Raw genomic sequence first — 72,089 nt, forward strand, 5'->3', positions numbered from 1 at the left:
CCTGACTTGTGCCTTGTGGCTGGTGGACAGGCTTTGGGGAGTCAGGAAGTGAGTTACTCATCACAGGATTCCTAGCCTCTGACCTGCTTTTGTAGCCACAGCATTTGAATGGCTAGTCCAGTTCAGTTTCTGGTCAATGGTATCCTCCAGGATGTTGATAGTGGGTGTTTCAGTGATGGTAATGCCATCAAACATCAAGGGATAATGGTTAGATTCTCTCTTGTTGGAGGTGGTAGTTGCCTGGCACTTATGTGGTGTGAATGTTACTTGCCACTTGTCAGCCCAAGCCTGGATATTGTCCAGATCTTGCTGCATTTGGACATGAACTGCTTCAGTATGAGGACCCACGAGTGGTGCTGAACATTGCGCAATCATCAGCGCACATTCCCACTTCTGACTTTATGATGGAAGGAAGATCTTTGATGAAGTAGCTGAAGGTGGTTGGGCCAAGGACAATACCCTGAGGAACTCTTGCAGTAATGCCCTGGAGCTGAGATGACTGACCTCCAACAACCACAAACATCTTCCTTTGTTCTAGGTATTACTCCAACCAGTAGAGATTTTCTCCCTGATTCCCATTGACTCTAGTTTTGCTTAGGCTTCTTGTTGCCACACACGGTCAAATGCAGCCTTGATATCAAGGGCAGTTGCTCTTACCTCAGCTCGGGAGTTCAGCTTTTTTGTCCGTGTTTGAACCAAGGCTGTAATGAGGTCAGGAGCTAAGTGGCCCTGGCGGAACCAAAACTGGGCATTTGTGAGCAGATTATTGTTAAGCAAGTGCCGTTTGATAGCACTGTCGATGAACCTTTCCATTACTTTACTGAAAATCGAAAGTAGATGATGGGGCTGTAATTGGCCAGGTTGGATTTGTCCTGCATTTTGTGTACAGGACAAACCTGGGCAATTTTCCACATAGCCAGTTGATGCCAGTGTTGTAGCTGTACTGGAACAGTTTGGCTAGGGGCGCGGCAAGTTCTGGAGCATACGTTTTCAGTACTATTGCCGGAATATTGTCAGGGTCCATAGCCTTTGCAGTATCTAGTGCCTTCAGCTATTTTTTAATATCACGTGGAGTAAACTGAATTGGCTGAAGACTGGCTTCTTTGATGCTGGGGACCTCCGGAGGAGGCCGAGATGAATCATCCACTCGGCACTTCTGGCTGAAGGTTGTAGCAAATGCATCAGCTTTATCTTTTGCACTGATGTGCTGGGCTCCTCCATCATCGAGGATGGGGATATTTTTGGAGCCTCCACCTCCGGTGAGTTGTTTAATTGTCCACCAATATTCACAACTGGATGTGTCAGGACTGCAGAGCTTAGATCTGATCCATTGGTTGTGGAGTCTCTTAGCTCTGTCCATCACTTGCTGCTTATGCTGTTTGGCATGCAAGTAGTCCTATTTTATAGCTTCACCAGGTTGACACCTCATTTTTAGGTATGCCTGGTGCTGCTCCTGGCATGCCCTCCTGCACTTTTCATTAATCCCTGCATTCTTTGTTGATCCCCTGGCTTGGTGGTAATGGCAGAGTGGGGAACATGACAGGTCATGAGGTTAAAAATTGTGTTCGAGTACAAATCTGCTGCTGCTGATGGCCCACCTCATCGATGCCCAGTCTCGAGTTGCTGGATTTGTTCAAAATCACTGAACAATTTCTCCTTAAACTCCTCTCACTCCCTCCAAATAAAAGGTGTGGCTATGGGTACCCGCATGGGCCCCAGTTATGCCTGTCTCTTTATGGGGTATGTGGAACATTCCTTGTTCCGGTCCTAGTCCGGCCCCCTCCCACAACTTTTTCTTTGGTACATCGATGATTGCTTCTGTGCTGCTTCATGCTCTTGTCTGAACCTGGAAACGTTTATTAATTTTGCTTCCAATTTCCACCCTTCCATCATTTTCACACAGTCCATCTCTGACACTTCCCTTCCGTTCCTTGACCTCTCTGTCTTAATTTCTGATGATAGATTGTCCACCAATATTCATTACAAGCCCACCGACTCCCACAGCTACCTTGACTACAGCTCCTCACACCCTGCTTCCTGTAAGGACTCCATCCCATTCTCTCAGTTCCTTCACCTCCGTCGCATCTGTTCTGATGATGCTACCTTCAAAAACAGTTCCTCTGAAATGTCCTCCTTCTTCCTTAACCGAGGTTTTCCACCCACGGTCGTTGACAGGGCCCTCAACAATGTCCGGCCCATCTCTCGCGCATCCGCCCTTATGCCTTCTCCTCCCTCTCAGAAACATGATAGGGTCCCCCTTGTCCTCACTTATCACCCCACCAGCCTCCGCATTCAAAGAATCATCCTCTGCCATTTCCGCCAACTCCAGCATGATGCCACCACCAAACACATCTTCCCTTCACCCCCCCAGCGGCATTCCGTAGTGATCGTTCCCTCCGGGACACCCTGTCCACTCCTCCATCACCCTCTACTCCTCAACCCCTACCTATCGCACCTCCCCATGCCCACGCAAAAGATGCAACACCTGCCCCTTCTCACTTCCTCCCTCCTCACTGTCCAAGGGCCCAAACATCCTTTCAAGTGAAGCAGCATTTCACTTGCATTTCCCCCAACTTAGTCTACTGCATTCGTTGCTCCCAATGCGGTCTCCTCTAAATTGGAGAGACCAAACGTAAACTAGGCAACCGCTTTGCAGAACATCTGCGGTCTGTCCACAAGAATGACCCAAACCTCCCTGTCGCTTGCCATGTTAACACTCCACCCTGCTCTCTTGCCCACATGTCTGACCTTGGCTTACTGCATTGTTCCAGTGAAGCCCAACGCAAACTGGAGGAACAGCACCTCATCTTCTGATTTGGCACTTTACAGCCTTCCGGACTGAATATTGAATTCAACAACTTTAGATCTTGAACTGTCTCCTCCATCCCCACCCCCATTCTGTTTCTTCCCCCTTCTTTTTGTTTTTTCCAATAATTTATATAGATTTTTCTTTTCCCACCTATTTCCATTATTTTTAAATCTTGTATGCCCTGCTATTCTTTCCACCCCACCCCAACTAGAGCTGTACCTTGCCTGTCCTGCCATCCATTCTTAATTAGCACATTCATTTAGATAATATCACCACCTTGAACACTTCTTTGTTCTTTTGTCTGTGACATCTTTTGATTATCTGCTCCTATCACTGCCTGCTTTTCCCTTCAACCACACACCACACCCCCCACTTCTCTCCCCCCACTGCCTACCCGCCACCTACCTTAAACCAGCTTATATTTCACCCCTTTCCTAATATTCAATCAGTTCTGTTGGAGGGTCATGAGGACTCAAAACGTCAACTCTTTTCTTCTCCGCCAATGCTGCCAGACCTGCTGAGTTTTTCCAGGTAATTCTGTTTTTGTTTTGGATTTCCAGCATCCACAGTTTTTTTGTTTTTATCAGGTTGATTATCAGCCTGTAACTCTTTCCAATAAGCCTGATGGTAGGTGGAAATGAATTGGAGAGTTTCCTGGTCAGCCATACCGCAGAAAGCAACAGCAAACCACTGCAGTACTTTGCCAAGCATAATCATGGACCAATCCAATGGAATTCTCTGGTCACATTGACCAGTTGAGTGCCACGGTGCCTCTTTTTCTAATCACAATCACCACCCCACCTCCCGCTGCCATCTAGGTCCTTTTCTGGGTGGGTATAGGGTTCAAAATTGGGTTTAGAGTGTTTTTACTTTCACTCACTGATAATCCTGTCCTTAAAAGATGCAATTCTCTTTTTCAAATATCATGTTTTAAAAAAAACATAGTTGCAATATTTTGGTTTCTGTTTGATGATACAATAACGCAGGTCACTAACTTAGCTCAATTTTAACAAAATGCGATCTTACAATTCCCGACAATTTTGTCCCTTAAATTCTAAGGCTGCTTGAGACTGCACAAATATTTATTGTGCACGACCAGTGACTTAAGTCCTGATGAATATATGACCAGCAAAATGTTGCAGTCCCTTGCGAAGTACTTATCTGTTTGAATTTACTATGATTGCCTTTGAAAACCTGCAGGAGGTTAACATATGCCATTCAGCTGGAACGAACTGCACAAGTTAAATCCTTGCTTTAAAGGCATGAGAAGGGTAACACATAATATGGAAGCAAAAGATTTATGTAGAATGGCAAAATATAACCCTGAAAGGCACATGTTAAGTAAATGGGTTGATTTAAGGAAGTATCCTATCTGCAAACAGTTTGAAATTAATCCACATCCCCAAGGTTTCTGTGTCATAAGTAGTTTATCCATTTGTTCAACACTAAACACTATGAAACTGCAAAATTTCCCTTTGTAGTGACACATGTGGTCAACTTTATCCTGCCTACAGAACATACAGGGTTCTTTTCAATAGCTTTCATCTTTCTGTATTTGCTTTTGAAAGATGAACTTCACCAGTCACCCTGCCTGATTTGTTACTTAGAAGCAAGGGAGATATTGGTTGTCCAACTTCACTCATAAGTGGCCAAAGTGCAAAATATTGGAGTGCAGTCAGTTTTACGGCCATAGTTATCACTTGTTGATCACTGGGTGAGTAATATGAGCTCCAGTATAACACATTTTGTTTATGGCTCACTCACTAATAGAAATTCACATGTAACATGTCTTTGAGACAGACGGATGTATGTAGCAAAAACTTTAACATATTTTACAAAATAAATTTAATGACCTAATAAAATTGGATGAAAATTAGAAATTGAATCCAATTTAGTGGAGAGCCCTACATCTTCTAATGCAGTTTGTATTCCTGGAGGGGGGTATGCTTACAGAAATCTGCCTCATAGAGGGGCAAATACATACTCTCAACACATTTACCATTTTTACTGTAAGAATTATTTTTCATGCGCGCTGTTATGCCATGCTGTGGGAGGTTTAATTTTGGTATTTTATGTATCACCTCAGATAATGTGACTCCCAATCGGCTTTGGTGGCAATCTGGAAAGTGATAGAGATGTAAGGTGCAGCAAGGGTTAGGATTGGGAGTGCACTGCCTGAGAGTACATGGAGGCAGTTTCATTTGTGGTTTTGAAAAGGGAATTGGATGAGCACCTGGAGGGAAAAGCTTTGCAAGGATCCAGGGAAAGGGTGGAGGAGAGTGAGACTATCTGAATTGTTCTTGCAGAGAACCAGCGTAGACACAATGTGCTGTATAATTCTATGAGGTATTAAAATAGGCAAGCAAGTAAATAACTTTAAACTTATCCCTTCATTCTGGCTTTAATAGTGATTGGAGGGTTCCGTGAGCTCTCTGCATTGTGTCAGGGTCAACTAGGCTAGCAAACAAGTGGAACTGCTTCCTCAGTGAAACATAGAAACATAGAAAATAGGAGAAGGAGCAGGTCATTCGGCCCTTCGAGCCTGCTCTGCCATTCAACGTGATCATGGCTGATCCTCTATCTCAATGCCGTACTCCTGCAATCTCCCTACACCCCTAGACACCTTTAGAGTCCAGAAATCTATCCATTTCCTTTTTAAATATATTTAGTGACTTGGACTCCACAGACTTCTGTGGTAGAGAATTCCACAGGTTCACCACACTCTGAGTGAAGAAGTTTCCCCTCAACTCAATCCTAAATGGTCTACCCCATACCCTGAGACTGTAACCCCTTGTTCTAGACACCCCAGCCAGAGGAAATATCATCCCTACACCCAGTCTGTCTATCCCTGTCAGAATGTTTTTTGTTTCAATGAGATCTCCTCTCATTCTTCTAAACACCAGTGAATACAAGCCTAGTTGGCCCAATCTCTCCTCATACAACAATATTACCATCCCAGGAAACTGTCTGGTGAACCTTCGCTACACTCCCTCTATGGCAAGTATATCCTTTCTTAGGTAAGGAGACCAAAACTGCACACAATACTTCGGGTGCGGTCTCACCAAGGCCCTATACAGCCGCAGGAAGAGATCCTTGCTCCTGTACTCAAGTCCCGTTACAATGAATGCCAATGAAGGCTTAACTGCTTGCTGCACCTGCATACTTACTTTCAGCGATTGGTGTACAAGGGCACTCAGGTCCCTTTGTACATCAAACTAACAGATTGGAAGCCTTTAAACAGTGAAACTGAAGAGCTGCAGCTATGTCTTGGTGAAAGACTGCTGCTCACTGTACGTCTTATCTAAGTGTGTTCTTACTGCTTGACAGAAGATTTCAAACTTCTTGGAAGCCCATTCACCTTTCTTCCTTCATATAGACCTGTATTTCCCTAATGTAAGCCTTCACTGTGGTATGGGAGCTGCTTAAGCAGATCTATCTTGGCCTTCTGATGAGTATGAGGGACTAAGACCTGACCCTGTATATTTTTTAATAAAATATGCTCATTGCTACCTCCACAAATTTAAAACTGGACTAAAGACCTAAAATGGCTGAATCTACATACATCATTATCTCTGAAGAGCCATGAACAAGAAATTGTGGGCTGCACAGACTGAATTCAAAGACTGCTATACAAATGCCATCTGCACTTCATAACCCAGGCTGGCCAACAGGTGTACACACATTTGTTAAGACAAAAGGCTGTGTAATCTTCCTTTCAATTCTTAATGGTTGAGACATTGAACAATCTCGGGGACCCAGACAGGGATACACACCCTTTGTCAAAGGTGATGTGAAGAGGTGGGAGTCATGAGACATGAACCCCTGGTTTGTGGAACCAGTGCCCTTTTATCATCTGACTAGCAGCATCACAGACACAGCTCTACACTGCTTCTACTGGAGGGCGCCCAGGTCACCCAGAGAGATTGGGCCAACTTGGGTTTAGAAGAATGAGAGGAGACCTCATTAAAACAAAAAACATTCTGACAGGGATGGACAGACTGGATGCAGGGATGATACTTCCTCTGGCTGGGGTATCTAGAACAAGGGGTCACCGTCTCAGGTTACAGGATAGACCACTTAGGACTGAGTTGTGGAGAAACTTCTTCACTCACTTTTGTACCATCACCTACAAGGCTGATTCATCTCTGTGTGCCTATCTCATCATGTGAAGTCAATACCACCAGAAAAGTGAATTATACAGCATTGGTTCTCAGCTCACTGATTTCCGTGAAGGGATGCCTCATTGGATTTGGATGCTGGAACCCATGTGAACCAATATTTCTTTTCTCTGTGGTTTCTGCACTGTAAATCTTTTTTTTCTCTACCCCTCTTCTACTGTGTAAATGAAAAGGAGACAAAGTTGTGACCCTCCTTTTAGTGAATGTTGTGACCTTTTAGAATGGAGATGAGGAGAAACTTATTTAAGCAGAGAGTGGTGAATCTATGGAATTCATTGCCACAGAAGGCTGTGGACGCCAGGTCATTGAGTGTATTTAAGACCGAGATAGATATGTTCTTGATTGGTAAGGGGATCAAAGATTACGAGGAGAAGGCGGGAGAATGGGGTTGAGAAACTTATCAGCTATGATTGAATGGCGGAACAGACTCGATGGACCGAATGGCCTAATTTCTGCTCCTATGTCTTATGGCCTTATGGTCTCCTCCTGCATTTTGAGCGTGTGCAAATAAACTAACTTTTTGAGCTCATCCTATCTTCAGTTTGCTGCGGGACTATTAATAGAAAATTGGGTCACAGCAAAACTGAGGGGTTGGGAAATACACCATTGCTAGTAAAGGGGGAAGCAAATCGAAATATCTTTCTCTTTACAGACGAGTAGTGAGAGGAAAAATTAGCGCTGTTCAAATTAACCCACCTCCTGTCCGTTATATGGACCTGAATTTTACCCTTGGTGGGCAGGCGTGATTGGCGGGCCTGCGACCAGTTGGGAAATGGGCTGCCACACGTGATCGATCCTCGACCGCAATTTCATGCTGGCTGGCCAAGTAAGGCCTGCCCAGCGTGAAACACGTCCTCCCCGTGGTCAGGAAGGGGCGGGCTGGGGCGGGGGCCTGTCGGCTGCCTGGTCCTATGGCGACCCAGCGGCCGGTTTTAAGAATGGCACAGGCGGCTCCTTGAAGGCAGCCAGGGAAGAACTTATCTTCTGTGTCTGAACACTGAAGTTATGGAATCAAGTGCGGCTGGAGATGCCAGGCAGGAGGGCAGGTCGGGTGGGCATTCACTCACCCCAGTTTTCGGTTAAGTGCCTTGTGATCCTCCTGGAGGAGGTGGCTGCCATCAGGGACACCCTTGTTCCCAGAGATAGGAGGAGGAGGCCACCACACCTGAAAAAAAGAGCTTGGGAGGAGGCGGCAGCATAGGTCAGCAGTCATGGTGTTGTGCGGTGCACATGGGTGCATTGCTGCAAAAGGTTTAATGACTTGCTATGCTCAGGAAGGGTGAGTACCATGTTGGCATGGATCAGTTTGTTAAAGTGTTAAGGTCTGGCAGTCTCCCCATGGAGCTCAGGGGTGTTAGAGTCTGAGTGCCAACTGTCAATGATGCCAGAGCTGGGCAAGCGAGTGAGCCCTGGCTGCTTGGACTGAATGCCTTGTGGCTCCAGGGCCAAGGTGTCCTTTAAAATGTTCCTCAGGTGGGGTTGGCCAGGCTGCAATGGCACTAATCCATGGTCCTCTGTCCTTTCAGGAGAAGACAACCCGTAATAACATTGAAAAGTCATGGACAGACAGAGGCACCCAAACCTCCTAATCCTATCCAGATATGAGGAGTGCACCTTAGAACTTGTGAGGAGCCACTCACCTCGGTCAACCAGCTATGGAGAGGCTGGAGTGTCAGACAAAGGTGAGAACGTAGTGCACAAGGGTGAGAATTTCGGATGGTGCAAACATTCTTGTGTAGTCTCATCATTGATAGGTGCCTCTAAACTGGATTCCCCATTGATCATTGAAAGACGATGGCACCATGATGCAGATCTTAATTGTCTCACCAGGCGCTGAGAGGACATTGGGTTCAAATGAAAGGGTCACTTCAGACATCCGGGGTGGAGGCGGCAGCCCTGGCACGTGGTTGAAGCTGATCTTTGGCAGCCTAGCTGAAGGAGCATTGGATCAAAGTGTTCCTGGGGTCCCTGCCTCCCTGAAGGATACAGAGGTCTGCCTCCATGCCCTCAGCAATCTCCTCACCGTGCTCCTCTTCCAACTCACTACTGGATTCATCCGCTTTGGCCTATGGAGCTTTGTCAACATCCCCTTCCTTCAGTGGGTCCCACCTCGCCAGTACCAGATTGTGCAGAGAGCAGCATGCAACCACTATCAGTGACACCCACTCTGGGGGATATTGTAGTGCTCCTCCTGAATTGCTCAGTAATTGGAAGCGGATATTCAGAAGACCTATGGTCCTCTCCATCACCACCCTTGTGGAGGCTCCTATTATAACGCTGCTCTGCCTCTGCCCTTGGGTGGAGGAGAGGTGTCATAAGCCATCTTTACAGTGGATCGCCCTTGTCACCCAGCAGCCATCCATCCAGTCAGGCTGGAGCACTGAATAGCCTTGGCACCTGGGAGTGTCTTAGGATATGAGCGTCATGGGAGATTCCAGGGTACCTTGCACAGACTTGTAGAATCTGCATCCTGTGGTTACACACTATCTGCACGTTCATGGAGTGGAATCCCTTCCTGTTAATGAAGGCACCCGGCTGACCTGCTGGTGACCTGATGGCCACATGTGTGCAGTCTATTACACCCTGGACATTGGGGAACCCAGCAATCGTGGCAAAATCTGGCTCATTCAACTTGGCTGGCCTCATCTGCAGGGAAATGAATAAATGTTATTAGCTGCCTGGACAGAGCTGCTATCACCAGCTTGACAAAACCGCAGACAGCTGATTGGGAGACTCCACAAAGATCCCCCACTGACCCCTGGAAAGAGCCGGAGCCATAGAAGTTGAGGGTCACTGGGACCTGCAGAGCCACTGGCATGGGGTGTCCACCCACACAGTTGGAGCTGATCTCAGACCCAATCATCTGACAAATAGAGCCTCTTTCGGCATTGCACTTCAGACATATTGAGGTAGCTGCATCTCAGCCTGCAAACCCTGGCAGCAGGATAGTGGTGTCTTCTGCAGCCCGTTCAGCCTTGGACTACCTGCTGGCCCTGTGCCCCTTGTGACTGTGCCTCTCCTCCCACAGGTCCTTCCCCTAGAAGCTGCATTGGGACTCCTGGCCTCCTCTCCCTTCTGCCCCTCTCTTCCTTCTCAGAGGATGTGCCACTAGAGAATGCCCCAATGTCCATTACCAGGGTCACAGAAGGGTGTCTCATACCTGGGAGAGTCCACACGGTTAAAATCCTCCAGGGGCCTTGGAGACACCAATGAGTCCTGCAATGAAACCTTGAAATGCTAAGACTGAAGTTCAGAGCAGAAATGAAGGTGTCAAGTTCAAATAAGCAACCAGCAGCAAACTATGTCCTAGACTCCTCATTGCTCACTCTGGCAATGCTGCTGACTGTTTTTATCCTGCCCTTGGATGAGGTTTTGCAAAATGTGGACTGCCCACCTGCCCATTTTGTCTGTGCGACGAGCGGGAAATCGCATGGGCGATTTAAAATTGGGTTCAATTTGGCTTTTAATGGCCTGAAGTGGCCTCTTAATCGATGGAAGGTGGGTCTCTGACTCCCACGTGCGTCTGCTGACTTGAAGATTGCGCGTTTGCACGATAACGCTGGGATGCTCGCCCGACGTCCTCTTGCGCTATTTTACATCCGATCTGGTCTGGCGCGTACCTGCCCGCGAGGCGTAGAATTCTGCCCATGATGAACAAGAGGAGCAGCAGCAACACTAACAGCATGAGTAGCAACAAAAGCAAGACCCACAGCAGCACCCGTTGCCTTCTCCTGAGCAATATGCCGCACCACAGGACAGAGGGGATGATCAAAGGAAGCAAGACTCCCAACACAGGGTCTGCAGGCAGAGAGGAACAGCTTTCTTCACATTTCTGAGCATCAGTGCCTCAGGAGGTTCAGGCTTTCAGGGAAAGTTGTTGCTGTTATCTGCAGCATCCTGGAATAAGACCTCCTTTCCAGTGGACCAGGAGGGCATGAATTGCGAGTGGCTATTAAGATGCTGTGACTGGAGGCTGTCCTGCTTCTTTGCCTCTCCCTGAAGTTCTGCACTCTCTTCACTTGCAAAGAGAGAAAATAGAGAGCTGTGAGTGTGAGAAATAGATTGTGTGGTGAGGAATGAAGGGTGACTGTGAGGCATGAGCATGAGATGTCAATAAGGTAAGGTGAGGAAATGCCTGGAGAGAGAGGAACGTGTACATCTGCAAAGTGCGCTGTTCTGAGGAATGTCATGCAGGTGAATGCTGGGATGTTCCGAGTGTGGGGCTTGGCACCTATAAGTGTTATGCCACTCAGCATTTCTGCCATTCTGAGATCGTTGACCACAATCCTGCTGCTCACTTCGTGGATCAGTTCCATCCACTCCTGCTTGGTTCAAGAGGCTGGCCTCTTGCTACCATTTGGGGAAAACAATACTTCACTCCAGTCCTTCAAATCATGCAGCAGGACCTCCAGGTAAGAGTGGAAGATGGATCTCAGCTTTCCCAGGTATCCTCTCTATTCCTGTGGTTGCGGAAACTACAGGAATCAAAGTCCATTTCAGCCATTCTGATCCCTGCCAGGGTCCTTTTAACTAAAAATCCTCCCTTTGACAGATTTGGTGGGTCATACTGCCCTCCTCCTCTGATTGGATGAGAAAACAAGATGCATGTTGCTAATGCCATGGCTGAGCTAAAGAGCCAGGGCAAAGCCTGCTTCAGCTGCAAATGATTTTCCTGCCAACTACTTGCCTCCCTGCTGATGTGGGTCCATTATGATTCTACACTGTGTCTTTGAAAAATTGAAAGAAACTAATGCCCCAAAACTCCATCGAGAAATGTTCTAACGTAAAAAATATATGCAACAGCAATGCAATAAACGTTGGGACATCAAAGGCAGGGCAACTGAACTTCTATTGGTGAATTTTGCATTATGAATAATTAGAAGGAGTAAGCAAAGAGCTAGATAGTTCAGAAAGAACAGGGGCAATAAAGAAGGTGAAGAGCAGTGAATGAGCTGCAAGCATAGTGGTAGTTCAAAAAACAGATGGGTCCCTTTGGATTTGTGGAGAATATAAGCGAACGGTAAATAAGGTGGTTGAGAATGATCAGTTGATATAGCCAGGTGAGGTGGGGTTGAATGGCTGCCCTCTTTTCTCTCTCCTCGTTTGAACACAACAAGGTTTTATTGTTTGAAATTGTTATACTTACCTATTCACTGAGTACTTAACTGTTTACGTGCTGTGATCATAAAGAGAATTTTGAACTCTCTCCTCCAGCCCCACCCCCTTTCCGATCCCCTTTTTTCCAATAATTTATATAGATTTTTCTTTTCCCACCTATTTCTATTATTTTTAAATGTATTTCCATCCATTGTTTTATCTCTACCTTTTAGTTTACTTCGATCCCTTCCCTTCACCCCACCCCACCCCCTAGGGCTATCTGTACCTTGCTCATCCTGCTTTCTACCCTTAATGTCACCTATTAGCACGTTTCTTAGCTAATATTACCACCGTCAACACCTCTTTGTCCTTTTGTCTATGACATCTTTTGGCAATCTCCACCTTCATTGGCCCTCTATCCAGCTCTACCTGTTCCACCCCCTCTTAAACCAACTTATATTTCACCTCTCTTCTATTTTTCCTTAGTTCTGTTGAAGAGTCATACGGACTCGAAACGTTAACTGTGTTCCTCTCCACAGATGCTGTCAGACCTGCTGAGTTTTTCCAGGTATTTTTATTTTTGTTTTTGTATACAGTCTGCAGTTTGGTGGGTCAGCTGCATTTGATGGTTTTGATAGTTCCAATGTAAAGATGTGGACAACTGAGTTAGTTGTACTTCTGGAGGCACAATGGTGCAGTTGAGTTTTTCTTTAAAATCTCTGCTTGCTAAACATGGAGAGAGAGTCAATAATGGCAGGCAGGGCCCAAAGCTTGCAAGTTGTGTGGGGGAAGAGAGAGATAAAGAGGCAGGAGTGATTTCTCTCAGTTTCTCAGCTGCTTGTTCAGTTCAGCCGAGAAAACAAGAAAACACACAAAATCGAACTTGATCATATATTCCAATTAAAACTTGATTAGCCTGATGTCTGGAGCTCTATCTTAAGCCAGAGTACCATTGTCCAAACAATTAATCTTTAATGGTCCATCTCAAACAGTTGAATACCTCAGGTGATTGTCATAGATGCCTTATTAATTGGAGAGGAGATGCGAGTCCTCCGCATTCCCCAGTCATTGCCATTGGTGGGTTTCTGCAGACATTCCATATCCGTCTTAATGGGGTTTGGAATGTGAAATGTATAGCAATACAAATTAGGAAACCATCATGTCTGTGAGTTCAAGTCACTTTTAGTCTATGTTTTTTTAAAAAAGTCTGGCTTTTAGAAAGTTCAATTCACCTTTCTAACCAGTGGATTGAAAATCATTGTTTGGCATAAAGCACATCTTCATGACAGAGTGAAGATTTATTTTCTAATTTAGCCATTAGAAAGGTGTTCAGTGAGATAGATTTGTCAAATGCATATTTGTAATTAGAATTAACTGATAAGAGCAAGAAACTACTTAACATTCATACGCACAAAGGGTTGTACCCATACAAAAGGTTAACATTTGGTACGTCTACAGCTCTGGCAGTGTTCCACAGTGTCATGGATCAGGTGCTAAATGGGATGAAAGGAGTGTGCTGCTTCTTAGATAACATTCTAATTAGCAGTAAGACAGATAAAAAGCACATTGTAAGGTTAAATAAATTTCTAGATCAACTTCAAGAGAATGGAATTGAAGCTAAAAAAAAACACAAGTATTGCTTCATGGTGTCAAGTGTAACATACTTGGGTCACCAACTAGATGATGAAGGGATGCACCTCAATGCAGGAGAAGGTTGAGGGGATTTTGAAAGCAAAGAATCCAGAGAACAAAGAAGAAGTTAGGAAATTCATGAGGATTGATGTGTATTATTCCAAGTTCATCCCAGATTAAGCTAATATATTCACCTCACTGTTACAGCTGCTCAAAGATGGAACAGATTGGGAGTTGTCTGTGTCAGGAAGCATTTCAAGGAATGAAGAAAGTACTGACTAATGATGGTGTTTTTACCAATTATGATCCCAAGAAGAAAATTGGTGTTAGTGTGTGATGCCTCACCACAGGGGTTAGATGTGGTGTTACCTCTCATAATGTAAGATGGAATGGAGAAGCCTGTAGAAAATGCTTCATGTACTTGTACAAAGTCAGATTAAAATGACTCATATATTGAGAAAGAGGTATTATCCAGAGGTACTAAATTCCACAAATATTTGTACACTTGTTCTTGTCAATAATGGCAGGCAGGGCCCAAAGCTTGCAAGTTGTGTGACCACCAAGCCCTCACAATCATATTTGGTACAAAGAAGGGAGAACAATCCATAGCAGCAGCGTGGCTACAGGGATGGGCGTTGATTTTGATGACCCATCAGTATGATATTAAATATAATAATTCAGCAGATCATGCAAATGTGGACATTCACTTGGGACTTTCTGCGATGAATGATCAATTTCTAGCCACTGAGTTACCTGCGCATTACTTTACACACACAAATTACAGGCCATTGTCTGTCAAAGAAATTAGTGAAGGAACTCTCAAGGATGTGGTGCTTGGTAAAGTGCTCATGAATGGTTGGCATAAAGAGTGTGATGATGAGAAATTGCAGGAGTATTTCACATGTAGAAACCAAATGTAGATCAAGGCTGTCTCCTATGGTATTTAATTTATCATTTTTCCAAGACAAAAGCAAAATACTGCGGGTGCTGGAAATCTGAAACAAAAACAGAAAATGCTGGAAAAACTCAGCAGGTCTGACAGCATCCGTGGAGCAGGTGTCTACTACATTCGCTGCTCCCAATCACCTGTTCCACCCCCCCTTAAACAGAATAAATTTCATCACTTTTACTTCGCTTTAGATCTGAAGAAGAGTCATACGGACTCAAAACGTTAATTCTGTCTTTCTCTCCAAAGACGCTGTTAGACCTGCTGAGTTTTTCCATAATTTTTCCAAGGTTTAGAGAGAAATTGTTAGAAGAACTTCATTAAGGGCATACAGGGATAATCCATGTGAAAGCAGTACCAAGAAACTAATTTTGGTATCCAAAAGTAGATAGAGATCTTGAAGAGTTGGTGAAAAGTTGTGAAATGGGTCTCAGAATGAGAAATGATCCAACCAATGCTCCTTTCATTTCATGGTCAAACATAAGAAAACCATGGGAATGAGTAGATGTTGATTTATTTGAAGTGGAAGGGAAATAGTACCATGTTTTGGTTGAAAACTACAGCAAGTGGATAAATGTTGAGCCTGTGCCTAATACCATAAGTGCAAAAACTATTAAGATTTTGAGAAGCTGGTTGCCAGAGGTGTTTGTGTCCACAATTTACATCAGAAGAGTTTAAAATATTTCTGAGTAAGAATGGAGTCAAACACACTCTCATACAACCATATCACCCAACATTGAATGGTGCTGCAGAAAGAAATGCACAGATTGTGAAGAGGTCTTTGCAGAATATTTGCTGGGTGACAAGCTAGGCAGTAATTTCCATGTTTCTTTTTGACACAGGCTGGATAATTTTATGTTATCTTACAAAATAACCTCACAGTCTACAACAGGTTGCTCAACTTACAGGTTAGTGGTTAAATACTCTCCTAGGACAAAGTTTAGTTTGCTTAAGCCTGGCATCAATAACAAAGTAAGAGGAAAGCAAGATAAAGTGAAGATTAGCTATGATAACCAGACATGAAACCTAGAGAATTCAGTGCTGGTCAGAATTTCATGGTAAAAAACCACCAATGTGATATGGAGAAGTATGTATTAGAGTTGTTGTAAAGAACTTAGGTTTATTCACATACCTAGTGAAGATTGGAGAGAGATTCCATCAGAGTCTTGTAGATCACTTGCTTGAAAGAGGAAATCTGACAAAGGAAGAACAGAGGAAACTTCCTATAATCCAAATTCTTCCTACAACCCAAAGTGAAAGTTAGACAGTAGATGTAAGTCAAAAAGAAACAGGAAGTTTTGCCAATATTACAGAGTCCACTGGCAGAGCAAAATGAGTCAGAAACTTTGATTGAGATAAATCATCAATGTCACAGTCCCAACAATTAAGCGGAGTTAGTATTCAAAATCTAAGTTCAGATTTGATACAATCAGAGATGCTGAGAGTGCAGAGTCCTGCTAATGGAAATGGCAGGTGATACCCAGACAGAAGAGAAAGAAATTGGAAATATGTAGGAAGCCAGAAGAAAAAAAAGTTATTTTCATTATTTCTTGTCAAACGATGATCTGTTAAATACACTCTGGTGTTAAGGATAAACTTTTTTATAATGTGTAAATCATTATGGAAGTATTGGTCATATATATTTTGGTGTGATTACAATGAAAACAACTGAATGAGTATTGTTGATGTTGGTTTAGTCATTAATATTCTTGGAATTTATGCACATGTACCATTTTACATTTTAATGTATAGGCTGTTGTTTTTCAGTTGGGAGGAAATATTGCAAGATCTGAACATTTTGTTATATTTCCCTCTCTGCTGCCCTCCCTTTTGCGGAGGCATAAATAAAGTTACTTCAATAATAATTGCTTGCAGTTGAGCATGTGTTAGTTTTACTCCATGCAATGCAGAACATAAATTTTCCAAAGTTACAAGAGAAAAACAATCTTTATACAAACATTAATCAAATATTTCACAAAAATTCAGCACATTATTTGTTACATTTGTTTCAGCCCTTTCCAACTAGGCACTTTTATTGTGATATATGTCTTATCTTAACACCTTCACTTTTGGATTTCTGTAATTTCATGGACTCATTGTTACTTTGATAGAGAAATAAGTGAAACATGAAGAAAGCATTATGAAGGCTTCAATCACATTGTGAACACACTTGAATATGATGACTTGATATGTAAACTTTGAGCTGGAAAGGGCTCTGTGGAGAAAATCTACTTGGTTCATTGGCCTAGTACAGTGATGGGATTGACTGAAGTCATGTACACATCTGACATATTCAACTCACAGATCTTTCAAATGATTTCCTGGCTCAGTCTGAAGTTTCCCATACTTCGCCCTTCCAAGAGAGCAAAGTAGTTCTTCTCAACTTGTACATTTATCTACTTGGGTGCCTGCCCTGTCTGGCTTGATTCCTTGCCAATCATTTAAACTGTTGTCCCATTCTCTTCAGCAGAGTAAAACAATGACTAATAAAAGACATTTCACAACAGTACAAATACATCTGTAGGGAAACTCCAGAGATTCTGAATCTGCTTTGAGAAGATCTAAATTGTGCAAGATACTGCATGCTTAATGCAGAAACTGTACTTCTGCTTAGGTTGGAATTGTGTCTAATAAATTGGTTACACATTTCCATTTCAAGATTGTGCAGATTTGTTTAACCATTTGCATTTAACATTTACACTTTCCTGCCTGGAGATTTTAATGACATTGCGCTGTTTAATTGATGCTGTTTTCTCCGATCTAATAACAATGGAGCACTTTGATCTTATTGATATTTAATTGAAATCATTCTCTTGTAGCAGTTTTGGTTCCTTTAACTTGATTTTTGTCTGTATAGAAAGAAAGAGATAAACAAAGTAACAATATGGAAGACATATAGGCCAAGTACTTGAGCTTGATTTGCTTAAGGACTTATCTACCCCTTTAAAATTGTGTGCATGCAAATTTTAATACTTTGTAACAACATGTTTGGAATATTTATGAGTAGTTCTTAATGAACATTAATTACAGCCTTAGTCTTTGTGTCTGGAAAGGATGTGAGTAAGAAATAAAATGGAAAAATATTTCTGGTAGTGATGAAATAAAAGTTTCTGAGCAAAGCAATCAAACTTCACTAAACCAATATTTAGCATTGGGTTAAAGACAGAAAATGCTGGAAAAACTCAGCAGGATGGCAGCATCTGTAAAGAGAGAAACAGAGTTAACATTTTGAGTCCGTATGACTCTTCTTTGGAACGCTGAGAAGAGTCATACAGATGAAACATTAACTCCACTTCTCTTTCCACAGATGCTACTAGGCCTGCTGAGTTTTTCCAGCATTTTCTGCTTTTAGTTCAGATTCTCAACATCCACGTATTTTGCTTCTGTTTTAGCATTGGGTTCTTTCCTTGTGTGCCTTCTCCAAATATCCTGATATTTGGAATGTCCTGATAGGAATTCCATTTTCAAGAGGATATGCTTTCCCTTCCCAGGAGAAGGAGCTTTGTACAATCAACAAGAACTCAGTACGACTATATTTTCTTTTTCACTTGCTTTTTGTGGTATACATAAGCAGATTATCTTGTCAAATGGTTCAGTGCACACTTGCCTCAAGAGGGAGGAGACACTAATTCTGTTCAGACAATAATTCACACCACATATTTTCAGCAACGTAAATCCCAGTGATTTAGAATGTGGTAGCAGATATCTTTTCTATAGGATGGAATACGTGTGGAAAAATTGTGGTACTCTGGGGATAATTTGATCTGTCTATTTCATCAGCATGCTCAAATATCCTGACATGTGCTTTACTATCCCTTCACAGCCCATAGGAATGCTTTTATTGTGAGTGACCAAAGGAAAATATCCTCTGTCCACCTGGCATCATCTTAAATTAGCCATTAGCCCCATAATCCTTAATTTGTGGCTATTGATTGGAAGGTTTAGAAACCTCTAAAATAAAGGGCGGGATTTTCCCCTCTACAGACTAAGTGCAGTGGCAGGTAGGAAATGTGGTTTCTCCTCTGCCAACTGCGATGGCGCATTTTTGCACCCAATTGTCCACCTCTCGTCTCATTAAATATTCATCAGCAGGAAACATGGCATTTAGCCGGCGGGCGGCCTGTGATTCGCCGGCCCCGCCATGACTTCAGCGGATCCTTGCTCCGGGCATCATAATTAAACCGCACCCGCACACAGGTCTTTCCATGTCTGCAGCCCAGGACTGCTCCAGAAGAGAGAGATGGCCCCCAAAAGAGGGAACAGTGCAGCCCTAAAGTTTAGTGATGCCTCGCTGGGTCATGCTCGCCGTGACCTTCTCTCCTCTGGGGATGGCCAGCGGAGCTCCATCAAGGTCACCAACCCAGGTGTCTGTGCTGGTGAGTCTCAGCCCAGAGGAGAACAGCAATACAGTGCTGCAAACTGATGAATGATATTATCTGCACAGCCAGGGTAAGTCAAAATTCTTATCCCTCTCAGCTCACGCTGTCACAATCCCCTCACACATTCACAGGTAACAGTCCACAGGGATCTCACAGACTACCAGCACAAGGGACATCACCATTCACTCTCCCACACACACCCTGACGTCTCCATCTGGGCTGTCATCCTGCGGAGTTCACATTCTCATCCCGTGCATGGCCCCACTCAGCACCCACGCAAGGCAGTCAACCATCCTTATCAACTGCCTTTGCATGGTTCCTGCTCACACTCTCTCCATCTGGCTTCATGCAGGCCTAAGATTGCCCACAATAAGAGGGAGAGTTCCCAGACCAATGGCTGGATGCCAGAGATCAGGGCCCTCATCTCATATGGGAAGCGTGCGGTACACCTGGATGGAGAGGGCCGGGATTATGCCTGTGATGATGGTGAGACCAGCAGTGCACACCCACGTGAGGACCCTGCCCCAGTTGACCCTTCAAACAGTGAGACTGTGAGTGCAATATGCTGTTTGCACTTTGCTGTCAGGGACTAATTATCTCTGCTGTCCCTCAAAGGCACCACAGCCAAGTGCCCCAGGGGCACTGGGAGTGAGCCCCTCATATCCAGCCACAAAAACATCATGGATGAGGATTTTGAACAGCCACTTGTGGAGGTGTTTGCCTACAACCTCCATCAATGCAGAGACAAACACCACATTGGGACCTAGATCTAGAGCATGCTTGGTGTCGTAGTCTGGTGAGCACAGCACAGATTCTGGCCCACAGCAAGGGGAGGCAGGGGCATCCAAGGTAACCGACACTTGGAGGACTGCTGGAGGCCAGGGTCCTGCTGAGTCCCAGTCAGAGGACAAGTCTGTGGACTCGGTCTTGATGCAGATGTTGGAGCAGTGGCAACAGGCATGGGAATATCAAGCAGGGTTTTCAGCTGCATTCCACAGATTGCAACATATAATGGAAGAGTCCATCCATGTTCAGTCTGTGTTGGTAGTACCAGCATGCAAGTGCACTGAGGTCAATTGTGAATTGAGCAAGTGGAAGCCTTGCCTGTTGATATATTGGAATGCCTGTTGCCAGGGGGCTTTTACAGCATCATGAGTGCAGTCAATGGCACCCTGCACCTGTGGGAATCTGGAAATAGCAGCAAAGCTCAGTGCACTGACTACCTGGCTAGATCGATCTCTAGCAAAGTGTATGTAATTGTGGGCCTTGGCAAAGAGGGCGTGCATCACTTCCTGTTTGCACTTGTGGGTGGAAGCTTAAGAGATCCAGCAGATGTCCACAGTGGCGCCCTAGAAAGGGCTACTGGTGTAGAATTTAAGAGTGGCAGTGACTTCAGAGCCAATGGCAATGGATATCCTCCCAGTCCCCGTGGTGTCAACACATGGAGAAGGTGGCAGATGTGAGCCACCAGATCCTTGGACATTCGGAGGCATCAAAGACACTGTCTCTTGCTCTTCTGCAGAAAAGACATATGTCTTTTGTACGCTCTTGGTCTTGAGAGGTTCCGAGGTGGGGTTTCCAAGAGGCCTCTCCTGTTTGTCCAGGTGCCCACTTGTTTTTGGAGTCATTATCTCACTGGGAGATTACCACGATTGGTACAATGGGTGATTACAGGGAGATCAATGATTGGAACGCATCAGAATTAATCTTGCATGAATGTGCTATTACATTGAAGGCTCCAGGTTGCTTCTGTATTTATTGAGATGCTCCTAACATGTGCCAGCTATGCATTCCTTCCCATGTGGTAATACAGATTCCAGATGGGTGTGCCTTTAATCGGCACCCCAGTGCTGTGATCCACTCCTCCTAGAAGCCAAAATAGCCGCCCCCAGCAGCCTTTTTTCTTACCTTCATTTTCTGCTGCGCCATTGCTTGAGGTTCCAAGATGGTGGCTCTCAGGTTTTATTTCCAAACCAACTTCGACCGTCCCTGTGACTGTGGAAATCCCACTCATCGTCCAGGAGGAGCATAACCTTCAGGCTTCCCTCCCTCCTATTGGTCTTAGTTCTCCCTCTGTAATCCTTGCTCCCATTGTCATTGCGGTTGATATCCCTGTGTTACCCCTGAGTCATCTGAGGTGCCTATGCCCTGTGTAGACCTTACCCCCACCCCGTCCATCTTGAGGCCTAATGTACTGTTTCATATAATGACCCACCAACATCCCCTTGAGACCAAGTGCCCGCCCCTACACTACCTGTTCCCCATCTATAGTCTGCAAATGCCTCCCCTGTGACAGTACTATCTGCAACCGAGTACAATGCCGGAAACCCCCTGGACGGCCTGACGTAAGGTGATGACCAGGCCCTGTGAACACTATGCTGGACATGCCTGACAGCGGACTGACATGCCCTTCCCCCTCCCTGGACTGGTACAAGGACGTCTTTGGAAGTTCAGCAATGTGAGCTGAAGCACTTCTTCACTTCACAATCCTCTCACTCTGGCCCTTACATCCTTCTGTAAGAGACTCTCTCCCAATTCTGGCCCAGAGAGTGCTTCCCCTCCCCACCACCCTTACGTCATGTCTGGGTACAACCTTGTCCAGTCTTCCCCCTCTCCCTCAGTTGAGCCCTTGCCCTCCAGCCCCTTTCCTTGCCTCTGTCTTGTCTTCTCCCCCCTCTATGGAGCTCGTTCCCTGCAGCAAATTATAACTCACCCCCACCTTACCGTTGATCTGGTATATAAAGCTTTACCTCTGATAGTTCCCCCTCTTGCCTGCCATTGTACCCGCCACAGGAGGGACTGGAAAATCCCAGCCGAAGTCATGTGCTGCCATTGAGATTCTCAGCAAATCTTTCTTATCTACCCCCATGTCTTTACAGTCTGGAATTCGCTACCCAAGTTGGTGGTGGAGGCAGAAACTTTAAACTCTTTCAAAAAGTACCTGGATCTGTACCTAAAGTGTTGTAAGCTGCAGGGCTATGGGCCGGGTGCAGGAAGTTGGGACTAGAAAGGGCACCTGGGCCGAATGGCCTCCTTCTGTGCTGTAACTTTTCTATGGTTCTATGGTTCTTCTTGCGTGTTATTCATTTTATATACATTTGTATACTTTATATTTATAGAGTTTTATGTACTTTCCATATGGTGTTTCACTACTTCCCATTTGTCTGTAATGTAAATCTACAGCACCTAATAAAACCCAAAAGTATTAAATTCTTAACACTTGGCCAATGTATTGTTGTTTTTACTGTTGGCCCATATTCCATTGGGATTCCTCTATAACAAAATTCAACTTAGGATCCTCATTAGTATTTTTGAAGTTTAAAGTCGTTCACATACTTTATAATATTTGCATGATTATTCCTGTGCTATTAAAGTTATATGTTTTGCAAAAATTGTTCATGATTGATGTATTAGGGAAAAACTTAAGAACATAAGAAAAGAAAAGAAGCCGGAGTAGGCCATTCACCCCTTCGAGCCTGCTCTGCCATTCAGTACGATTATGACTGATCTTCTGCCTCCATTACATCATTTGCACTATACCCACATGACTCAATTTTATTAGTGTTGAAAAATCTATCAATCTCTGACTTGGCTATATTCAATGACTGATCATCCACATCCCTCTAGGGTCCAATGATTCACAATCCTTTGAATGAAGAAATTTCTCCACATCTCGTTCCTGAATGGCTGATTCCTTATTCTGAGACCGTGACTCCTAGGCCTAGATTTAAGAAGTTGTGGAGATGCCAGTGATCTTTAAATTTGGTTGGTGGGACCCAGATCCAGAAGTCCCACCCCTATTTCCAACATATTCTACATTTGCTGGGAGTGGGGTTGGGGCGGGGGTGGGGGGGGTGGTTAGGGGCGGCGGGGGCCGGTGGAAGAGGGTCATGACTCACACATGAGGGAAGCCCGAAGTCAGCAGGTTCATTTGAACTCACTGCTGAGTTCAAACAAACCTCATTTTCACTGGAGCAAAGACCTTATCCTGCAGTGTGTGAGTTACAAATTTTTAAGAGTAGACTTAAATGCTCTTGAGGGTGGATAAGACCTGCAGAACTGTCAAGCTGTGAATACAGATGTTTGCTTTTTTTGTAAGAGATTAAGCACTTGAGAGAATTTAAATGTATCATGTGAGTTTTCATGAATGAGTGTTTTTATATAGTTAGGTCTGTAATAGATATTTAGACCTTTATTTTATTTCATCTCAGCATGGCTCCTGAGGTCTGCCCATGGTAGACACTTGGTGAGTTGGCATGGAGGATGTAAGGGCAAAGGGTGGTGGGTGAGGGGCACGATTGGAATGTATGGAGTTGGGGAGGGGGGTGAGGGGCTACGAGGTGTGTGGCCCAGAGGGCCTAATGTTTAAGAAAACAACAGGCACAAAGTCTCAGAGAACTGAGGTGGTCCTTTTAACCAGACTGCCTTTGCACTTGGCAGTCCCTGTGGCCATCTCTGATCTGTGCTCATAGATGTTGGGCCCGACTCGTTCCGCACCCATCTCTTCCCCCTGGATTGAAGAAACTGCCATTTGGGGTACTTTTTCCTGAGGTGGGTGCAGCAAGCTGGGAGTGAAAAGCTAGGCTCTAGTTCTAGAAGCCCCAGCCAGAGAAAATATCCTCAAAGCATGTACCCTGCCAAGTCTTAAAATTTTATTTATTTCAATTAGATCACTGCGTAAATTTTATGGGGGGCCGGGTGTATTCCTCACCACCAACCCCCACCCCCCCCACCCCTGCCGCCCCCCGCCCGCCGTTGGAAAGTTGGTCAGCAGCTCGTTGACTTTAAAAAGGGCTGTTGTGCAGTGATAATACACTGGGAGGTGGCCTTAACAAGGTGAGGGTGTGACTTTTCCCCTCAGGGACAGAAAGTCCCTTGAGAGTTGCTGAGCAATCTGATTGGCTGGCAGCTGTGTAGTCTCAGCGGTGCCAGTACACAGTAGTGGCTGCTGCTGGAACTAGTCCCCAAAAGAAGATTCATGGAGACTGGATTGGTTTTCAGATGAGGAAGGATTGGGGACCCTGGGGGGAGAGGGGAGGGGAGTCGGCAGTCAGGTTTTGGAGGCTGGGAAGGGGAGGCACAAAGGGTCTTACAGGAGTGTCCATGTTGGGCACAGAGGATCAACAAAGGAGGTAAACCCCTTCCTTTCTGCCTTTTAGTTCAAGTTGCAAAAGTAGCAGTCTGGCCTCCTTAATTCTTTCTTCCCCAGCTGCATATATTATTCTGGCAGAGGTGGAATGAGGTCCTTAACTGGCCATTAATTGATGCCTTACCCGCCCACTGTAATATGAGGGACAGCTCAGGGGACGTGCAGGAAGGCAGGTGGGCTAATCACCCATTTTATTTTAAGTGCCCCACACCCACCTATAATACTCCCCCACTTCTCATTGTCTAAATTGTAGAGAATATAAGCTTAATCAACTCAATCTCTCCTCACAGGACAACATCCTCATCCAAGAAACCCATTTAGAGAACCTTTGTTACACCCCCTCTAAGGCAAGTATGTACTGCCTTAGGGAGTCCAAAGCTGTACACACTGCCCCAGGTGTGGTCTCACCAAAGCAATATATAACTATACTGTAACATAACATCTTTACTCTTTTCTCCAACCTCCCACCCCCTTACCATAAAGGCCAACATGCCATTTGCCTTTCTAATTGCTTGTTGTATCTACGTGATATATCCCTTAGATTCATACAAGAACACCCAGGTTCCTCTGAATATTAACATTTCCCAGTCTATTGCCATTTTAAAAATGTTCAGCATTCCTACTTGGGCAAAGGCCCAAGCACTGAGAATTGTGGTACCCTACCAGCTATAGGCTGCCAACCTGAAAATGGATCATTTGTTCCCTAATCTCTGTTTTCTCTCCATTAACAATCCTCAATCCATGTTAATACATTGCACCTGATCCCATGATCCCTAATTTTGTCTAAAAAGTGCACAAATTACCATAATAGTTGGGACCTATTTACTATATGTAACTCAGAAATAATTTCACCCAAATTTGACTCAGTTTAGGAAAAAATAATACTGGCTGAGAATTAATTTTCAGGTCGATAAGTATTTAATCAAATTGATGCTCTTCTCTTCTGGGTTGAAACATCTATTCTTTATCATTAATTATGATATTATCCAGTGGTATGATCCGACATTTCCCTCATAACATTTCTATGTATCTTCCTTGCAATAAATGCAATAACCTGGGAATGCTGTGGGTTCCAACTTATTAACAAGGAGGCAGGGAGAGTGTGTAATGGGAACTTGGCAATGGACAATGAGCCCTTCAAGGTAAATGTTCTTGCAAGCCATTACCTAATTAAAAGAAAGTAGAGTTTTGCACCAAAACTGGCCAGATTCACAGCCTGGCCAGCATGTTGGAGTGGGAACTTGTGACTGAAATCCACTTCCATGGAACTGTGGGAAAGCTGTGGCATTTAGTGTTAAGCCATGGTAGGGAAGTCTTGCTGTGGACAGTGGGCGGGTAGGCTGCGATTTGGACGTGGAATGTAACCGAGTGCAAGGAAAATTAAAGCATCCTTATGAGGACTTGGTTGTCCTGCTTTTCTTGGCCCACATGGAAACATGAAAAATAAATTTAGAATTTACCTTCCGGGCCTCTTCTGGCCTAGGATTGGCTGTTGGCAGATTTGCTTGATGGGGAAAGCAACACTGCCCCCGACTTAGGCCTCTGGTTGAAATTGCCGATTTAGATGCCCAATGACATTAATGGACCTGAGGTGCATATTTAAAGTAGGACTCCTCTTCCTTCTTCCTACTGCTCAAAAATTTTAGTTGATTTGGGGAAATGGCAAGAAAGAAGCAGGAACAGAGGGAGTAAATGACTCCCATTATTTTAACTTAACCACATTTCCAACAAGTGGGAGCAGGGCCAAGTTGTCAGAAAAGCCTGAGAATTAAATTTAAGGAGGTTTCTTTTATTCATTCATGGGATATGGGCATCACTGGCTAGGCCAGCATTTATTGCCCATCCCTAATTGCTTTTGAGAAGGTGGTGTGGGCTGCCTTCTTGAACCATTGCAGTCCATGTGGTGTAGGTAGTGCTGATAGGGAGAGAGTTCTAAGATTTTGGCCCAGTGACAGTGAAAGAACGTTAATGTATTTCCAAGTCAGGAAGGCAAGTGGCTTGGAGGGGAACCTGTAGGTGGTGGTGTTCCCATGAGTGTGCTACCCTTGTCCTTCTAGTTGCTAGCGGTTCTGGGTTTGGAAGGTGCTCTCTAAGGAACCTTGGTGAGTTCCTACAGTACATTTTGTTGATGGTACACACTGCTGCCACTGTAGGTCGATGGTGGAGGGAGTGAATACTTGTGGATGGGGTGCCAATCAAGCTGTTTTGTCCTGGATGGTGTCGAGCTTCTTGAGTGTTGTGGGAGCTGCACTCATCCAGGCAAGTGGGGAGTATTTCATCACTAGCCATATAAATACTGTGGCTACAAGAGCAGGTCAAAGGCTAGGAGTCGCGCGATGAGTAACTCACCTCCTGACTTGTGCCTTGTAGATGCTGGACAGGCTTTAGGGAGTCAGGAGGTGAGTTACTCATCGCAGGACTCCTAGCCTCTGTCCTGCTCATGTAGCCACAGTATTTATATGGCTCGTCCAGTTCAGTTTCTGGCCAATGGTAATCCCCAGGATGTTGATAGTGGGGGATTCAGTGATGGTAATGCCATTGAACATCAAGGGGTGATGGTGAGATTTTCTCTTATTGGAGATGGTCATTGCCTGACACTTGTGTGGTGTGAATGTTACTTGCCACATTTGGACATGGACTGCTTCAGTATCTGAGGAGTTGCGAATGGTGCTGAACATTGTGTAATGATCAGTGAACATCCCCAATTCTGACCTTATGATGGAAGGAAGGTCATTGATGAAGCACTTGAAGATGATTGGGTCTAGGACACTACCCTGAGGAACTTCTGCGGTGTTGTCCTGGAGCAGAGATAACTGACCTACAACAACCACAACCATCTTCCATTGTGCTAGGTATGGTTTCAACCAGCGGAGAGTTGTCCCCCTTATTTCCATTGACTCCAGTTTTGCTAGGGCTCCTGGATGCCACACTAGGTCAAATGCTGCCTTGGTGCCAAGGGCAATCAGTCTTACCTCACCTCTGGAGTTCAGCTCTTTTGTCCATGTTTGAACCAAGGCTGTAATGAGGTCCGGAGCTGAGTGGCCCTGGCGGAACCCTATCTGAGCATTTGTGAGCAGGTTATTGCTAAGCAAGTGCCACTTGATAGCACTGTTAATGACCCCTCCCATCACTTTACTGATGATCGAGAGTAGACTGATGGGGTGGTAATTGGCCAGGTCGGTTTAGCCCTGCTTTTTGCATGCAGGACATACCTGGGTAATTTTCCAAAACACCCGGTAAATGCCAGTGTTGTTGCTATACTGGGATAGCTTGGTTAGGGGCATGGCAAGTTCTGGAGCACAAGTCTTCAGTACTATTGCCGGAATATTGTCAGGGCCCATAGCCTTTGCAGTATTCAGTGCCTTCAGCTGTTTCTTGATATCAATTGAATTGAATTGGCTGAATACTGACATCTGTGATGCTGGGGATCTCTGGAAGAGGCTCAGATGGATCATCCACTTGACACTCCTGGCTGAAGATTCTTTTGAATGCTTCAGCTTTATCTTTTGCACTGATGTGCCGAACTGCTGCATCATTGAGGATGAGGATATTTGTGGAGGATCCTCCTCCAGTGAGTTGTTTAATTGCCCACTGCTGTTCATGACGGGATGTGGCAGGACTGCAGATTGTTCAGGGGCAAAATTATCCCCCCCCGTCGGAGGGGATGTGCGGGAGAGGGCATGGGTGGGTGGCCCTCCCGATTAGGGGTGCGCTGCCATTTTTCATGGGCGGGCCAATTAAGGTCCACCCAGTGTGACGTCCACATGGAAGCTCTGTGCGCTCCCTATGCTGGTGGGATGGGTTGGGGGGGGGGAATGGCAAATGGGGAAGTGTGCTCCAATCTCCCTGAGACTAAGTGCTGCCTCAGGGAGATCGGTTCCCAAAGGGAAAAAGTTTTTGTTCAAAAATTTCATTTGCCACCCATGTCCCTTTATGTGGCAATGTCACATGAGTTGGGAGATGGACATAACTTTAAGTAAAAGTGAATGTTAATTTTTTAATTCAGTCACGAAACCTCATCCCGTACATGGGTGAGGTTTCATGCTTTTTCAGGTGGCCGCCAATGCTCCCGACCTGCCCGCCAACCTTAAGGTTGGTTGGGCAGGTCCACTCATTGCTTTAATTGATTTTTGAATGGCCTCAATAGGTCTGTGACAGGTCGGCTGGCACACAGCTGGCTCGGTTGCACCCCTGCTGACCTGAAAATGCAAATGACGTGGGGAGACCTCAGAAATGCCACCCGATGTCATTCTGCACCATTTTACGCATCGGCGAGTGGGCCCCGCCCCCACTCACCGATGGGAAAATTCTTGCCCAGATTGCAAAGCAAGACAGTCAATTGTATTAAAATGCAAGTTATTTAGTAGCTCTTTAACTAGTTTAATATTAAGGTGTACCATTCTATTCTTATGTATAATCTGTGTCATATAATTTGAGATTATATCAATGGCATTATCTTCAAATAAATATTTATAGGACAGAACTGTTGAAAGAATTAGCCACAGCATTACCATTAACAAAAATATTTTGACAATGTTTACAGCAATGAATATTTTACTTCTGAGCTTTTAATCATGACTTCAGCATTTCTGTGAGCCATGAGGAAATTAAGGCCAATGATCACAGAAGCCCATGAGCCTTGAAGTGACAGACTTGGGGAAAAATATCTTAAAATTATGTAATAAGAATGCTCACATTATAGCGTTAATTAATTACTTTTGAAAAGTAGACACTGTCTTCATGAAGGAAACTTGGCAGCCATGGCTGCAAGGCCCCACAAACAGCAATGAGATAATGAGCAGGTAATCTGATTTAGCGATGTTGGCTGAGGGATAAATGTTAGCCAGGACACTGGGGAATACCCCTGAACTTATTTGAAATAGTGCCATGGGATATTTAAAAAAATTCTTTCACAGGACATGGGCATCGCTGGCTAGGCCAGCATTTTTTATTGCCCATCCCTAACTGCCCTTGGGAAGGTGATGGTGAGCTACCTTCTTGAACCACTCCAGGCCACATGGCGTAGGTACACCCACAGTGCTGTTAGGGAGGGAGTTCCAGGATTTTGACTCAGCGACAGTGAAGGAATGGCCGAGATATTTCTAAGTCAGGATGGTGGGCAAAATCTTCTGTTTGGCATGCGGTGACGTTTGGCATGCGTGCCAGCGTCAAAGCGCATCTTTCCGATCTTACGTTCGGTGGGTGTGCACTGGAGATGGCTGTGTGCCCGCTGAACTGTCAAAGGTCTGTTAAGGCCACTAATAAAGTAATTAAACAATCTGACAGGGCTGCCCATCCAACCTTAAGGTTGGCGGGCAGGCAAAGAGACCAGGCGGCCTTCACAATTTTCATGAAACCTCATCCATGGGCGGGATGAGGTTTCATGAGGGGTTTATTACATTAATAAGATTCTTTTAAACATGTTCCAGCTCATGTGATGCTGTCACATGAACGGACACATGTGAATGATTTTCAACTTTCTTTATTTGAAACTTTAAACCGAAGTTAATCTCCCTGAGGCAGCTCTGTGCCTCAGGGAGATTTCTGTGCTCTTTCCTGTGCATGCGCGAAAGAGCGCAGGCCCTGGCTCTCCCTCCTCCCCCCTCCCGCACAGGTAGCGCTGAGCGCTATCAGGCACACATCACGCTGGGTGGGCCTTAATTGGCCCGCCCATGTAAAATGGCGGCGAGCAGCTGACCATGGTCAGCGTTCGGATCCACACCTGCCCGCTCCCGACGGGCCCACCCGATGGGGAGAAAATTCTCCCTGACGTATGGCTTAGAGGGGAACTTGCAGGTGGTGGTGTTCCCATGTATCTGTTGCCCTTGTCCTTCTTGGTGGCGGAAATCATGGCGTTCACTTGACAGGGCAAACAGGGCCATGCTGACACATCTAACAGCGCAGCACGTAAATGCTCAAATCTCTGAAGTATGACTTGAACCCACTAACTCAGAGCCATGAGTGCTAACAATTGAGACAAGCCTTGCACTGCTAGTAACAAACGCCAAAACACGCAACTCTAGTGGGAATTTAAAATTGGCAGCATTGGATCAGCTGCCATTATACACCTGGCCTGATTTTACTTCTAATTGAAGCCCTTTTTATCACCCTTTTTACACTCCTGTCAAAGATGGAAACAGTTCCATTTTTGCAGTAGCTATGGTTTTAAACATCACAAAAAAACTGATGATAGTGGTGTAATCGAGTTAATTTACAGCTAGCATTACGTTATAACCTTAAATTTATCCACTAACTGACTCTTTACCTGTCCAGTCTTGTTCTCATATTGGGCTGAATCTTCCAAGGAGGGGCAATCGCCGTCGGATTGCCACTCCGCTCCTATCTACTTACTTTGCACCAGAGCACCGCATTCTCGCCTGGACTTCCAAACTGGGCCTCCTTGGAAATGCAGATCCTACCTGTTCTGGGAGCCTTTCCTTCAGAGGGCAGGATTGTCGGGGGAAACCAAACCATGGCCCCTTTTTCTGGCACTAGCTGCCATGTTCCAGCAAGCTTAAATGCCCCAAAGCCACTTTGAGAAGCTACGGAGAGAAAGTAAGTGTATAGGGTAAATGGGAGAGGGGATAGAGTGGCAGGTGGGTGAGTGGGTAAGGGGGCAGGTATGTGGGTGAGCGAGTAGGTGGCAGGTGGGTGAGGAGGTAGGGTGACAAATCAGTCAGTGTAGGGGGTAGGGTGGACGGTAATTGTGTGAGGGCATCGTGTGACAGGTATGTGGGTGAAGGGGTAGTGTTACAGGTACAAGGGTGAGGGGGTAGTGTGACAGGTAGGTGGGTGAAGTAGGAGGGTGGTAGGCAGGTGGGTAAGGGAGAAGGTGGCCATTAAATTGGTGAGGGGTAGGGCGCAGGTGGATGGGTGAGGGGGTAAGGCAGTTTGGGGGTGGGGGGGGTAGTCGGGTCAGGGGTGGTTAATCCCAGGCTCGGTTGGGTTGGTAGTTGAGGGTTTAGTTGGGAGTTTGGGGGTTATTCAGGTGGTTGGTAGTTGAGGGTTTAGTCAGTGGGTGTCTGGGTGGGTTATTGGGGGGGCCGGTAGTATGGTCGGATGGTTGGGATGGTAGTCAGGGTTCGGGGAAAGTTGGGGGGGTCAGGGATCCAGGGGAACCGGGGGATCTGGGGACTAGTCAAGGTGTTGGAGGGGTTGTCAGATCGGGGTGGGTGTAGTCGGGTGGTGGGGCGGTGGGGTTGGGGGGTGTAGTCAGGTGGCCCAGGGGATGTCAGGGGTTCAGTAGTATAGTTACCCAGGAGTTAGAACTACTTTTAATCTTTCTGTTTCCTGCATAACTATTCTGCTGACGATTCAGAACAACTCGAAGCCTCTGCATTCAACTCAGAGCTTCTGAGAGCGCAGGAGAATTGCCCAGTGGAAGTCCAAATTTTCCGGGCAATTCCCATGTAGTCAATGCATAGGCTGTTTTAATCAAGAAAACAACCATTTATGCCACATATTTACTGCTCATTTTCAACATTTCTCTTTACATCCTGTTATGTTTTGTGTGAAACATTCATCTGAGTGTAAAAATATATCAATATGTTTGCACTAACGATTACAACTATGAAATCTCATGCTTTGCTAAACACTCCATTTTTGATGTTAGGCTGGAACTCGTGCTCTAATTAATGATTTTTCATAGTGACAGCTGCACTTGTTATCCTGATGTTTTTTAATAAGTATTGTGTAGCGTTGAGAGGATGCACAAAGCTCCTCCATCAGCTATAGCCACATACCATCTCAGGACACCTCCTGGGCTCAGCAGGAAGCTGGCAGTAAAGAATCCCAAGCTACTGAAATGTGTTATCCGTAACCTGGGAAGATACTAATTATTAACAGATCCTTCCCTCCTCATGTATATGACTGATGGGTTGTTGGCGTGTGACCTCGCCTGGCCATCACAGTGCAGTGTCCAGACTTCCATAGAGACCTGTGTAATGTCTGGAGTACTGGGAAATTCTTCAGTAAAGATGAAGAAACCTGACCAAGTAATCAAATCTAGTTCCTCTGAGTATATGTGGCATATTATTGACTCATAAAATGACTCACCAGCAATCCTTAAGATGATGGAACAGAAACACGAGCTGTAAAAAAGTTATTCCTGCCTGACTTCTATAGGATCCTGTTAATTTAATTTATTTCTTTAATTTTGGTGTTAGAAAAGCATCAAAACTTTATCTAATTCTCTTTGTCATTTTATTCTTGCATTTGATTAATAAATAGCAACAATAATCTATAATGAATGTTGTGGTAGAGGCCAGAATTTTTCCCTCGTCAGGCGGGCTTAGCGGGAGTGGGCGGGGGCGGTATGGGAGCCGCCCGCAATCGGCTCTGTACCATGATTTCCTGTGGGTGGGCCAAATAAGGCCCGTCCTGTGAGGATCGCGAGCAGCATCGCAGAACGCTGCTTGTGCAGGCGGGGGGGCCTGGCGTGCAGTCCGTGCATGCGCGCGGAAGACTATGTCACATGAGAGTGGACATGTTTTAATTTCAAAATAAAAGTTTTATTTAATTTGTATTAACCTTAGGAAACCTCATCCCGCTCGCTCGTGCATGTAGCTTCCCAAAAAATGTAAAGGCCGCCTGGCCTTTTCGCCTGCCCGCCAACCATTAGGTTGGACGGGCAGCGTAAATTTCAAGTTAATTAGACCGTTAATGGCTTTAATAGGCCTTTCAATTATCGGTGGTCACGCAGCCGACTCTGGTGTGCGCCCACCGAATGAAATGTTGCGTCATTGCGCAATGACATTGGGACGCACATCTGACGTCATCGCGGTGTCATGTTACGTTCGGGCGTGTCAGGGATGCGCCCGCAAGCCGTAGGTAAAATTTTGGCCATCATTTCTGTAGGTTATCTGCATGATGCTCAGTGTTAGGTAATGACTTACAAGGCTAGAAATTGCAGTTGGCAAAATTTGATCTTATAAGTGTCTTTGCTATTTTAATGAAGGTGGAAGCCCATCTGAAGTAAAAATAATTTCTTGTGAATAATAATTATAACTGCTAAAATTTCTACCTGGCTTTCATTAAAGGACAGTCATTTTTGGCAGTCATTTTAATTCTAGCATGAATGCCTCAAGTGTATTTCCAGTTGAAATAAAGGCACCATAAGCGATTCATGCACAATGACTGAGACAATGAAACAATTTGAGTTTGAAACCTAATTAAAGTAAACCAAATTGACAGATTTTGTAGGTAAAAATTGAAGGCATGAGACACTTTTATAATTGAGTTAATGTTTCCTATACATAATTTTTACATTTTAAACTGCTGTGATTTATTTAACTATGAAGATATATTAATGTAACAATAATGCAATCAAAGGTTTTTTTAATATTTGAGAACAAATGATGTATAAAATTTTTTTACAGTAAAGAGAAATGAGATGAAATGGAAAATAAGGTGGAGTAGTGCACAAGCCTTTCATTTTGGAAGCTGGATTTAAGGCGAGCGTAGATTGATGCCTTTTCAGCCTGTCCATTCTAAGGGTTTTATATAAAATAAGTTTTGGACAGTTCATCTATTTCCAAGTGGGCATACAGCTGCCACTAATCAGCACCTGACTCAGAGAGATCATAAGAGTAGTTGGTGCAGAACATAGGGTCACACTGATGCAGTAGGGGTGCTTTTCTGAGGGTGGGCAGGGTTAAAGGAAGCTTTAATCTGCTTGTAACTGTGCTATGCCTGACCTGGGAATGTTTGATGCTGACACTCAGGTCCTGAAACTTGAAAGTGTACACCATTGCCTATTACTAACACCTGTCACATTGAAAAGCATAAAAATTCAACAACGCAAAATATTAACTGCAATTGTTTGACAAGATTATTGATTTAAAATGGCATATCAATGATCATATAAATGGATATGCACTCTATTAAATTATTTTTATTATTTACCTGACACAATGAAATTCACCTTCCATGCACATGCATCAACAAGATGAAGGCCCAACATATCACAGCACAGCAGCATGACAGAAGTGCTGGGAAGATTAAATGGTGGAAACAAGCCTACCTCATAAAACAGAACTACTCAATTAAAAAAAATAATGAAGTAATAACATCCATTATTTGTGGTCAAAATCCTTACAGTGTGAATGTCATTAATAAACAAGGAACTGATTTGTCAAGAGTGATAACTTTTTCTCCCAAACATTTTGCAATATACATAGAACTGCATAAAATGTACAACATAGAAACACTTGGCCCAAATAGCCTGTGTTGATGATTATACGCCACACAAATCTTCTTCCATTCCAGCTAACCCATCTCAGCCTTACAGCATATCTTTCTATTCCCTCTTCTCCCATGTACTTTTCTAGTTTCCTTTTGAAAGCATCTAAGCTATTTGCCTTAACTACTTTCTGTGGTAATGAGTTCCACATTCTAACCATTCTCTGAGTAAAGAAATTTCTCCTTGTTTCCCCGTTGGATTTATTAGTAACTATCTAGCTTTTATAACTCCTAGTTCAGATTCTCCCACAAGTGGAAACATTCTGCATGAATCTACCCTGCCCAAGAATTATAAAGACCTCTATCAGGTTTCCATTAAGTCTTCACTTTTCAAAAGTTAAAGCCCAAACATGTTAATCTTTTCTGATGGCCATAATCTCTCAATTCTGCAGCCATCATTTTTGCTCTTACTCCAGTACTTCTATGTCCTTTTATAGTATGGAGATGAGGGGGAGGATTTTCCAGTGGGATTCAGGATCTTGCTGTTAGGTCAGAAGTCTAACAGTAATTGACCTGTGATTTTTGCCAAATTGGCCAATTAATGGCCAGGGAATGGGTTTGTTGTTCTCAATGGCCACCATTTGCTCCCTTGCAAACTTGTGCCTGCTCCGATTGTGCTCTCACCTTTGCCAGCTCCATCCAGGGTTACCTCACCAGACTTTTCCTCTGCTCCTTAGAAGACTAATGGTAACAGACCATTATTAAATGGGATGAAAAGAGATGATTGCCCCCAAGGATATGACTTTGCACTGGCTCTTAAGACAATGAAACTATCATGAGCCATCTCTTTGCTCCTTACCTACGTTGTCAAGGCCATGATTGCATGAGTAGCACATCACTCCTTCTGCCCATTCGTGAACAGCCAACCTTCTTAACATTTCATTGATGGGAAGGCAGGCAGATGCTGCATGTTCAGCCAGGTCACATTGCCTTGGGAATACAAATCACAACACACACCATGCCATCCAATAAGTACTACCTCAAACACTTTACCACATTGTTACCTACATAAGCAAGACGTCCCTGAGGCCCCTTCATTCAGCAATGACTGCCAAACATGAAGCATGACAGTGCAATATGTCCTCTGAAGGAGGACATCCCAACCAATGCACACAATGCATACAATAATCAAATGAACAAAATATGTTGAGAAACTTAAGCAAGGAGTCAGGAGGGCTAAAAGGGGTCATGAAAAGTCATTGGTAACCAGGATTAAGGAAAATCCCAAGGCCTTTTATACATATGTAAAAAACAAAAGGGTAGCCAGGGAAAGGGTAGGCCAACTCAGGGACAGAGGTGGGAATCTGTGTGTGGAGCCAGAAGAAATGGAAGAGATACTAAATGAATACTTCTCATCAGTATTCACCAAAGTGGATTTAGCAGTCGATTTGTCTAGGGAAGAGTGTGTATATAGCCTGGATCATGTTGAGATCAAAAAAGAGGAGGTGTTAGGCGTCTTGAAGAATATTAAGGCGGATAAGCCCCCAGGACCAGATGGGATCTACCCCAGAGTACTGAGGGAGGCAAGGGAGGAGATTGCTGGGGCCTTGACAGAAATCTTTGTATCCTCACTGGATACAGGTGAGGTCCCAGAGGACTGGAGAATGGCCAATGTTGTACTATTGTTTAAGAAGGGTAGCAGGGATAATTCAGGAAATTACAGGCCGGTGAGCCTTACGTCAGTGGTAGGGAAATTATTGGAGAGGATTCTTTGTGACCGGATTTACTACCATTTACTACCAAATGGGCATATTAGTGAGAGGCAGCATGGTTTTGTGAAGGGGAGGTCATGTCTCACTAACTTGATTGAGTTTTTCAAGGAAGTGACAAAGATGATCGATGATGGAAGGGCAGTGGATGTTATCTACATGGATTTCAGTAAGGCCTTTGACAAGGTCCCTCATAGCAGACTGGTACAGAAAATAAAGTTGCACGGGATCAGAGGTGAGCTGACAAGATGGATACAGAATTGGCTTGGTCATAGAAGACAGAGGGTAGCAGTGGAAGGGTGCTTTTCTGAATGGAGAGCTGTGGCTTGTGGTGTTCCGCAGGGATCAATGCTGGGACCTTTGCTGTTTGTAGTATACATAAATGATTTGGAGGAAAATGTAACTGGGCTAATTAGTAAGTTTGCAGATGACACTAAGGTTGGAGGAGTTGCAGATAATGAAGAGGATTGTCAAAGTATACAACAGGATATAGATCGGTTGGAGACTTGGGCAGAGAAATGGCAAATGGAGTTTAATCCAGACAAATGCAAGATAATGCATTTTGGAAGGTCAAATACAGGTAGGAATTATACAGTAAATGGCAGAACCCTTAAGTGCATCGAGAGGCAGAGGGATCTGGGTGTTCAGGTCCACAGGTCACTGAAAGTGAAACACGCTCTGAGAAAGGCTCAGCACTACCGGTGGGGATGGGAAGAGGGTGGGCGCCAATGTCATCGCGAGTGCTGGTGAGCGCTTCCTCTAAGCTCCATGAAGGCAGGCAGAAGCCCCAGGGAGCTGCAGGCCTCCAAATAATAAAAGAAAGCACAAAAATGCTGCAAAAAATGTCCATGCAGCAAGATCAAGCACCTGAAAGCATATCTCATTTCAAAAACAGTCCCCAGATATTTATTTTTATTTTTTACCCTGAGTGGAGAATTTGGCTCAGATGGGAATTTGGAGCAGAGGGGCAAAGAGGTGTTCCTTTTCTACTTTATTTTCAGCCTCCTGTGGTCGGTGAGTTTCCTTCATTGTCTCCAGGCTAGGTGAGTGCAATTTTCTATTACCTTATCAGTATAAATTGTCAACTAATTGAATGATTAAATAAATAAGGTTTAGAGGAGATGTGTGGGGCAAGTTTTTTATGCAAAGGGTAGTGAGTGTCTGGAATTCGCTGCCAGAGGAGGTGGTGGAAGCAGGTACGATAGTGGTGTTTAAGTAATTGACTCTTCCACCCTGGGAAAAAGCTTCTGACTGTCTACTCTGTCCATACCACTCATAATTTTGTAAACTTCTATCAAGCCGCCCCTCAATCTCCGTCGCTCTAGTGAGAACAATCCAAGTTTCTCCAACCTCTCCTCATAGCTAATAACCTCCAGACCAGGCAGCAGCCTGGTAAACCTCGTCTGCACCCTCTCCAATACCTCCATATCCTTCTGGTAATGTGGCGACCAGAATTGCACACAATATTCCAAGTGTGGCGTAACCAAGGTTCTATACAGCTGCAGCATGACTTCCCAGCTTTTATACTCAATACCCCTGCCGATGAAGGCAAGCATGCCATGTGCCTTCCTGACTACCTTATCCACCTGCGTTGCCACTTTCAGGCCTAAGTGTGTAACCCATCCATGTATGTACATTGCCAACTTCCAGCTAGTGTTTCTAGAGTTAGCTCTGATTAATAAATCATAGCACCTAATCTCCAGCTTTCTTTAGACAGCACAACTAAACAAACAAAATGATTAAAGACAAGGAGATAGTTAAACCAAATAGGAGAAGAACAGAGCATAGAAAAAATGCACAACAACTGGTATTTAAAGAGCTGCTTTAATATCGTGAAACATCTCAAGGTGCACAGGTGGAATAAAATATTATAAAAAGCCTTATCTCCTCCCCTACAAGCATCATTTGCGCCTTCCTGAAGCCATCAACACAAGCAAAAATTATCTCTGGGCACGGCATATTTGATATGTAATAAATATGGGGTGCGAATTGCGATTGTTTATGCCCATTTTTTTGGCTCTACAAGTGCCACTAGAACTCCAGTATGGTGCCGGCTGTGTGCACACACTCTTGTGGGGTGAATTGCCCCAGACTGGTGAGGTCATTAATGCGCATGCAGCGAACACCTGTCGGAAGGATGCAGAGCAGGTGGATCATAACATCAGTCAACATGCAATGCTGATTCGATGCCAACACTCCCACTATGCTCCTGCTAATGTGCTCCCTTAACCCTGCGCAGCTGAATTTGTGTTCAACAGCTGGAAGGACACCCACCATCCTTCCGACCCCCAATCAGAGCTATTTAAAAGAATCTTCAACTACTTGTAAATAAGTCGCTTCTTGATTTATTCTGGCTGTTGCCACGATTGTACAAGTGTTTGGTACTTTCTATAGCTGCTTCAAGTTTCAAACACCTTCAGAGAGTGGTGTGGCAGGTGCTGAAGGTGTCTGATCTGACTTCAATGCCTCTGCATGAACTAATTGTTTCTGAATGTGGGAGGGGTAGTAGTCATTCATTCCCCTTAGAATACAGCATGATTTAGAAAGCACAGAGAAAACTAGTGAGTATGATGACCTGTTGGAAGAGGGAGGAGGAGTGAGAGAAAAGTTTTCAGCAGGAGGCCATAACCGCTCAGGGTGTTCAGAGAGCAATTCTCTTACATGAACCTCAATGCGGGACATGCGGGAGATGTCTGCAATTCAGTAAGAATACGCTCATTGAAATATGCTGCCTGCTGCAGCCAAACTCAGAGCAGGATGAGGACTGCATTGCCAGTGGCTGTGAATGTGTTCGTAGCCATGAGCTTTAATGTTCTGAGCTCCTCCCGGCTGGAACTGGAGATATTTGCAATATATTGCAATTTTTTACCCAGTGTTGTAGAAGGGAAGTCACCAATACTCTGTACGCAAAGAGAACTCACTACCTTTCATTCTCTCTTGCTGGATACCAGAAGGTAGAGGGAGTAACCTGCTTCACTAGGGTTGTAGGTTTCTGCATAGTGTGGGGTGCCATTGACTGCACACACATCACTTTGATGGCACCAGATGCCAACTCCACCCTATACTAGATATGAAAGGGATTCCATTCCCACAACATCCAGCTGGTGTGTGACCATATGCAGTGAATCATACAGTCAATGCCTAGTATCCAGGCAGCAGTCATGATACCTTCATTCTGTGGGTCTGCTGGCATGCTGGCCGCATTTGACCCACCGTGGTAAACCAAAGGTGGTTACTGGGTGTCAAGGGCTAGCCGCGGACCACATGACCATACTCCTGTAAACGACCCACACACACATTTGCACAGCATGCATACAGTGAAAATCATGTTGCCAGGCAAACTAGACCAATGCATGCTAAATCAATGGTTTCAACACCTGGACTGCTCTGGATGAGCCGTGCAGTACTCAGCTGAGCAATTGTCAAGATTCAAGGTGGTCTGCTGAAAGTTGCATAACCTCACCATCCTGCTCCTATGCTATCTTCCATATTACACGCAGTGTCAGTATTTGAATTGGTGGCTGCAACTTTGAGTCAAGGGATGATGTGTCTTCATCATCCCTCTTTTCTTAATGTTCCTCCATTGCCTGGCCAGGTTGTACTTCTTGGATATCTGAAAGGAGAAAGACTCAAGAGTAAAGTTATTGTGTGGGGAGTGGAGTTAAATAAGAGTTAAATAAGATGCTTGTACCATCTGCAGCTTGTGAATCAGAGTGTGTGGAATCAGAGAGTGTGTGAATCAGAGAGTGTGGAATAAGGGGGTGGTGGGATGTGAGAAGGAGGATTAGGTACAAGGATACCTAACAGTAACACCACGATAGGATGGAGTATAAAGTAAGAATTAATGGAAGCTTGTCAGAAAGGTACGACGGTAATCAAGGGGGGATTTTGATCTTCACATAGACTCGAAAAATCAGATGGGCAAAAGTATCCTAGATGAGGAATTCATAGAATGTTTTTGGGATAATCTTTTAGAACAGTACGTTCTGCAGCCAACCAAAGAGCAGGATATACTTGACCTGGTATTATGCAATGAAATGGATTAATTAATGACATCATAGTGAAGGCAGCCCTAGGTAGCAGCGATCACAATATGATTGAATTTTACATTCAGTTTGAGGGAGAAAAGAGCAGATCCAAGACCAGTATTTTAAACTTAAATAAGGGCCATTATAAGGGCATGAAAACAAAGCTAGCTAAAGTGAACTGGCAAATTAGGTTAAGCGATAGGTCAATAGGGAGTCAATGGCAGATATGTAAAAGGGTATTTCAGAATACACAGGATAGATACATTCCAACGAGTAAGAAGAATGCCAGGTGGAGAACCCATCATCCGTGGTTAACTAAAAAAGTTAAAGATAGTACCAAACTTACAAAAAAAGTTTATAATTGTGCAAGGATGGGTGACTGGTCAGAAGATTAGATGGAATACAAAATACAGCAAAGGATGACTAAAAGATTACTGTGGATGGAAAAATTAGAGTATGAGAGAAATTTAGCTAGAATTATAAAAACAGATAGAAAGAGTTTCTATAGATATTTAAAAAAGAGTTAACAAAGTGAGCGTTGGCCCTTAGAAAGTGGATCTGGGGAATTAATTATTTCAGAATACACTGAATGCCAACAAGAAAGAAAAATTCCAAGCGGAGGACCTGCCATCCATGGTTAAGTAAAAAAGTTAAAGATAGTGCCAAAAAAGAGTTAAAGAAAAAGCATATAATGGTGCAAGAGTGGGGGGCAGGTTAGAATCTTGGAACTCAATCCCTAACAGCACTGTGGGTGTACCTTCACCACATGAACTGAAGCAGTTCAAGAAGGCAGCTCACCACCACCTTCCTAAGGGCAATTAGGGATGGGCAATAAATGCTGGCAATGTCCAAATCCCATGAATGAATAATAAAAAAGATTGGACAGAATATAAAGACAGCAAAGAAAGACTAAAAGATTAATAATGAGGGAAACATTAAAGTATAAGAGAAAGCTAGCCAGAAATATAAAAACAGGTAGTAAGAATTTCTATAGATATTTAAAAAAGAAAAATTAACAAAGTGAGCCTTGGTCCTATAGAAAGTGAGTCTGGGGAGTTAATAATGAAAAATAAGAAGATGGCAGATGAATTGAACAGTTATTTTGCACCAATCTTCACTGTAGAGGATACAAGTAACATCCCAGAAATAGCTGTAAATTAAGAAATGCAAGGGAAGGAGGAACTCAAGAAAATTACAATCACCAGGGAAGTGGTACTGATCAGACTGTTGGAGCTGTGGGCTGACAGATTCCCAGGCCCTGATGGACTTCATCCCAGGGTCTTGAAAGAAGTGGCTCATGAGATAGTTGATGCGTTGGTTTTAATTTTCCAAAATTCCCTAAGTTCCAGGACGGTTCCATTAGATTGGAAAATAGTAAATGTAACTCCTTTATTTGAAAAAGGAGAGAAACAGAAATTAGGAAACTACAGGGCAGTTAACTTAACATCTGTCATTGGGAAATTATTAGAAACTATGATTAAAGACATTATAGCAGGGCAATTAGATAAAGTCAAGGTAATCAGGCAGAGTCAACATGGTTTTGTGAGAGGGTTTAATTGAGTTAAACAATTTATTGGAAATCTTTGAAGAAGTAACATGCTGTGGATAAAGGGGAACTGGTGGATGTACTGTACATTTGATAAAGTGCCACATCAAAGGTTATTGTGGGAAATAAAAGCTCATAGTGTACAGGGTAACATATTGGCATTGTTTCAAATCTAGCAGCTGTAAATACTGGACAATTCAGATCACAGAGTGAAACCTGGCTTGATAGATCCTAACTTTTTTTTCAGAGATCGTGGAGGATATCTATTGAACAAATTCACAGGTGTCTTTTGATGAACATTTAATACAAAGAATAAAATATTTATTAAAACAAGAAAAATGAACTATATTGCACCATACAAAAACCCTGGAAAGATCTCAGTAAAAACAGAAGAAGGCAATTCAAATTCTCACTATTCTTTTACCCAGCATATCTTTACAGATACATATACCAGTGAAGAGTTACCACTAGCTTGACAAAAAGGCTTCTCACTTGGGACTAGCAAATGGTTTGCCTCTGGTGAATTCCTGAGCATTCTCATCCAACTCTTATCTCTCCCTGAGACACCCAAAAACTGCACTCTAAATTCACTGTTCCTTCAACTGCAGAGCAAACAAATGAGTTCCTAAACTCAGATACTAAACAAAATACTGTGGATGCTGGAAATCTGAAACAAAAGCAATAAATGCTTGAAAAAATCAATAGGTCTGACCTGGCCTTTCAATCACAAGTCTATCCAGACACCCAAGCGCCAAGGTTCATAAATAAAATCTAAATGAAACTGAAACCATAAATGTGTCAGTTTATAGTTGGCAAGATGTAACAAGTTGTGTGCAATAGGGATCAGTGCTTGGTCCTCAAATTTTTGCAATTTATATAAATGACTTTGATGAAGGGACTGAAGGCGTGGTTGCTAAATTTGCTGATGAAACAAAGATAGATAGGAAAGCAAGTTGTGAAGATGAAATAAGGATGCTACAAGGTGATATAAATAGATTAAGTAAGTGGGAAAAGATCTGGAAAATGGGGTATAATGTAGGAAAATATTGAATTGTCCATTTAATAGGAAGAATAAAAAAGAAGCATATTATCTAAATGGTAGGAAATTGCAAAACTCAGAGATGCAGAGGGATTTGGATGTGCTAGTGCATGAATTGCAAAAGGCTTATATGCAGGTACAGCAAGTAATTGGGAAAGCTAATAGAATGTTATTGTTTATTGTGACAGAAATTGAATACAAATGTAAGGAGGTTCTGCTTCAGGACATTGGTGAGACCACATCTGGAGTACTGTGTACAGTATTGGTCTCCTTATTTAAGGAAGGATGTAAATACGTTGGAAGCTGTTCAGAGTAGGTTTCCTAGGCTAATACCTGGAATAGGAGGGTTGTCTTATGAGGAAAGGTTGGACAGGCTAAGCTTGTATCTACAGAAATTTAGAAGAGTAGGAGGTGACTTGACTGAAACACAAACGATCCTGAGGGATCTTGACACATGGATGTGGAAAGGATATTTCCCCTTGTGGGAGAACCTAGATCTAAGACAGAGATGAGGAGAAATTTTTCTCTCAGAATCTTTGGAACTCTCTTCCTCAAATGGTGGTGGAAGCAGAGCCGTTGAATATTTTTAAGGCAGAGCTAGATAGATTCTTAATAATCAAGGGGGTGAAAGGTTATTGGGAGTAGGTGGGAATGTAGAGTTGAGGTCACATTCAGATCATCCATGATCTTATTGAATGGCAGAGTAGGCTCGAGGGGCCAAGTAGCCTACTCCTGCTCCTCGTTCATATGTTTGTATCCAAGATTTTCAGATGCTGCTTTGGAAGCCTTTAGGAGGTGCTAGCAGAGAGCAGACAAGCTTTAAATTGTGCTTTCTACTAATGCTATTGCCTCCCTACTGATATGTTCAGGAATTAATAGACCAGTTAGTGCTGACTGGATTTTGAAAACTTTGAAAAGAGTTGGTAGCACAATGTTACACTTATTTTATTTCTTCACTGAGTTAGTATTCCTCTGCACCAAGCACCATTCATTTGCTGAGTGAGTGCAGGTGTGCTACTTTCAGACCTCAACCATATCTGTTTTCTCACTATCCACGAAAAGGGGCATTAAATTCTCTTGTATCTCCTGTGTCAGCTAGTATTTTCAGTATATTTATATTTTAGATAAATCACAGAATTGTGTGAAAGTGGCTCGATGGTTTGACCTTTACTAACACAGGTGCAAAGAGGATGGATAGGCTTGCAACTGAGAGCAATGAGGTCAGTGACTTTTATGAACAAAACTCTGTAGACAAATGCAGCCCACATAGCGAACTTAATGATTCGTAAAATGCACACTGAAAACCCTGACCAAATACATTTTGGAGAAAAGTTTTGTCTTTGCACTCTTTGTAACAACATTATAAATGCATTCTTTATATTTATACAAGTATGAAAGATAGCTTCTGGGAAAAGAACACATGCGGGAGAATTTTCTCCCCATCGGGGGGGGCGGTGGTTGGTTGGGAATGGGCACAGGCAGGCGCGCAGCCAATCGCCGCCCGTGATCGGCTGCGCACCGCCATTTTAGGTGGGCGGGCAAATTAAGGCCCACCCAGCGTGATGTGCACCTGGAAGCACTCAGCACTCCCTGTGCGGAAGAGGGGAGGAGGGAGAGCTGGGGCCTGCGCTCTTCCAAGCACATGCACGAGAAAGAGCACAGAAATCTCCCTGAGGCACAGAGCTGCCTCAGGGAGATGAGTTTGTTTTTTTTTAAATTTTAATAAAGAAAAATAAACATTTTTAAGACATGTCCCCTCATGTGACAGTCCCCTCAGGAGCTGAATTTTATTTAAAATTTTTATTAAACTTTAAAAACCTTCATGAAACCTCATCCCGTCCTTGGATGAGGTTTCATGATAAATCTGAAGGCTGCCTGGGTTCTTCACCTGCCCACCAACCTTAAGGTTGGACGGGCAGCTCTGTTAATCATTTTAATTGGACTTTAAATGGCTTTAATGGGCCTTTGACAGTTCAGTGGGTGAGCAGCGGAGTTAACTGCACGCCCACTGAACTGAGGAGCTGAATGACACGCAGTGATGTCGGGACACATGTCCAACGTCACCATGCGTCCTTTTATGTGTCGGTGAGTGGGGACCACCCCTGCCCGCTGAGCCGCAGGTTCTGACCATGCAAATTTGCCTTCTGTCTAAAGTTTGTTTAGACTTGGTGGAAGTTCACTTCTGTTGCCTGACTAATATCACATATAGATTTATGTTACCCATTTGAATATCTTCTCTGAAACAGATTGTACAGCTTCTGCTATTTCTAGGATATATTGAAACACAATAAACTGAAACTAGTAATAAAATGTTGAGAGAAGACATGAATTTCAGCATCATGTCAGGAGTGGTATGATGTGGGTTTATGCATATGATGCTTCACGCACTTAATTCACATCACTGCTTCAATTACTGAAGAAAATCTATTTCTATCCATAATATTTTGGAGTGGATCATGCCTCCCCGCAACCCAAAAAAATACAATTACTTCAATTCATTAAACAGAAACATACAGAAAGACTCAGACCAAAAATATGGACATTAAAAAACGTGCACTAAATGGACTAGATTACAGTGAACTCCTGCTGGACAGTCAATCCTGAAAGGATGGAAAATCAGAGGGAAGTTCATCTTGTTGCATGGCTCATAGTGACCAACAGACGATAATTAGTGGATGCCCAGGAATAGGTTTCCATTCTATCCTCATGACTGGTGTTGGTGCAACACAGAGAGAGATTGCAACAAGGGAAAGAGAAGAAATAAAACTGTAAGCAAAAATAATAGAAAATAAATAACAGCTTACAGTTTAAATATTTTTTAATAGGAAGCAAATTGGACATCAGAAAATTCTTACCAACATCCACTGTGAGTTCTTCATTACTCAATGTTCTGGACTCTTTTCACAAATAGGTTCTTCACTTTCAAGGACCTGACTGAATGGGGTAATTATAATCTGCAAGGGGAGGGGTGAATGGATGTTGGTGTGTGCAGAGTGGGGGCTAAAACATCAAAAAATGCCTGGGCGTTGGGAAGCCAGCAGGAACCTGATCACTTCCACATTTAAATGTTGCACATTTCTAAGTTTTGGGAAACCCTTGTGAGACAATTGATTTAAATATGCAAAAAAGCCTATTGACTGAGGTTTTAAGCATTCTGGTTTTAAGCATGTTACCTGGGCTATCTGAAACTCTCCAGGGCCAACAAGGCGAGAGCATAGCCAGGATTGACAGGGCTATGATGTTAAAAGGCTGCAAAATCTCCAAATACTGAACCATTGCAGTTGCTTCTTTGCCTAATCAAAAGGCTCAGCTCACAGGAGGAGATACCCACCCCACCAACACAGAATATATCTATTTTTTATTCATTCATGGGATGTGGGCATCACTGGCTAGGCCAGCGATTATTGCCCATCCCTAATTGTGTTCAGATGGCATTTCAGAGTCAACCACATTGCTGTGGGTCTGGTATCACATGCAGGACAGACCAGGTAAGGACAGCAGATTTCCTTCCCTAAAGGACATTAGTGAACTAGATGGGTTTTTATAACAATCAGCAATGGTTTTATGGTCACCATTAGACTTTTAATTCCAAATTTTTATTGAATTCAAATTTCACCACCTGCCATGGTAGGATACAAACCCGGGTCCCCAAAGCATTACCCTGGGTCTTTGAAATACTAGTCCAGTGACAATACCACTATACCACCAGAGGTCAGGGCTAGGATATCCCGGTCGGGAAACCCACAGGGCCCGCTCGCTGACACATAAAATGACGTGCGATGATGTTGGGCAGAACTCCCGATGTCACCGCTCCCAATTTAAATTTTCAGATAGGCGGAGGCGCAGCAAAATCAGCTGTGCGCCCGCCAACCTGTCAATGGCCAATTGAGGCCATTGGTAGAGTCATTGAAGTAATTAATGGACCTGCCCCATCCAATCTTAAGGTTGGCGGGCAGGCCAGGAGCCCTGGCGGGCATTAGAAAAAGCATGAAACCTCATCCATGGGCAGTATGAGGTTTCATGTAGGTTTTAAAAAATGTAATTAAATTGAATTTAAAAGTGATGGACATGTCCCAACTCATGTGACAGTCACATGAGAGGACAAGTCAGGGAATTTTTTTTTTTCTATTTTTAACATTTTTTACTGTAGAGCTGATCTCTCTGAGGCTGCACTTAGCCTCAGGGAGATGAGATGCACTTTTGTGTGCATGCATGAAAGAGCGCACTCTCAGGCTTAGGGATTCCCCTAGCCCGCTCAGGGAGTGCATAGTGCTTCTGTGTGGCCATCATACTGGGCAGGCCTTAATTGGCCCGTCCACGTAAAATGGCAGCGCGCCCCTTATCGGGGATGCCTATCGGAGGCCCGCCTCTGTGTGCTTGCTCTTCAACCTCCCCCCCCACCGACGGGTGGAAAATTCTGCCCCCCACAGTCTCGAGCCATGACTGAGTACAGGTGCCTGAGGAAGATTATATTTTCGTGACAGTATGTTGCAGATGTCACAAACATGTAGTTGTGATATTATAGATTTTGTTAAAAAAGCTAACCTTCCTTTGTAAATGGAGACCAAAAGTTCTAGAGAGATTGCCAAAAGTCACTTGACCATTTCAACTGCAATGTGGTCAAACCACCTTTAAGTGGATTGGAGGTGGACATATTCAGATTTGTGAGGACATTTGAAATTTAATTCGCATTTACCCATGGGTAAACTCATTGTGGCATCCCTGTGAGTGTAAACAGCTCTTTCCTAACTCCTCAAACCTGGGAGAATGGGAATCATTTAAGTTAATGGCTGACACATGACAAAGGTTAATTACCTCGGCTAAAAAGACAATAGATAGGGCTATGGTCCCAGGCAAACCCAAAACCTAATATGGGAGCATAATTTGACAATTTGAGATAGCAGCCATTTTAAGTTTTGTAATTGCATAAAGACAGGCTACAAACAGCCATTTTGTGTGCAGAACCCCAGGAAGAACTCTAAGAAACAACTTCAGAGAGGGTTCTTGGCGAAGAGAAGACAACGTGGAAAGTATTAAGAACTCAACTGCAGCTAATCTGTAAGTGCTGTAACCACACAATTAGTGAGCAACAGGAAACATTCTGTCTCTCCCAAAAACCTGTTGACCTGCTGAATCCCTGAAAAAAGGTAAACACTGATTGGTCAGCTACAGAATCCACCGCAGCTGCTAAACCAAACCTCAAGTTCCAGCCCATTCACTGCAGAAAGAAAAAGCTTAAGCAATGGGCCTGCAACGATATCTCACAGAGAGTGATTTGAAATCTCATCTTTAAGGATTTTTTTTTCTTTATCTGCTTTTAATCTTTGTATCTGTATTTTAGATAATAACTATCACTTTTTACTTAAATAACTTTCAGCAGTAGTTTTGTAACAAACTAGCCTATCTGGTCTAAGATTAATGCTTGTCTGCTGGGTTATTTTTCAATTGAGCCACTCATAAATTAAAAGTGAGTCACATACATACACACACATTCTTAGCTCAGGGACCACTTTAAGGAAACACATTTTATGTGGTTGTGACACTGACATTTGCATCCTCCTAAAACAAGACCTGCTTCCATGTGGATATGCATTGCCAATGAACATCGAGGTCACTGCAGTTCTGAATTTCTTTGCCTCTCGTTCCTTCCAGGAATTTGCTGGTGAGATCTGCAGGATTTCACAATTTGTGACATACAAATACAGCTTCCTGGTGGCTGATGCCATGTTTGTTAGAGTTGCCAGCTGTACCCACTTTCCAACTGATGAGGTGGTTATATCTGATTTGCTGAAATATATGGATTCTCACAGCGACAGATGTGGTCATTAATGCATCTTCGGATCATTAGGAATATTTAGCAATCGAAAGGAAATCCCTGCTATTAATGCTCAGATGATATGCAACCACTGGAAGATAGGGACGCACATCTGTGCAAGATACCCAGGAACCTGAAATGATGCCTTCATCCTGCACCAGTCAAGTTTCCCATTGATATTTGCACCTCCAAGCAGAATGAGCCAATGGCTTGTTGGAGACAAGAGCTACTCTCTGAGGGCTTGGCTGATGACACTTGTGATGGTCCCTTCATCTGATATGCAGGAAAGGTACATAAAAAAGCCATATGAGCACGAGTGTTCATTTAGCAAGATGTTAGATGCTGAAGATGTTGTCTTGTGATAGCTGGCAGTGGGTAGCTTTCCGTCTCTGTCAAGCCAGAAGATCTGAGTTCGAGTTCAGCCCTTGATGGCCAAGGAAGGTGCATTCATAACAGTTTGATTATCAACTTGCAAATCCTTCCAACATACACCAAAGGCAGGAGGTAAGAGCAGGAGAGATTCCTGGTCAGCCATATAATGGAAAGAAAGATGGGGCCTCTACCTTGAACTATCCATAGCTCCAGACTACAACAAGCATGCAAAAGTGCATGTTGCCACAGCAACACGGACTCCCTGAGTGACTTGCAACACCACCAGCATTAGGTTGCTGAAGATGCGTGCCTTGTGCAGCAGAGGGTGTGGAGCTGTAGGGGGGAGAAAGGTGATGCTTGCTCTGCATCTTTGGTGGAGGAGGAATAAGAAGTGGAGGAAGATTAGGAGAATGAGGAAGAGGAGGAGGAGGAAGCTGATGTGGCCAGGGGCCCAGCAGCCACAGGCCAGAGGTGTCCACAACAGACTTATGCAAGCATGACAAGCTAACCTCAATATGTGCATCTATATGATACACCAATGGTGGACCATCTATGCTACCCACCTCCCCAACACGCAGGTCAATAATCCTATAAACTCACTAATGCCCATTTCTTGTCTTTCAGTAATGTCATAGCATTTTCCTCAAGGCTGGTGGCCACTCAGCAAGTGAGAGGCATCAATAACAGTGACTGCACAATGGAGACTTAAAATAAAGTTTATGATGCATAACCATTCACAATAAAATTACCACATAAACAGATTTTTCGACACCTAGCTGATTTTCCTTGTGAAACTACAAATTCTTTCTTGTCCTTTTCCTAGGACTTCCACATGGCCTACCCGTGTGGTTTCAGCAGAGCTGGAAGGTGGCTGCTTATTCCTCTGATCTGACATGTGAGATGCCCTTGATGGATGCTGTTTGAGATTTGGAGCCCATGAGGTCCCTGCCAAAGTCAGCTCCACCTACACCTGTGCAGGAACAAACTCATCCATTGGGGCAGGAGTGAGAATGTGGGCAAGGGTGGGGTGGGCGGAGCAGAATTCTCTCTTTCATGTGACCCCTCTCCATTTTCCTGCTTAAGTCACACCCACAGTTCCCAGCTAACCAAGAGCTGTAGAGCACTTTGCGGCATCTCAGTGGAGTGCTGAATGGCCAGGGCAAGGTTTTCTTTCATCTTATTTAAACTGGCAGACAGAACATGCAGGCTATTAGTGAGGGCCAACATGTTCTTGGTTGCCTGCTGTGTCTGACATTTCATGGAGGTGGCCAATCTTTCCATAGTGATAAGTATTATTGCAAAAGCCTATTTTTAGACACTCATGCTGGAGGCAGATGGCCAGACTTTTTCTCCCGAGGCAGCTTTCCCTATTTACGAGACCTGCCCCGGTTTAAAGATCAAATTTTCATTCTGGAGTGGTAGCAGCAGGATTTAGTTGGGCCTATCGAACCTGGAAGCAGATCCTAAGAGGGCATGGCAGTGTGTCAAGGTGGGCTGGTTAGAAGGCCTACCTTGGTTTTCTAGGACTTCATCTCGGTTGTTTCAGAAGCTGTTAGGCCTTCTAGTCCTCACTCCTCACACCTTTCAACCTCATGACACCACCAAGCAACCTCCATACCAACTCATGACCCTCAACCAGCCTCCATAGGCCCTCATACACCCATTCCACCTCCATGCCAACTCATGCCCCTATCCAGTCCCATGGCTCCTCATACCCCCATGTCACCTTCATAGTCCACCCAGTAACCACATGGGCAGTCCTCAGGAGACATGTGGAGTTGAATAAAAACTTACAGCAATCTAATACAGCTCTCAATCCTACAGCTATTCAAGAAACTCATTCAAAGCCTTTAAATATCCTAAAGTGGCTATTCTCTTATAAAAACAAACAAACTTCTATTCAGACCTGACATCAAAGACAGCTAATCCTTTAATAACCTTTTTAAACTGTCAATAAAACTGTGAACTCAGGACACCCTGCTAAGATATTTGTAGCTTTTGAAGTTCAGCCAAATATTCATAATGCCATAATCTTAGCTCTTAGGGAAATGGCAACAAAGAACTCTATTGAAACTGCATGACCAGATGGTAATTTTTTTCTAACTTACACCAGATAGCCTGTCAATTAGAACAGTCCAGCAGAGGTTTTTTTTTTAACTCCCATTGACAAGTTCAGTCTGTTTTTTTCATAATTAACGATTTAGGGATTTAAAAGAAAACCAGATCATGACATTTAAACAGCCTTTATCCACCCTTCAAGAGCATTTATATTCCATCAATTTGTGACTGCCACACTGCAGGCAAAGGTCCTTGCAGTAGCCAAACTGAAGCCTGTTTGAACTCAGCGCTAAGTTCAAATGGCCCTGTTGAGTCTGGATTTTCTTTCTGTGTGATTTGTGTTCTACCCCATTCCCCGTGCTGGCACAAATTGGATCTGTTGGAAATGGGGGCATGACTTCTGAATCAGGGTCCTGCCCTCCATTTTTAAAAGTCAATGGCATCTCTCCGATATCACAATAACCTGGCCAAACTCGTCCTATAACTCTACAATGGTGTGTAGTGCCTCTATTAGTGCTGATAGAACCTTACATATTGCTGCTGATTCTTCAGCATAATCCTCTTCATTGATGATGCTTGGTGTTCGACATCTGTGTCCAGTTGAGGAGAGCTTGGGGAGCCCTGTGGTTGTTCATTGCTGTCCAGTCTCCAACACCTCCAGCTCACTTATGATGTCTGTCAAATCACAACCCATGTACCTGACTTGGAGGTCCAATCTTGTATGCGTACCTGAGCTGGTGGAAGGTACGCTTGTGTCGTGTGACATTTATTACTCAGTATGCATAACATCCTCTCACTCCAGCTCCTACGTGGCGCTTGAAGGATCTGTGAGGGATTAAAAACATGAATTAGAACTGACAAAATGAATAGGGCTCAAAGTTGTCACTGTGCAAATGATCATATTTCTCATACCATCAAGTCAATGTGAATGATTATTGTGTGCTATTTATCTAATTCTGGCACCAGACATCTGGAAGACCACCATATTCCCATCTCCAATGGCCATGTACTTAGCCATTCTGCTGACCTTCATCACCTCCTTCCCTGTGTCCATCGGGATGGCGATTACTGGAGGGTAATGCCCCAGTTCTCTGCCTCTCCCTGGTATTCTGCACTTTCATCTTCTACAAGTAGAGAAAGAAGAGATTATGAGTGTGAGAAATGGAATGCTTTGATGGAGTCAAAGGTCAACATTTACATAGGGTGACTATGACATTTAGGTATGAGACGGTATTAAGATGAGGGTGAGTGCCAATGTTGGCTGTTCAGATGGGGATGTTTAGAGCTGCATTGATAAAGAGGAATGACTGAAGCTGCAAGATTTGCTAATCTGAGGAGTGCTGTGCAGGAGGAATCTGGAGAAGTCAAAGTGAGGGGCTTGGCTCTTGCACTTACCTTTCCTGCCCTGATGATGTCTTATGAAACTATACCCATGAACGAGTCACCACAACCCTGCTGCTCACCTCCTCAGTTACTTCCAGCCATGCCTGCTTGGTCTTGGTCTCATGAGCTGGCCTCTTCCTCCTACCTGCTGGGAAGAATATTTCTCTGTGGAACCATACAGTCTGCAGCATTACCTCCAGGAATGCCTCAGAGAATTGGGGTGCAACGTTCCCACACTCCACAAGAACAGTTGCTGCCTCTGTTCTGACAATTTTAGATTGGATCCATTCTGATCCCAACCAAGGCTCCTTTAAATAGTGAGGTTTGAACAGTCAAGTGTGGATCATGGTCACGCCTGCCTGCTCTGGGTGGCTGGGAAACCTGGAAGTGGGGTGTTAATATTGTAGCTACATTAAAAGCCATAGCAAAGCCTGCTCTATGATCTTTTGGATTCCTCACCTGCTGCCATTCTTACCTGCAGCGAGTGGGCCCAAAAGTTAAACTTCTACCCAACATGTCTCTAAATAGTGAAGCACATTATAGATTGTGCACGAACAATCATATACTTCAGAGATATTGCTATTGCATAGTCAAAATTAATACCTCTACTCTTGAAGTGTTCTCAAATTGACTAATAAATGTAAACTTAATTTGAAATATCTCTGTGCACCACAGCCATTTCAGCCTCTGCACTGAGCTTGATTATAATTTAATACAGTTCCTCTGCTAACATGTTAACTGCCTACATTTTACCATAGTTGATTGATGTCTGTGTAGTTTTCAGACCTCTCAGAAGTTTGTGCTATAGATCAAATACTAATAAAAAACATTAACTATATCCTTCTGAAACTGGTCAAGGTTTCATCTGGTTACAATGGATCCAGGTGTTACACCAGCCACAAGGTTTAATGGAATGTTACACTTTCTGGAAAAGTCCGTATGTGGACACAACCTAACAACTGGAAAGAATTTGGAGCATGTGCGCACTTTAGACCTCAGTGACTCATATAATTCTCTATCACTGCATAACAGAAGGAAGGGCTTAAAGGGCAATGTCCTCTCTCTGATTACTATTTTAAAGATAATGTATATTATTTTGGAATATTGGTAACTAGTTTTTAGAGCAGCAATAATCAACATTCTCCATACTACAAAAGAAAATGTTATTTTTTCCCACAGTTAGAAACCAATGCAAAGCGGAATTACATTCCTGCATTAAAACAAAATCATAGCAATGTTAACAATTGCTTAGACGAAGCCATGTCTAACAGGAAATCTGAATGTTTCTGGAATCTGGCCCAGGCTCATAACGCAATTATCTCAATGCAAGGGTGGATCCAGGTGGCCATGTAGCTGCCATTTTTGAACCCCTCTAAATGTGTGGTGACATTGGGCAGCCATATCATACCCCCTATTGCTACTCAGTAGGAAAGAAGCTCGAATGTTGGCCAGGCTAATAGAAACACAGAACAGTTAGAGCGTAGAGGGAAGCCATTCAGCCCCTTGTGTCCATGCTGGCTCTCTGCAAGAACAATTCATCTAGTGCCACTCCCCTGCCTTTTCCCTGTGGTCCTGCAATTTTTTTCTTTTCAGATAATGATCCAATTCACTTATGAATGCCATTTTTAAATCTGTCTCCGCCACACTCTCAGGCAGTGCATTCCGGATCCTAACCGCTCATTGTGTAAAAAAGGTTTTCCTCATGTCGTCATTGCATCTTTTTCCAATTAACTTAAATTTGTGCCCTCTTGGTCTTGATCCTTCTACCAATGAGGACAGTTTCTCTCTATCTACACTGTCCAGTCCCCTTAATTTTAAATACCTTTATCAAACTGTTATTCACCCTTCAAGAGCATTTACGATTACTCCATCCATTTGTGATAGCCACACTACAGGTGAAGGTCCTTGTAATAGCCAAAATGAAGTCTGTTTGAACTCAGCACCAAGTTCAAATGGCTCTGTTAAATTGGGATTTTCCTTCTGAGTGATTCATGATCTGCTCCCTTCCCCGATTATGCTGGCATAAATTGGATCTGTCGGAATTGGGGGTGGGACTTCTGCATCAGGGTCCTGCCCTCCATTTTTAAAGGTCCATGGCATCTCCCCAGCACCACAAAAACCTTGTCAGACTGCTCCAAATGCTCTCCAGTGGTGTGCAGTGCCTCTATAAACGCTGACAGAGGCTTATATATTTGCTGCTGCTTCTTCACCGTAGACCTCTTCATTGATGATGCTTGATGTTCAGCATCTGTGTTCACCATTTGCATCCAGTTGATCAGAGCTTGGAGGGCCATGTGGCCTCTGATGGAGGTTGCTAATTGCTGTCCCAGTTTTCAACATCTCCAGCTCACTTAAGATATGTGACACATCACATTCCAAGTAACTAACTTGATGGCCCAATCTTATATGCATATCTGAGCTGGTGGCTCAGAAGGTCAACCTTCTCTTCTCCATGGAAAACAGTCCCAGCTTCTTCAATCTATCTACATAACTGAAGTTCCTCATCCCTGGAACCATTCTCGTGAATCTTTTCTGCACCCGCTCTAATGCCTTGCACCATTCTGTGGTGCCTAGAATTGGACCTAATACTCCAGTTGATATCAAACCAGTGTAATGTGTACATTAATTACCATAGACAATAACTAATACCCTTAAGGCAGAAATGTTGCAGTCAGAGAAGCAGCTGACTGACATTGACAGTACTGCTTCTGTGTTGCAGGTTGGCTGCAGGCGTCCTTGCAAAAGGTGGCAGGGTTCTTTAGCTACTTCCCTGTTGAGTTGGAGCCTGCAGAGGCATTTGTCCTCAGTTGTTGGCAGATGTGCTTATAGGTACAGTTAGTGATGAGATGATCTGGATCTGGTGACTGTTGATCTTCTTGACTTTCTATCTTCTTCATTCTTGTATTACTTCATCTTCAAACATGGAATTCAGACACTGGTTGGGATTTTCCGTGCCCGCTGACATCAGGCATGTTTGGTGACTTGAGCAGACAATATGGAGCCATCGGTTTCACAACGACGTGAAACAAGTTTGCAATTGTCTGCTCAGCCCGCTGATGGTGGGCCGTGTTTCCTGCCATCGGACGTTGGGAACCTCATTGTAATACATTTGCATATCATTATTAGGCCAGCTGCCAGACTTACTCCCCCCGCTGGATCGTCTGCCCATGTCGGCAGGGAAGAATGCCAATGTGTCTCACAACAGCACATAAGTGAAGTGCATGTGGTGAGCTGCACTCCGCTCAGGACTTCAAGGTTCATTTGCCTACCTTGCTTCGGGCAGCACTCACAGTCATCAGCGCCAGGCTTCGTAGACAGAACCACATCACTTTTAGGAGGGCTCACGGCAGGTCTCTATCTAGTAGATCAGGCATATTTGGTGACTTTCAATGGCTGCAGGGTTAGGGCTTACTATGGGAAGGGGAGAAGTGGCCTCAGGCATGAGAAGAGTTTGCAGGACGAGGGCTGTATGGGGGAAGGGGGTATCGCAGGAGTGTGTGGGGGCACATGTTGATCTGTGCAAGTGGCCTCAAGGTGGTGAGGGCTGAGGAGGCAGTCTCCAGAGGAGATGAAGCCAGATGGACATATGAGGGTGTGTGCGAGAGAGTGAATGGTGATGTCCCTTGAGCTGGCATTGAGTGAGGTGCCAGCGAATGTGTGATGGATTGTGTTTGTGAGTTTAGAGTGATGAGATGGTTACCATACCCTGGCTGCGCAGATGAGATCATTCATTCTCTATCTGCATTGGATGGCCAACCACCTCTGCGCAGTATTGGCACTGATCACCACTGCTACCGCCTCCCTAGCCTGGTTGGTCACACTGCTGCCCAATCTGTGGCCAGAGTGGGAGTAGAGGACATTGCGGCGGGCGTTCCAGTGACACGTCACTACACATGGAGGCTGCAGTCTTTTTGCCTTTCATGGACATCTTCCTGTAGTAATCATGGACTGGAAGCACTGAGAGGTGTAGGCATGGTTGGACTTTAAATATGGCACCCAGCGTGATGAAGCGGCAAGATGATGGCATGGTGGGCAAATGAGAGCTGATGCTGCAGGTCCAGAACATATGGCCTAGCAGTGGTTCCACTGTAACTATTTTAGTTACAGCTGCTGTCAGTATATGTTCTTTCAGCAATTCCTTTGGTGACACTATTTTTTTCAGTACCCAATAACTACATTTACTAAAAGTACCACTTCATACTTTTGCTACTATATACCTCATAGCATCCTGCAGCCTGTCAATCAAACTTAATATTACCAATAAGAAGTCTTCTTCGCCTACCACTCCCTTCCAGAGCAGAGTATATGGCCCCTTTCTTTGTCACCAGTAATAGCTCTGCAATTGACACACTGTAAATTGAGCGAATTGCATTGTCTCCTCTAACTAGTTCATCAATTGCTTTTGAGGAAGATAATTAAGAGGTGAAAGGTGAACAAAATTAAAGAGTTAAGGGAAGCTATGGCAGAAATTATTCCAGACATTGGGAAGAGCATGGGGGATGGATGGGGGGAAACATAATGAGAGATGCAAGAGATAGGATGCTGCTTTTCCCTCCAGTTATTTTAAATGCTACTGACACTGGAATATTTTTGCTCATTTCTTTAGCTTGTGATGGCAAGAAATGGCAAAGACAAGATTAAGAGTACATCCATTGACCCATATGGCACAGGTTACAGAATTATTGATTGGAATAAAGAGGAAATTAAATAAAAAGCTAAAAAAAACTGTTTGTTCTTATTATCCTTGTTAAAATATGTTGACACTTTCCTTTTCATCCCTTTAACAGTTCTGTTACTAATGGTTTATAACCCATTTGATATCTATCCTAAAGTGCAGTTAAAGTCAACAAGTTTGTCATTTTGGTTTTATTTATTTCATTGGATGGTGCATGGTGCCATGTGTTGTCCTTTGTTTGCATATACAAAGTGCATAATATCTGTCGTGAGCGTGGGTAATATATGCCTCTTGTTTGTCTTTCCTGATGTGGTTGCCGGCACACTTTCAGACAGCAGTGTACATATGCCTCCTATCCACCAAATGTGTGCCTTAAGTGCCCACATAATAATGCAATCTCTAGGTTTATGAATATATATTGGTTGTAGTTTCAACTAAAATACTAAGACACTAGTTATTTTATTTAATAATTTTTCTGCTTCTGTAACTGGAGTAGAGCAGCTAGGCCAGTGACATCAAACCCTGGCCAGTGACATCATACAGAACTAAATGGATTTGCAATGTCTGGGAAGCGAGGCAAGGATCCATTTAGCCAGTTCTCTGCTTGATGCATAAAATCATACAGCACAAATAGAAGATATTCAGCCCATTGCAGCCTGTCTGATTGCTCTGAAAGCACAATCAATGGAAATGAAAAGCTGCAAATATCCCAGTCATTATGTATGGGCTACTCAGTTGAAAAATTACACTGGTCACAGTGCAAATGTAGAGTATTTGTGAACATCAAAAAATTATGTAGCATGTGCTTTGCCATAATATCTCTTTAAATATCAAACAAAATCTTCCTAAATAGCTTTCGCAATAAAGCATGTTGAAAAATAGGGTTTTAATGATCTGTAAAAGATTGGTGTCTAAGTAAATGGATGGCTTCATGCTCTGGTATTCAACCACGTAAGAAATTCAAAGATAATGCAGTCCAGTTTCATTTGTTATATTAACGCATTCCAAGCAGAATTGGCTGAACCAGCGCAAAAGATTGAGAATTAAACGAATTATGCTCAAAACTTATGCCATGCTTTCTGTGAATTTATGCCAACTCACAATTCCATTTGCCTGAATAAGGCCAAGATCACAAAAATGGACATGCTTCCATATCAAAATTACAAAATCTTGCTGATTGTGCTGGTTCAAGAAGGCTCTTCAAATTGTGCTCATTTTCTTTGGTGCACAGGCACTTGTTGGCACCTTTTAAAAGTTTTTTTCACATCGAAAATGTTAGTGTTTCTGCTTTAGACACATGACCAAATTATTTTCTGAGTAATTTAAATATTTTTGACATGAAAAGTCAAGTGGAAATGTGGCCCCATTTGACTTACTAAATTTATCATTGATCAATATATCTCTCTTCCAGATCATTTGCTTAATTTGACCCTAGTGATCCCAGTAAGTTGAGGTTGTTAAACTGAAGAGGGCCTAGTAAGAGAGTGCTAAATGCCAGCCCACTCAGCAAGTGTCCTTGCAAGCTATGTACATTAGTATGAGTTTCACGTCTCCTGCTTAGGAAAGGGCACAAGGTTGGATCTCAGAGAGAGAGAGGTGGGAAAGGCCAGAAGTTTAAATCAACAATCTTAAGTACGCATGCTCTGTACTCAGTCTCATTCATGATCCATAAAGCTCAATTAGCTGCATGTTGACTTTGCTTCTTCCTTTTATCTCTGCAACTTGTCCATACTTACATAGCGATTTACTATCCTAATAAAGATCAGAAACATTTGGGGATTTTGGTATAACAAGTGTGAAGAAATAGTAAATGATAATATTATAAAGACATAGTTAAGTTTTGGCATTTTACAATTATTAAAAATTGTACACTATGTTAAAGCAGGATTTAAGAGGTTTTAACTTGAAAAGGTGTTGACTGCCATAAGTACAAAAAACAAATGGTATAATATATGGAACAATGTTTATGTGACTGGCATTTATAAAAATGAGGTAAGTCATTCACAATTTTTGAAATTGCTTTATTCATTCACTGGCAAAAATAATTGAATGGTCCATTCACAAAGTTGTTTATTTTAGCCCATTCATTCTTAACCAAGAAATTCTGGCAGCAGTGCAACAGCGAATCTTGTTACATCTCAGTTCAAAAATATCATTATTACAACCTGTTTGCTACAAAATGCCTTCTGATGCACATAGATCTGGAAGAGGCAGTGGGGTAGATGTATGGCTTAGGTGGTAGCAGTAAGCATGGATTATCTATTGAAGTCAATGAAACTGAATATCGGGTGGAGAGTATAATAGGCAGCTGGTATGATAGTGCCTGATTTACAATCCATCCAAGATGAATTTCGATCCTAGTGTTTTCAGGAATTATCTATTGCTGTCCAAGGCCTGACCGTCTCAATTCTCGAATGGACCTGTTACAGGTGATGCCTGATTTTAATGTAAATTGGGGTCCTATGCCTATTGTAGGAACACAAGTGTGAAATGATGCATGTCGATGTCGGCCGAGTGTGCCGCGATAGTTTGGTCGGTCGGTGTGCGACAGAGCAGGCAGCGCACCCTCTAACAATTAAAAGGCCTGTTAAGGCCATTGAGTAATCAATTGAGTTTAATTTTATCATTGTGGGCAGGCAAAAAGGCCACGCGGCCTTTGCATTTTTTTGGAAGCCTCATCCATGGTCGGGATGAGGTTTCCAAAAGCAAATACATATAAAATAAAAACTTTATTTTTTAATTAAAAACATGCCCCTGTTCATGTGACGGAGTCACATGAGGGGACATTTTTTCAAACATTTTTCTGATAATCAATATATCCTTCATCTCCCTGAGGCAGCTCCGTGCTTCAGGGAGATTATTCAGTGCTCTTTCTTCCGCATGTGCGAACTATGCATTAGGCCTGCTCGCCCTCCTCCCCCTACCCGCACAGGCAGTGCTCAGCGCTGCCACTCGTGTATCATGCTGGGCAGGCCTTAATTGGCCCGCCCATGCAAAATTGCTGTGTGCTACCGATCGCGGGCAGCGGTTGGCTTCCTAATTGCCCCCGCCTGCATCTGCTGAGTCCACATGCCAAGGGCAAAATTCTGCCCAATGTGATTTTCAGTGCTTGCGCACATTCCACTCGCTGATCCCTGGCAATGGCGCTTTCTCACCAGGGGAAGCTGGATGCTGCCCCAAAAATCAATCAAAGTATTTTTCATTGTTCTACAAAAATACCCTAGGCCACCGTTGTTCTCTATGTGCTCCTTGCTCCCCCATTGGAATCACATCCCCGACTCAGGACTCAACTGTCAGTCAGCCCAGCATAGAAGTTGAACAATTTTCATCCCACTGTCCCCCGCATCCTCCCCAACCTGTGAGAGTCCATACACTTGCAGCTCACTGACTGTTTGTCTATGCAAAAGAAGCATGACAATGTTTCGAAAAAGTTGTTGGTGTGACCAGGTGAGTAGTACAATCAAAGCATCAGATGAATCATAAAATCATAGAAGCATAGAAACTAGGAGCAGGAATAGGCCATTTGGCTCTTCAAGCCTGCTCCGCCATTCAATACGATCATGGCTGACCCTCTATTTCAACGCCATATTCCTGCTTTCTCTCCATACCCCCTGATGCCCCTAATATCCAAAAATGTATTTCTTGAATATACTCAGTGACCCGGCCTCCACAGCCTTCTGTGGTAGAGAATTCCACAAGCTGACCATCCTCTGAGTGAAGAAATTTTTCCTCATCTCAGTGCTAAACTGCCTGCCCCATTTCCTGAGACTGTGGCCCCTGGTTCTAGACTCCCCAACCAGGGGATACATCCTTTCTGCATCCAGTCTGATTAGCCCTGTTAGAATTTTATATGTTTCAATCAGGCCCCCTCTTATTCTTCTAAACTCTAATGAATACAGGCCCAGTCGAACCAATATCTCCTCATACGACAGTCCTGCCATCCCTGGTATCAGCCTAGTGAACCTTCGCTGCACTCCCACCATAGCAAGTATATCCTTTCTTAGGAAGGGAGACCAAAACTGGATGCAATTCTCCAGATGCGGTCTCACCAAGGCCCTGTATAACTGCAGTAAGACATCCCTACTCCTGAACTCAAATCCTGTTGCAATGAAGGCCAACATACCATTTACCTTCCTAATTGCTTTCTGTATGTGACTATTTACTTTCATTGACCGGTGTACAAGGACACCTAGATCCCTTTGTACATCCACATTTCTCAATATATCACCATTTAAATAATATTCTGCCTCTCTGTTTTCACACCAAAGGGTATAACTTCACATTTATCCCACATTACACTGCATCAGCCATGTGTTTAGCCACACACTCAACTTGTCTAAATCGCTCTGAAGCCTCCTTGCATCCTCCTTACAACTCACAACCCCGCCCAGTTTTTGCGTCATCAGCAAACTTGGAAATATTGCTTTTTGGCTCCCTCATCCAAGTCACTTATATATATCTTGAATAGCTGGGGCCCAAGCACTGAAGGCCATTCAGCCCATTATGCTCTCTGCAACAGCAAATCACCTCGTCCAATACCCCCACCTTTTCCCCATCATCCTGCAATTGTTTTCTCTCCAGATAATTTTCCAATTCTCTTTTGAAAGCCACAATTGAATATGCGTCCACCTCACACTCAGGCAATACAGTCCACATCTTAAACACTTGTTGCCATTGCTTCGTTTACCGATCAGCTTAAATTAGTGTCCTCTGTCTCTCAATCCTTCTGTCAATGGGAAGTTATTTTTCAATCTATTGTGTCTAGACCCATGATAAGTTTGAACACCTCTATTAACTCTCCTCTTAATCTTCTCTTCTCCATGGAGAACAGTCCCAGCTTCTCCAATCTATCCACATAATGGAAGTTTCCCATCCCTGGAACCATTCTCATGAATCTTTTCTGTGCACTCTCTGATGCCTTCATATCCTTTTTAAAGTGTGGTGCCCAGGACTGGCACAGTACTCTGGCTGAGGCTGAACCAATGTTTTATACAGACTTATCAAACTTCATTGCCTTTGTACTCTGTGCTGCTATTTAGAAAGCCTAGGTTACCAAATACTTTATTAACCTCTTTCTCTAACCTGCCTTGCTACATTCAATGATTTGTACACGTGTACCCCAAGGTCCGTTTACTCTTGCACCCCCTTTAGAATTGCACCCTTTATTTTAGACTGTCTCCTCTCATTCTTCCTACCAAAATGAATCACTTCACACTTCTGTGTGTTAAGTTTCATCTGCCATTTGTCTGCCCATTCCATCACTCTGTCTTGTCCTCCTGAAGTTTATCACTATTCTCCTCACAGTTCACAATACTTCCAAGTTTTGTGTCAAGTGAAATTGTGCCCTGTACACCCAGGTCTAGGTCATTAAGATATCCCCAGAAAAGCAGGATTCCTATAACAACCTGTGGGGAACCCTTCTTCAGTTCAAAAAACAACTGTTCACCGCTACTCTCTGTCAATTTCATATCCATGCCGCTACAATCCTTTTTATCCCATGAGATCTAACTTTGCTGTCAAGTTATGAGACACTTTATCAAATTCCTTTTGGAAGTCCATGTACACCACATCAACTGTAGGGACCCTCATCAGCTCTCTCAGTTGCCTCATCAAAACACTTGAGCAAATTAGTTAAACATGGTTTGCCTTTAATGAATCATATTTATCAAAATGACTGTTAATTTTGTCCGGAATTATAGTTTCTATAAGGTTTCCCACCACTGAGGTTAAATTGACTGGACCGTAGTTGCTGGGTTTATCCTTGCACTTTTTTTGAACAAGGGTGTAACATTTGCAATTCTCCAGTCCCCTGGCACCACCCCTGTATCTAAGGAGGATTGGAAGATTATGGCCCCTCCCTCCGCAATTTCCATTCTTATATCCCTCAGTATCTTGTGATGCATCTCATCTGGTCCTGGGACTTAACAACGTTAATTACAGCCATCTAATCTAATGCCTCCTCTTTAGCAATTTTTAACCCATCCAGTATCTTAACTACCTCCACTTTCACCATGACTTGGGCAGCATTTTCTTCTATGATAAAGACAGATGCAAAGTATTTATTAAGTACCTCAGCCATATCCCTACTATCCAATCATAAATGTCCTTTATGGTCCCTAATCAGCCCCGCTCCTCCTCTTACCACTCTTTTTCCATTTATATACCATTAGAAGACTTTTGGATCCCTTTTTCATGCTAGCTGCCACTCTCTTCTCATATCTCTCTTTGCTTCTCTTATTTCTTGTTTCACTTTCTCCCTGGACTCCCTATATTCAGCCTGGTTCTCAATTGTATTATCCACTAGACATCTGTCACATGCACTCTTTCCCTGCTTTACCTTGGTCCATATCACACTTGTCACCTGGGGAGCTCTGGATTTGTTTGTCCTACATTTTCCCCTCCTGCAATGTACTTTCACTATATCCAGACCATCTCCTCTTTGAAGATAGCCCAGTTTTGCCTTCCAGTCTTTGATTCCAGTTCACCTCAGCCAGATCTATTCTCACCCAATAGAAGTTGGCCCTCCGTCAATTAATTATTTTCACTCTAGATTGCTCTTTGTTCTTTTCCATAGCTAACGTAAACCTTATAATACCATGATCACTGACCCCCAAATGCTCCTCCTACTGACACTTGATCCACTTGACCCACTTCATTCCTCAGATCCAGTAATCGCTCCTTCCTTGTTGGACTGGAAGCATGCTGATCAAGAAAATTCTCCTGAATATGCTTCATAAGCTCCTTCCCCTCTCTGCCTTTTACGTGTTTGCTGTCCCCATCTATGTTAGGATAAGTGACATCCCTTATAAAGGCTCTATTGCCTCTATATCTATATCTCTCCCATTAGTCAGTGCCCAGTAGAATTCACCCAAAACTGCAATGGTACCTCTATTGTTTCTTAGCTCAAACCAAATAAATTTTATCCTTGACCCTAGTAGGACATACTCTCTCTCCAGCACTGTAATATTCTCCTTAATCAATACTGTCATCTCTCCTTTCTTTCCTTCCCTATCTTTCTTGAACACCCTGGGCAGAATTTTACCCTCGGCATGTGGATGTGCGCCCAACATGCCCAAGCGTAAAATGACACGCGATGAAGTCAGGCATGCATCCCAATGTCATTGCGCACTCGCATGATATTTCATTCGGCGGGTGCGCACTGAAGTCTGCTGCTCACCCACCGATAGTTATAAGGCCTATTAAGGCCCTTAACAAACTAACTAAATTCAAATTTATGCTGCCCGTCCAACCAAGTGGCCTTTACATTTTTTAGGAAACCTCATCCGCCAGCGGGATGAAGTTTCCTAAAGCAAATAAACAGTAAATAAAAGCTTTACTTTGGAATTAAAAACATGTCCCATCTCATGTGATACAGTCACCTAAGGGGACATGTTTTATTGCATTTTTACTGTCCTTATTAATTTTTTTAAAAAGCGCTTCAATTCCCCTGAGACAGCTCCATGCCTCAGGGAGACTGAAGTGTTCTTTCTCGCACATGCATGAACTGCGAGCAAGGCCTGGCTCTCCCTCCTCCCACCGTCCTCACAGGCAGCACTCAGCGCTGCGATCCACAAAGGCCAGGCCTTAATTGGCCCTCCCGCGTGAAATCGTGGACTGGAGCCGATTGCGGGCGGTGGTCAGCTGCCCGACCTCCCCCACCCACACACCCCCACAGAGCGCCCCCACCAAAGGTAAAATCCTGCCCATTGTATCCAGGAATATTTAGTACCAAGTCCTGCCCTTTTTTGAGCCAGGTCTCTGTTATCGTCACAACATCATATTCCCAAGTGATTAACTGTGCCTGCAACTCATCAACTTTACTTACCACACTCTGTGCATTCACATATGTGCACAGTAAACCTAATTCAGACCTTATTACATTTTCTCTTATTCTGACCCCACCTAATACTATGCTATTTCCTACTCTAGAGCTATCTGTTTCTCCTAACTCTCTCTGCACCATGTTTTGCCTCCTGGTTCCCACACCCCTGCTAAGTTAATTTAAATCGTCCCCAATAGCACTAACAAATCACCCCATGAGAATATTTGTCCCTACTCTGTTCAGGTCATGTGTCCGGCATGTACACGTCCTATCTCCCCCAATGTCCTAGGAAGCTAAAGGCCTCTCTCCCACACCATCTCTCCAGCCATGCATTCATCTGCTCTATCCTCCTATTTCCATATTCATTGGTGCTTGATACTGGCAGTAATCCACCTTTGAGTTCTGATTGTTAGTTTCTTCTTAGCTCCCTAAACTCTGCCTGAAGGAACTCGTCCTTCTTTCTACCTATGTAATTAGTACTGATATGGACAATGACTACTGGCTGTTCACCCAACCCCCACAGAGTGGACTGTGCTGCTCAGTGTCATCCTTGACTCTGGCACCAGGGAGGCAACACACCATCCTGGATTCACGTTTTGGCTGCAGAAATGCCAATCTGTTCTCCTAAATATTGAATCCCCCAACCTATTTTTTTTTCAACCTTCCTTGTGCACCTTCTGTGCAGCAGAGGCAGCTGCAGTGCTGTGAACCTGGCTCTGGCCATAATCCCCAGAGGAACCATCACTCTCACCAATGTTCTGAACAGAATACTGGTTGGAGAGTTAGATGCATTAAGGGGACTTGGCTGCCTGAGTTTACCCTTTCCCTTTCTCCCTGCATACCCCTAAGTGGTGCGGTGACCACATTTATAAACATGCTACCTATAAAACTCTCAATCTTGTGGATGTGCCACCGTGATGCCAACTGCATTTGGAATGCTATCCTGAGGCTAGGTTCAAGGTCAATGGGGAAGATTTCTTCTTGTTGGCTTTTTGTAATTTATAAATTGTGAGTGAGAGCACAGAGGACACATTTACTGTTTCATTATAAATGGGCAACAGAGGAAATTTCCATTACCGTTAGGTAGGGTGAGGTAGAAAGGTTTATTCTCTATGATCCATGATTCGCTTGACTTAACAGTGCCTTATCATAATGCTGAGGAGCCAATTTTACAATTATTTGATTCCATCAGTGGACAGGAAATCATGGGCAGCCCATGTGGTTTTCTGATATGCAGACAGTGTGTACTCATAAAATCAATGCTTGAAACATATTTATTCCCTAATGCTGATATCAGCCACCTTAAATAATCACTGATTGTGAAGATTTGCTTCAAGAAATAAATAATCAACCTTGCAAAATGGACCATCTCGTTCTCCTGCCTAATACGGAAAGAAAATAAAGCAGGGTGCTAAGGAGGAAGGATACACTGGATCAAAATCAAGTTTAAAAAATGTAGGCCTGTGGTAGCCTTGCTGTAACATAGTAATGGAATTAAAATATCGTTACATAAAGGATACTTGATGACGGACAATGGATTACAAGGAAATAATCCAAACCAGAAAATGTCATAAATCACAAAAGCAAAGTTTGAGAAGTTTGTTCATCAGTTGAACTCAGATATTGGATTACTGTTTGCAGGGCTTTCACGGAGATTTAGCTTTTCTTGTTCATTGTTTCTTTAATGAAGAAAAAGCATTTTTATTAAAGTTGGTCTTTGGCTGCAATAATCTGTTGTATGTCCTTTGCAATCATGACGTTATCTGTCTTCATCTTTTCCAACACTATGCACATTGCAACATTGTCAATCACCCCATTCTCCATCACCTCTGTGGCCCACTTCCAAGCCACTGCTCCATCTTGGTCTCATTCTCAACTATCTCATCAGTCAGTACATTTCCTGCTAAGGCTTGTTTTCCTGTGTATATCTGCGCCACACTGTTGGCTCTCCTCCACCTCTCCTCATCTACTTGTTACCTCTCAGCAACATCATCCATAACTACAGTACCAGCTTCCATGACTATGCTGATGACATCCCAAACTTACCTCTCCACCATTAACTGCAACTCTGTGAATGCTGCCATAATGTTTTACTGCCTCTAACCCTCATCTCTCATCACCATCTCTGCCACCCAGTTTTTACGTTCATGCATTCCTTCACATACAGCCTTTCCACTGCAACATCAGCTAGGCCAAAGCTATCTTATTTGGCTTCTACAGGAAGCTTCGTATCTCAGGTAACAATTCCCCCTATGCTTTGAGCTATGTACTCAGGCTGAACTCTGCACTATCTCGGTATCCTATTGGACCCTAAGTTAAACCTGTTCTCCCACCAAAATTGACTTCTTCTACCTCTGTAGAAAGAAATGAAAAAAAAAACTTCTATTTGTAAAGCACTTTTCATGATTACCGGATGTTTCAAAGTGCTTTACAGCCAATGAAATACTTTTTGAAGTGTAGTCACTGCTGGATTGCAGGAAAGACAATGTAAGATTGCCTGCTTACATACCCGCCTTCCCCTATTGCTGCTGAAACCTTCACCAACTTATTTGTGTATAGATTCCTTCAATACTGTCCTGGCCTGACGCATGAACTCCACCCTTCAGAGTTTCCAATTCATTCATGATTCAGTTGCTCCTAACATGTAATATACTTAAGCATTGCTCACCTCTCAACCCTGTCATCACAAACACTGTTTACCGCCATCCCAAATATGTGGATTTCAAAGACTTTGCTCTTATTTTGAAATCACTTAATTGCCCTGCTCCAGCCCTATACTCTGGCATATGCGTTCTGCTTTTCTGACTTATGTCTAATGTGTGTGTCTCCTCCTTCACTTCACCGTAAGTGGCAAAGCATTTATCTACCATATCCTTGAACTCTAACATGCTCTCCCTAAACCCCTCTGTCTTACCACAGCTCTCCTCAAAAGCCACTTCAAAACTTACTTCTTCAATAGCATTTTTGGCCTCCTCCCATATCTTCTTTCAAACTTCTGGTTTGGTTTTCTCTAGCTTCCCACAATGTGTCTTTGAATGTTTTGTTCTATGAAAAGTCCGACATAAATGTCAGTGCTTTGGTTCAAATCTTATCATCACAGTTCAGAATTTCAATACTGTTCTTTCTAAATCTGGATATAAAGAGTTGGTATATGTATAAGTGACCGTGAAGATATTGATTTATCACAAAATCAAATTGTTCACTAATGTCCTTGAGGGCAGAAATTTATGATTCTTATCTTGTCTGGCCTGTATTTGAGACCAGTTCCACACTAACTCTTAATTGCCCTCTGACATGACCCTCTGAAGTGGTTTAGCAAGCCATTCAGTCACTTGCAACCATGGATGGTCAATAAATGCAAATCTTGCCATAAATTAAAAAGTACAGAGTGATATTAATAAAACCTGAGGAATTGGTTGGTAGCTAACTCTATAATGGTTTTTGGGGAGACACAGCCATGCTGTAGGCTAGGACTCAGTGAAGTGGGACTTGACAGACAATGGAGTAGTAAAAATATATAAAAACAAAAAACTGTGGATGCTGGAAATCCAAAACAAAAACAAAAACAGAATTACCTGGAAAAACTCAGCAGGTCTGGCAGCATCTTTGCATAACACCTTCGGTCTGTCCACGGGCGACCGCTTTGCAGAACACCTTCGGTCTGTCCGCAAGAATGACCCAAACCTCCCTGTCACTTGCCATTTTAACACTCCACCCTGGTCTCTTGCCCACATGTCTGTCCTTGGCTTGCTGCATTGTTCCAGTGAAGCCCAACGCAAACAGCAGGTAGAGCACCTCATCTTCTGACTAGGCACTTTACAGCCTTCCGGACTGAATATTAAATTCAACAACTTTAGATCTTGAAATCCTTCCTCCATCCCCACCCCCTTTCTGTTTCTTCCCCCTTCCTTTTGATTTTCCAACACTTTATATAGATTTTTCTTTTCCCACCTATTTCCATTATTTTTAAATCTTTTATGCCCCGCTAGTCTTTCCACCCCACCCCCACTAGAGCTGTACCTTGAATGTCCTGCCATCCATTCTTAATTAGCACATTCGTTTAGATAATATCACTACCTTCAACACCTCTGTGTTCATTTGTCTGTGACATCTTTTGATTATCTGCTCCTATCACTGCTTGCTTGTCCCTACAACCACACCACCACTCCCCCAACTTCTCTCCCCCGACCCCACCTCCCCCCCCGGCCCGCTTTCCCCCCCCACCCCCCACCTCCCACCTTAAACCAGCTTATATTTCACCCCTTTCCTAAGATTCACTCAGTTCTGTTGAAGGGTCATGAGGACTCAAAACGTCAACTCTTTTCTTCTCCACCGATGCTGCCAGACCTGCTGAGTTTTTCCATGGAAGAGTAGTGCCTATCAAAGGGATTTTCTATGGCAATAGACTGAGAGAATGAGAATCAGAATATAAAGTACAATATAAAGTACAAAGTGGTGACTTGACAGACATCAGATGTTGGATGTGAAAATAAAGAACTGTTCATCATCTCGCATAAACTGTAATTTTCTAATGCATGCACAGGAATATATAAATAACACTGTCATTTGCACTTCATATTCTGATTCTCACTCTCTAAGTCTATTGGCATAGAGAATCCCATTGATAGGTACCACTCTTCCATTGTTGCTGTGTGAATACAGTTTTCAGTCTACACTGGACTAGCGCACATATTGCTCTGTAGACATGAATAATGATTAAATGAAAATGATGAAAAGAGGGTTAGGAATGACTCGATGGTACACTGAATGCATCTGACAGTGCTTTTAAGGGTTGTAGAGTTAATGATACTTAATACTTAACATCGTTATTTTGAAAGAATGCAATATTTAGAGATATTAAGTAATGGAAGCCATAATTAGGTTTTCCAAATTAAAGTAACTTTTTTTTGGCCTGAAGTGCACTTTAACCTGCAGTTACACAATTGAGAGGTTTCAGACATTTTCATCAAAAGAAAGGCAAAAAAACATTTATTTTAGTTAAAACTTAGCCTTACTTTTTTCCTTCAACCTTTAGCTTTTTCTTTCATTTAAAATTTTTCATGCATTTTAGTAATTAAAGTGGTGACTTACTACTATACATAATAAGATCAGCTCAGGAATGCATTTGGAAACCTATCTCATCCCTTCTCAGTTCTGCAAAGATCTCATTTTCATTGAACAGAGCAAGAAAGACAAAAATAAAAAAAAAACACCAAGGGCAGAATTTTACCCTCGTTGGGTAGGAACAGTCAGGGGGGTGAGCTGGAGCGGTCGGTGGGGGTGAGCAGGAGTGGCTGGGAAGCTAACTGCCACCTGTGGATGAGGTTTCGCAAAAAATGCAAAGGCCGCTTGGCCTATTCCCCTGCCCGCCAACCGTAAGGTTGGACAGGCAGTGGAAAATTAAATTCAATGGCATTGGGAAGAATTTTCTTCCCATCAGGGGAGGTTGGGCAGGAGTGGGCAGGGGTGGGTGTGCAGGCAATTGCCTGCGTGCCACCATTTTACGTGGGTGGGCCAATTAAGGCTCGCCCAGCATGACGCACACCTGGAAGCGCTGAGCGCTGCCTGTGCGGGCAGGGGGAGGAGGCTGAGTTGGGGCCTGCGCTCTTACGCACATGAGGACAGAAGAGCGCAGCAATCTCCCTGAACCACAAAGCTGCCTCGGGGAGATTAGTTTGATTTTTAAAAATTTAAGTAAAGGAAAAAAAAAAATTTTTAAGACATATCCTCTCATGTGACAGTGTCTCATGAGCTGGGACATGTCTATGAATTTTATTAAGAATTTTTATTAAAGTTTAAAAGTTTTCATGAAACCTCATCCCGCCCGTGGATGAGGTTTCATGATTAAAGCGAAGGCCGCTCGGGCTCTTTGCCAGCCCGCCAACATTAAAGTTGGACGGGCAGCTCAGTTAATTATTTTAATTGGAATTTAAATGGCCTTAATAGGCCTTTGACAGTTTGGTGGGCGTGCAGCCAGCTCCAGTATGCGCCCACTGAACTGAAGATCTTAATGACGCACGGTGATGCCTGGACGCACACCTGCCATCATCGAGCATCATTTTACACGTTGGCGAGCGGGGCCCACCCCTTGCTTGCTGACCCGAAGATTCGGGCCATTGTTAATGGCCTTAATAAGCCTTTCAATTGTTGGCTGGCACGCTGCCAACTCCCATGGGAGCCCACTGACCAAAATATCGCGTGAGTGTGCGATGATGTTGGGACGCTCACCTGACATCATCGCACGTCATTTTACACTCATGCAGGTTGGGTGCACGCCCGCCCAACGATCTAAAAATTCTGGCCCAAGAAAAGAGGTATCCTGCATTTATGCAAAATAAAATAGGAATAAAAAACATACAGATTAGAAATGAAATGTACACTCTTTGCACCCTAATGCCCCATTCTTCCATTGGAATTCCAGTGTCCTACCTTCTGAAACCACGTGGAATAATCATCTTCTTTCCTTCTTAACTACAGTATCTCCAAGGTATTTTACAAGCAGAGAGTTAGTGTCCTTAATGCTTACCAGCAGCAGAGTTAGTAGCACATGATATCTTAAATGTAACAATCAAAGAACCATGCAAGATTTTGGTATTTCCGTCAGCTTACAGATGTGCAGAGCCTGAGTCCAAGTGCTGCACTGTCAACTCTGAGAAAGAAAAGCATCAAAGCACAATAGTGTTTCATTACCATCCAGTCAAGAGTAACTAATCATAAAAAACACCAATTGCAGACTTTCCAAATCTCCACTTTGGAATGTAAACTTATATCCTCAGACATACTGTAATCAACAACTCCCTCTGACACACAGGACTAATCCCTACATTCCTCATTCCGCTGGGAATTTGGTTTAATTTAAACTGCTCAAAGTTTTGTGTCCATTATCATCAAAGTTTTTAAACCAAAATTCAATGTTCCACTCTTATTATACATAGTGCATTTTACATGTGCATGTGAAACATATTTGAAAAAGTCTGATTTTATATTTCTGTTTCAGAACAGAAACTAATAAATACCAAAATATCACTGTTATATACATCTGAGCATTGGTCACAGCCAAGCCTTGTATTTTTACAGCACACTATATACTTAAACTGAAAGCAAGAAAAAAATCACTGTGCTGTATCTATGGGTATAACAATATGTTATTGTAAAATGGCTAGATTCTTCTTCTGTATCAGATTGAATGAAAGGTATCATGCATAAGTTTAAA

Source organism: Carcharodon carcharias, chromosome 4, assembly GCF_017639515.1.
Source record: "Carcharodon carcharias isolate sCarCar2 chromosome 4, sCarCar2.pri, whole genome shotgun sequence".
NCBI lineage: Eukaryota > Metazoa > Chordata > Chondrichthyes > Lamniformes > Lamnidae > Carcharodon > Carcharodon carcharias.